Here is a 72,089-nt window from a genome sequence, read left to right on the forward strand (position 1 = left end):
ATGTCCGGCCATCTGTTTGTGACCTCAAGCTGAAGCGAACTTGGGTTCTGCAGCAGGACAATGATCCAAAACACACCAGCAAATCCACCTCTGAATGGCTGAAGAAAAACAAAATGAAGACTTTGGAGTGGCCTAGTCAAAGTCATGACCTGAATCCTATTGAGATGCTGTGGCATGACCTTAAAAAGGCGGTTCATGCTCGAAAACCCTTCAATGTGGCTGAATTACAACAATTCTGCCAAGATGAGTGGGCCAAAATTCCTCCACAGCGCTGTAACAGACTCATTACAAGTTATCGCAAACACTTGATTGCAGTTGTTGCTGCTAAGGGTGGCCCAACCAGTTATTAGGGCAAGCACTTTTTCACACAGGGCCATGTGGGTTTGGATTTTGTTTTCCCTTCATAATAAAAAACTTCATTGCAAAACTGCATGTTGTGTTTACTTTTGTTATCTTTGATTAATATTTAAATTTGTTTGATGATCTGAAACATTAAAGTGTGACAAACATGCAAAAAAAAAAAAATCAGGAAGGGGGCCAACACTTTTTCACACCACTGTATAAATAAAGGTGATTTGACTTGACTTAATGATGCAAAGGAAAGGATGCAGAGCTCCTGAATCTTTCTGTATATGCGCAGCGCTGTCTCCCATCTCTGTGTGTGAGAAAAGTTTGTGTATGTTTTTGTGCTCGTCAATTAAAGCAGCGCATTAATATAGAATGGTGAATAAACTGAACGGTTTTAATGCACATTTGGCTTTGTCTCACACACATACAGTCAACGTAGGCTCATTGTAAATACGTGCCCTTACCTACATTTCTGCAAAACTCAAAAAATGCACCTATACATACGAATCGCTGCAGTTTCCAGTTGAAATGAACACTAGAGGCAGTAAATCTCCCACAACTTTCATTCCTTTTCACACAAAGTATGATTTGCAGGTCCACAGTTTCGAATAATAAAGCCTAATTTTCAAATAATTACTTGAGGAATATTGTTTTATGAATCCAAAACAATTTTAACATGCTGCAAGATTTGAAAACTGATGCATTTGTAGGATAGCATCACACATCCAGCTTTATATGCATAGGTTTGCTCAGTGTCTCACGCAATACGGCGTTGCACTTAAGTGCTGAAGAGCTCCAGTACGAACCCTGTGAAACTACAGTTCAACAAAACAGCTGAAATGGAAGTTAAAATAGCATGGTTGCATCAACAAATATACCTGAAGCTACATAAATGTAACGAATACGTGCCAGGGTCACGTATTGAAGCCACATTTTAGTGCCACTCACTGGACGTTTCACTTTGAAACTGCCGTGAAACATGCAGTAAAGTACGTAAAAAATGGTGTTGCAGAAATGTATTTAGAGGCACGTATTTCGAATGAGCCTGGGTTGCATACAGTGGTGTTTAGTAGTGTCACATTGTACATTAATTTCTCAAAATAAAGAAATTGGAGGGGGGGCAATATTATAGGGGTAGTTCATACAAAACTTCCTTCATATCTGACTATGCAAATGAATCAGCTACATTTAATAATTTTGATGAGTTGAATCTGGTGAGTTTAGTTAGGAAAAGTTCAATAATATGTATTGTTCATGTGCCCTAAAGAAACAGGGTGCAGAAATACTGGTTCAGTTTATTATACTGAGAAAATTAAATACTGTATGAAACCATATACTTTAAGTAGTGTTGTGCTTGAAATAATATTTACCAGAATTTCCAATATTTTCAGTAACAAACAGGATGGATCAGTTTTGCTGGAAAAGAAGATGTTGGACTCCATTTTTAAGGTAGGATTGTTTTTTCTTTTTTATATTTTTGTGGCTGGGACTTTTAAAAGAAATTGTGTGTGTCCCTCTGTCACAATGTGCATACTATCCATCCTAAATAGTATTTGATATTAGAATAACCGTTATGCTCCTATAGTGTGTGGTGTGCTGCGATGTGATAAAGACAGCACACCACACACCAACAGATTTTCAACCAGAGTCACGACTGTGAACACGAGAAATCTCGCAAAATCTCTGGAGACTTGAGAATAAACTATACATTTTAATTGCAATTTTAGAACAAAGAACATACCAGGGCAATAACATACATCAAATACAATAATAAACAAAAAACAATAATAAATAAATAAAATAAAATAAAAAAGGAAATGCAATAAGAAAATTACATTTCCTTAAGTATAAATAATTACAAATTATTCAAAGAATAGATTTAAGGCTTTAAAGTCCCAGTCTTTGGTAATGGCAGGAAGAAATTGCAATGATAGTGTCCAAATCCTTTTGTGCTGCAAAATGACTGCATTTGTTATGCTTCCGTCTTCTGTCAGCTCGCTTTCTGATTGGATATTGTTTAGTTTCACGTGATAATCTGCAGATCATACGCACGTTTGTCCACGGGGTTCCCCCCACACATCAGGATTTCTGATCTTAAATATTCAACATGTTGAATCGTAAATATTCAACATGTTGAATATTTACGATTCGTGATCGGGGCGCCTCTGATGTTCTTCCGAGCAGATTCAGTCACTCTTAGTCTTAACACACCTCACACCACAGGAAAATCTGATAAAATAATCTTTAGAACCACCAAGATAATCGGGACATTACCTAGGATGGTCGGAAGCGGAGAAATCGGCCCAAAATCAGCCCGATTATATTGTGGTGTGTACCCAGCATAATAGAGAATGGATAATAAATAATGTATTTGTTGAGCATTCTCTCAAGTAGAGAAACCAGTCTCTCCCTGCTCTCCTGTGCTCTTCTCTCCTCTGTCACTCTCTCTCTGGAGTTTGATGTCCTCCCGGAGTAGCTCCACCAGCTTCCACTCACCCTCTCATCTGTCCCAGAACACTCACTCCCTCACCTGTCCCAGGACACCTGCAATCCTAAGGCAGAGCAAATAAACCATGGCTCTTAACAACAACAGCACAATGAATTTTAGCAAAAATCTGTCTATTAACTTGCTTTGTATTTTTTAAGTTCTTCACTAGCAGGCTCGTTTAAGTGACAGTAAAGATATTTACACTTATTACAAAGTACTTAAATTTCAAATAAATGCTGTTCTTTAACTGAGAACCATTATACCAATAATAAAACCATTATTAATAATTGATCACAAATAATAACTGATAATTAAGCAGCAAATTAGGCAGTATTAGAATGATTTCTGAAGGGACATTGAAGACTGGAGTAATGATGCTGAAAATTCAGCTTTGAGCACAGAAATAAAATAGAAAACCACTATTTTAAGTGTAATATTTCATAATATTAGGCTATTGTTTTACTGTGTTTTTGATAAAATAAATTCAATCTTCTTTCAAATAAATAAAATCCCTTAATTATTTAAAACTTTTAACCACCAGTGTGTATATAAAATAGGCTAATGCATGTGAATTTAAAAGAAAATTATATTTTATAATATAAATATAAATCAGCTTCCTATGCACAGCACTCGAAAGCAAAAGTCTTCAGATTTACAATTTTCTAGAGTAAGATTTAGGATGTTTTTATAAATTTTTAAGCATTTTCTTAGACACTGAAATCACGGAGGAAAGCAGATTTACATGAACTCTTATCTCATGTCTGCTGAAAACTGCATTGTAGCCTACATTGTGACGATTCGAATAACAGCATTAAAATCTGAGAAATTTGAAAAGGCCAGTAGTAGTTTGCATTCCTGGAAATTAATGTCTGCCGTTTAACTAAACGGTTGGCAAATATTGCTGAATTGTCCCGTCATGTTCAGCTGCTTACATCTTACCTCAGCTAGCATTCAAGTCGCGCTCAGCTCAGCGTCTTGAGCCGGAGCACGATAAATTAATTAGATTTTTTGAATGAAGTGGGCGACGCGGCCCAGGCCATTCTTCTGGGCCGATGGAAGGATTTACTACAATCCATTTATTATATATATTATGCAAAGGGCCAGCCCACATTGTACAGCGTCCCACCTTATAATTCCCAAGCACAACTTGGGAAATGAGAGCATCCGAGGAGCGTTGCTCTGACGGCAGCAGGTAGCCTTCCATTAACTAACTAAGCTACTACTTCTCCATAGGCTACTAATACATCGATTTAGCAATGGATTATAAATATACTTTTTATTATTATGAAAATACCAGAGATGGCTTGAATAACACAGATAAACGCTACATTGTTGTAGTTGAGTGTTTATTGCATTTATTTTATCATTCAAAATGTTTATATCTTCTGTTTGCTCAGTTACAGTGAATCAATGCCTTTGTCCATATCCCTGGAGCTTCATGAGTTCTGTGACTGGATATGTGGATTTTCTGTGAGAGGGCACCCTCTGGCGTCCAGTATGAATGAAAAAGACATCCTATGTAGTGCTAATGGCCAATCCAATTATTAACTGGTAATTTTGGTATTTTCCCGCCAAGCAATACGAAATACCTCTAATTTTGTTTTTCTCCAGCTGCGCTCCATTTTCCGGGCTGCTCTCTTTAGGGCCCGAGGGTGCTCATTATACCACGGTGTTGGACTCTTTTCCTTAATCTTTCTTAAGCGTCTATACATGCTGATCCCAACGAATCTTTTTCATTATCAACATGGATATTAAAATCACCAGCAATTAGGACTTTATCTGCAGCCAGCAACAACTCAGATAGAAAAGCAGCAAATTCTTTAATAAGTATACAATAAGGCCTGTATACAGTAGCCAGTACAAACATCACAGGGGATTTATCATTAACACTTGTTTCTTTGGATAAAGTTATATAGAAGCACCATTACTTCGAACGAATTATACTTGAAACCCGACCTCTGAGAAATACTGAAAATAAATTGTAGCAACACCTCCCCCTTTACCTTTTCATGTTTGTAACTGTAATCTTGGGGGGTGGACTCATTTAAAGTAATGTAGTCATCTGGTTTTAGCCAGGTTTCTGTCAAACAAAGCACATCTAGTTTATGGTCAGTGATCATATCATTTACAAAAAGTGCTTTTGTAGAAAGGGATCTAATATTCAATAAGCCAAGCTTTATCATTTGTTTATCTGTATTATATCTGCTTTTTATTTGTTGAACATCAATTAAATTGTTACTCTTACTTTGGTTTGGATGTTTTCTGTATTTTCTAGTTTGGGGAACAGACACAGTCTTTATAGTGTGATATCTAGGTGAAGGAGTCTGTATATGCTGAGAATTAACGGTGGCTAGCAGATGGACGGTTTAGCCATTCTGTCTGCTTCCTGACCTGGGCCCCAGTTAGTCAAGTTCGAACTCTAAGACTATGTCCCATATTTCTAGAGAGAAGAGCGGCACCACCCCAGGAGGCTTTTCAACGGGTCAGGTCTGCCCCAAAAATTCTTCCAATTGTTTATAAAACCTATGTTATTCCACTTAGACATCCAGCCATTGAGTGATGACAGTCTGCTATGAATCTCATCACCCCGGTAAGCAGGGAGCGGACCAGAGCATATTACAGTGTCTGATATCGTATTTGCAAGTTCACACACCTCTTTAACATTATTTTTAGTGATCTCCGACTGACAAAGTCGAACATAATTAGCGCCGACATGAATAACAATCTAACTAAATTTACATTTAGCATTAGCCAGCACTTTTAAATTTGCCAAGATATCAGGCATTCTGTCTCACCGGTAAACATTGGACTATGGTGGCTGGTGTCTCTATTTTCACATTCCGTACAATAGAATCACCAATAACTTTCATCAGATTTCTCAGTGGGTGCGTCACTGAGTGGGGAAAATCTGTTTGATGTATTGATCGATGTGTGATGATTTTCTCACATTTTTTGTGAATAAGATCGGTGACATTAGATTGGGGATTTCTTGTCCCTCTTTTGATCCTTCTGTCTCTATAGCTTGTAAAGCGGAGTTCCAGCAATTTGAACCCATTTCTCTCTCCCATCTTCAAGAAATAGTGGGTCAATTAAAGCCGTCAGGCTCCTCAATGTATGCCATCCCTCCGTTTCTTTTGAAACAAGCTTTTAACGCAGTGGGGCCCTATCTTTTAAACATAATAAATCGATGTCTGGGAACATGTACGGTATCGGAAGCTTTAAAACATGCTATAATTCGGCTGTTACTAAAGAAACCAAACTTAGACTTAAATGTTTTGGCAAATTTTAGACCGGTTTCTAATTTGCCTTTTATTTCAAAGATTTTAGAGAAGACAGTGTTGCAACATTTGCAGAGTTTTCTGGAGAAAAATAAGGTATTCCAGCCTTTTCAGTCAGGTTTTAAAAAATATAATTCAACAGAGACTGCACTCCTAAAGGTTCTAAACGATGTAGGTTTGCACCGTACTTATGTTGCTAGATCTGAGTGCGGCTTTTGATACGGTTGATCATACTATACTACCTGCTCGTTTGGAGCATAGTGTTGGTATCAAAGGAGCTGCCCTTGAATGGTTTAGATTGTATCTTTCAAACAGGAAGTTCAATGTTAATATTGGGGAATATTCGTCGGAGGTTGCTGTTCTATCTTGTGGTGTTCCACAGGGATCCCATTTTATTCTCGTTATATATGCTCCCATTAGGGTCTATTTTCAGAAAATATGGGTTGTCGTTCCACTGCTATGCGGACGACACTCAAGTATATTTTCCCTTAAAACCTAATACAGGACCTAATACTGATGGATGGGAAACATTTAGGGCATCTAAACATCTTTCAATTTTCTAAATTTTAACGAGAATAAAATTGAAAATCACAGTTTTTGGCAAATCTGATTCTCCTAGTCAAATAACCCTAATAAATTCAACACTTTCTGTAAAGCCTTGGGTAAAGAACTTAGGTTTTGTGTTTGATGACGGTTTAAAATTTGACAGGCAGATAAACTCAGTGGTCAAATCCTGCTTTTTTCAGCTCCGTCTCTTAGCTAAAGTAAAATCTATATTATCTTTTAATAACTTTGAAAAAATAATTCATGCTTTTTTAACATCTAGGCTAGACTATTGCAATTCACTGTACTACGGGAGTAGCCGATCAGCTTTATCCCGGTTACAGATGGTACAATATGCCGTGGCAAGACTTCTGACATGTACTAAAAAACGGGACCATATTACTCCAGTGCTACGCTTTTTGCACTGGCTGCCTGTACGACACCGTATTGATTTTAAAATTCTACTCTTAGTTTTAAATCTTTAAATGGTTTGGCACCTCCGTACCTTTCGGATTTACTGTCAGAACATCGTCCAGTTGTGTCTCTCCGGTAGTCTAATCAGCGATTGCTACATATTCCAGTATCAAAGCCGAAAAGTAGGGGTGACCGTGCTTTCTCAGTAGCGGCTCCCAGATTGTGGAATGCACTACCCTCCAGTATTAGATTTGCTCCATCTATATCTGTTTTTAAATCTAGATTGAAAACGTATTTGTTTGAACTGGCATATGGTCAATGATGAACTGTAGTGCACTGTGTTTATTTGTTTTTAAATTGTTTTTATGATTTATTATTTGAGATTTCTACTATCTTTCCGTATTGGTGTAAAGCACTCTGGTCAACTGTTGTTGTGTTTAGTTGTGCTATAGAAATAAAATTGACATTGACATTGATCAGAACGGAAGAGCGGTGTTTTGACCCGTGACTAGGCCGCCTCACAGTCACCCAGTTGCCCTGCTGCACGGGCTCTACCGGAACCGAACAATGTACAGGACTCCCTGAGCTAGTCGCATCCAAAGCAGTATCTACAGCCCTCACATTCTTACTATCCTCAACTAAAGTTTGGATGCATGTCTCTAATTCTGAAATCTTCTCTGTCAGCCTAACTATTTCCCTGCATTTATCACATGTGTATCCCTCGTTGCTGACAGAGAGAGATAAACTATACATGTGGCAAACAGTGCAAACAACAATAGCAGGAGAAAAAGCCATTACTCACCGTGATTGAAGAATGATTCACCTACCACTATTGTTTGATGAACTCATGAAAAACGGAGCAAGAAAGAAATGAAACGGAGCAAGAAAAAAGAAAACAATAATAGGTGCGAATAGAAACGTGAATGGAAGCGCAAGTGACAAGCTAACCGGCTAACAAATGTTAACGCGCTGCACTCGTGGTTTTAAAAGTGAACGATCAAATTAGTTACATTAGTTTGATAGATAATACCACAAATATGGTGGGAATTAAATGATATATTATCACTTTTAAACAAGAGAAAGTAAGATAGAGATTCAACAGAAAAGTGAAGCTACACGGAGCTACAATCACAAACCTCTCAGCAGCACGACAGACAGGAACAGACAGAAGCAATCGATCACTCAACAGAAGCAATTGATTGTGGAAGCAAAGTCAGGGAGAACACAGAACAGCTTTTGTTGGTGATGCCATACTGGGTCAACAAGTCTTGGTTCTCGGAGCTTGTGCTGTTGGCATCAGCTCCTTCCTGGCAGATTCCCCTGAGGGAATTCTCTCCCAGGGGAAGGGCACAATCTGGCACCTGCACCAAAATCTCTGCATCCAGTGTTAATTTTGACAGCAAATTTACATTTAATTTTAGTCATAGTATTTTGACTAAAATGTAATTTAGTTTTAGTTATATTTTAGTCACCTGAATTGTTTTAGTTTTAGTCCAGCTTTAGTTGATTAAATATCATACGATTTTAGTGGACTAAATCTACTTTAAATTTAGTCACCTAAAATTTAATGGGTTTAGTTACAGTGTAATGCATTTATTATGCATTTCTCTAAAATTTCCAAACTCATTGTATAGGTTTGACATTAAGGTTTTATCATGATAGACACCAATTTAACTTCAGTTACACACAATATGCCTTAATATTAAAATGAAATAAAACCACTTCTCATAAAGAACAAGAACGTCTCGGTTACGTACGTAACCCTCGTTCCCTGATGGAGGGAACGGAGACGTTATGTCGTGACGACATTAGGGGATTTACTTGGAAGCCCCGACTGCCTCTGATAAGAGAAAACGCCAATGAAATTTGGCTAGTGGATTTTGCATACCTGAGCCACTCCCCGTGCATACGGGTATAAAAGGGCGACAGGTGCATCCACTCATCAGGTTTTCCGCTGAGGAGCCGAGAACGTGTCCCTGGCAACCAGCGATGGTTCGAGATTGTGGCATGGGGACATAACGTCTCCGTTCCCTCCATCAGGGAACGAGGGTTACGTACGTAACCGAGACGTTCCCTATCTGTCGGTCACTACGAGTTATGTCGTGACGACATTAGGGGTCTATGGAAAGCGCCACAACCTGAACCCCGTCACGACCTTGTGGCATGCAGATGTTGACAAGCTAGCGCGTGACAGACAAATGCGATGCGAAGGTCGCAACCTTCCCGTCGCCCCAGCGCAAATTCGCTAACCTTGGTGCCCGCAGGGACCACTGAGTACATTGCTGCTGGAGATAGCCAAGCCGCTGTTCCTTTCCCCAGAAATCGGAAGGGATTTCGACCTTCTATGAAAGATTGCTTCAAGTCTTTCCTGTTTGTTGTTACAGCCCGGCAGTAACGACGGGGAAGCGAGCCTTCCGGAGAAGGGCGCTACGGAGGCCACACCCTGCCCGAAGGGAGGTAACGTGTGGAGACACTGGTATGGACTGGCCCAAGCCTGGGGCAGTGCTACATACGCCTGGACCCTGGGGCAGATCCTACCTAGGAGAAGGGAGGAAGGCTGCCAGCAGGGCCTGACAGAGCTCTGTCAAAGGGAAGACACGGGTTTACCATGAGGGAAACCGTACCGTGGATGAATACACGTGTGGGATCACCCGAAGGGAATCAGGCCGCACGGGCACCTAGCCGAGTACAGGGGCTGACCGGAGACCCGGGCAAGCTAACACCGGTACTGGGCCTGGCGTCAGACTGCTCCGCCCAGTCTGACTGCCGGGGGTGCTGGAGGAACTCCGCCAGGGTTCGCCGTTCGGGGAACTAACTGGAGGAGAGAATAGGCGCTCGTATCCCCGGGTAAGGGGGAATGGCGCAGCAAGCGTGACACCGGCCAACTCTTCCCGCCACTTACCTGTTACCCAACACACGGGAAGAGGCTGGCTCAACGCGGAGACTGTAGAATCTCGCGAAGGTGTTCGGTGTCGCCCAGCCCGCAGCTCTACAGATGTCTGCCAAAGAGGCGCCGTGCGCCAGCGCATAGGAGGAGGCAACACTCCGTGTGGAGTGAGCCCTCACCCCGAGGGGGCACGGCTCGCCTTGGGATTGGTACGCCAAGGCGATGGCATCCACTATCCAGTGGGCCAACCTCTGCTTGGAGACAGCCTTCCCTTTCTGCTGACCTCCGTGGCAGACAAAGAGTTGCTCGGAGCTTCTGAAGCTCCGGGTGCGGTCCACGTATATGCGCAGCGCTCTTACGGGACACAGCAACGCCAAGGCTGGGTCTGCCTCCTCCGAGGGCAGTGCTTGCAGGTTCACCACCTGATCGCGGAAAGGCGTGGTGGGAACCTTAGGCACGTATCCAGGCCGGGGTCTCAGGACAACGTGAGAGTAGGCCGGCCCAAACACAAGGCACTCTTCGCTTACCGAAAATGCTTGGAGGTCCCCGACCCTCTTGATGGAAGTGAGCGCGGTCAGGAGCGCTGTCTTGGCCGACAGGAATTTCAGCTCGACTGAGTCCAGCGGCTCAAAGGGACCCCTCTGAAGTCCAGCCAGGACAATAGAGAGATCCCAGGAGGGCATCAGGGGTGGCCTAGGAGGATTTAACCTTCTGGCACCCCTCAGGAACCTCACGATGAGATCGTGCTTCCCCAGGGACCGGCCGTCCACTGCATCGTGATGGGCCGCAATAGCAGCCACGTACACTTTCAAGGTGGAGGGCGACAGCCTGCGCTCCAACCTCTCTTGCAGGAAAGAAAGCACCACTCCAACCGTGCATCTTCGGGGGTCCTCCCGACGAGAAGAACACCAGTCCGCGAACAGACTCCACTTCAGTGCATAGGCTTGCCTAGTTGAAGGGGCCCTAGCCTGAATGATGGTGTCCACCACAGCCTGTGGCAGGCCACTCAAGTCTGCCGCGTCCCATCCAGGAGCCACACATGGAGGTTCCACAGATCTGGACGCGGGTGCCATATGGTGCCGAGCCCCTGAGAAAGAAGGTCCTTCCTCAGAGGGATGCGCCAGGGAGGGGCTGTCGCGAGGAGGGTGAGTTCTGGAAACCAGGTCCGGGTGGGCCAATATGGCGCAACCAACAAGACCTGCTCCTCGTCCTCCCTGACCTTGCACAGCGTCTGTGCGATCAGGCTCACTGGGGGAAACGCATACTTGCGCAGAGCCCGAGGCCAGCTGTGTGCCAGTGCGTCCGTGCCGAGGGGGGCCTCGGTCAGGGAGAAATACAGCTGGCAGTGGGAGGACTCGCGGGAAGCAAACAGGTCTACCTGAGCTTCCCCGAATCGACTCCAAATCAGCCGGATCGTCTCGGGATGGAGTCGCCATTCTCCGGGGAACGTGAGCTGTCGTGAGAGCGCGTCGGCTGCACGATTGAGCTCCCCCGGAATGTGGACGGCGCACAGCGATTTGAGCTGTGACTGACTCCAGAGGAGGAGATGGCGGGCGAGCTGTGACATGCGGCGTGATCGTAGACCCCCCTGCCGGTTGATGTACGAAACAGCCGCAGTGTTGTCCGTGCGGACCAACACGTGCTGGCATAGAAGCAGTGGCCGGAACTGCTTTAAGGCCAGATGCACTGCCAACAGCTCTAGGCAGTTGATGTGCCAAAGCAGTCGAGGCCCCGTCCAGAGCCCCGAGGCTGCCTGCCCGTTGCATGTAGCGCCCCAGCCCATGCTGGAGGCATCTGTTGTGACAACAACATGCCGGGACACTTGTCCTAAGGGCACCCCGGCCCGTAGGAAAGCAAGGTCTGACCAGGGGCTGAAAGAGCGGCGACACGACTGTGTGATGGTCACACGACGTGTCCCGTGGCGCCATGCCCATCTCGGGACCCGTGAGTGTAACCAGTGCTGAAGTGGTCTCATATGAAGCAACCCGAGCGGCGTGACTGCGGCTACGGATGCCATATGCCCCAGGAGCTGCTGAAACTGTTTCAGCGGAACCACTGTCCTGCCTCTGAAGGAACTCAGGCAGTTCAGCACTGATTGGGCACGCTCGTCCGTGAGACGTGCCGTCATACTCACGGAGTCTAACTCCACACCGAGAAAAGAGATTCTCTGCGCAGGGGAGAGCTTGCTCTTTTCCCAGTTGACCCGAAGCCCCAACTGGCTGAGGTGCCGGAGCACCAGGTCCCTGTGACCACACAACTGTTCTCGCGACCGGGCCAGAATGAGCCAATCGTCGAGATAGTTGAGGATCCTGACGCCCACTTCCCGTAACGGGGCAAGGGCGCCCTCCGCCACCTTCGTGAAGGCACGGGGAGACAGGGAGAGCCCGAAGGGGAGGACCCTGTACTGCCATGCCCGCCCCTCGAACGCAAACCGTAGGAACGGCCTGTGTCGAGGGAGAATCGAGACATGAAAGTAAGCGTCCTTCAGGTCGATCGCTGCAAACCAATCCGCGGACTGCACGCATTTGACAATGCGCTTCTGTGTCAACATCTTGAACGGGAGCTTGTGTAGGGCCCGATTCAAGACTCGCAGGTCCAGGATTGGCCGGAGGCCACCGCCTTTCTTGGGCACGATGAAGTAGGGGCTGTAAAACCCCTGCCTCATCTCGGCTGGAGGGACCGGCTCGATCGCACCCTTTGCCAGAAGGACAGCAATCTCCTCGCGCAGGACAGGTGCATCTCGGACTGCCACCGAAGTCTCGAGGATGCCGCTGAACCTGGGAGGCCGCCTGGCGAACTGAATCGCATAGCCGAGTCGAACTGTGCGAATGAGCCAGCGAGACGGGCTGGGTAGCGCAAGCCACGCCCCCAGATACCGTGCAAGTGGCACCAAAGGCACAATCGACGTGCCCGCAGTGGTGCAGCGAGGGGGAGTAAGGTTGGATGGAGCAGAAGGCGGTGCGTTCTGACTCATCCCCACAAAACTCCCTGAGTCCCCGGGGGGACTGGCTAGAGGTGCGCGGGGAGGCATCGCGTCCCCAGACCGCACTCTCTTGGCCACTGGCAATATGGGTCTCGGGTGAGAGTGAGGAGGCAGTGCGTCGCACACTGTCAGCCCGCAGACCTGGGAACCCGGAGGAAAGGGAAATTGCTCTTTCTTTGACAATGTGGGTACCACTGGCCCTTGAGCCAGTGGCGGAACAGAAAGAAAAGAAAACACAGGATTCTCCACCCGGCCCTCCTCCGGGGGAAGGAGCGACGCTAGCCTCGTCGTCTCCTGGGAAAGAGCAAATTCCTCCATCTCCGGGTTGTGCGCGTCAGGGCCGCTTTGTCGTCTTCCTGGAGGACTTGGCGGCCGGCTGAGGCGCAGGGGGCGCCGCACTCCTGCGAGAGGCTCGACGCACCGGCCTAGGTGACGACTCAGCACGGGGCGGAGGAGCTCTGGAGGACGCAGGAGGGCGCCCACGGCGACCAGCAGACTGGGGCCTGGCCCTTGGGCCAGCGGTGGCAGCTGGAGCATCCCGCCGTTTAGGGAGGATGTGCTGAATTGCCTCCGTCTGCTTCTGTACTGCCGAGAATTGCTGGGCAAAACCCTCGACAGTGTCGCCAAATAGCCCCGTCTGGGAGATGGAGGCGTCGAGAAAGCGTACTTTGTCGACATCCTTCATCTCGGCCAGATTGAGCCAGAGATGGCGCTCTTGGACCACTAACGTGGACATCGCCTTCCCGAGGGACCGCGCCGTGACTTTCGTCGCCCGGAGAGCGAAGTCAGTCGCCGTGCGCAGCTCCTGCATCAACCCCGGGTCGGGACTACCCTCGTGCATTTGTTTTAGTGCCTTGGCCTGGTGAACTTGCAGGATGGCCACCTGGGGAATATCCACGTACCCCCTGGCCGCCCCGCCATCGAGGGTAGTGAGGACGGAGGAGGGAGACGAGCGGCTTCTGGCCGTGAAAGGGGCCGTCCACGACTTCGTCAGCTCCTCATGCACCTCCGGGAAGAAAGGCACCGGGGCAAAGTGCAGCCGCTGGTCGCGTTTTGCGCCGATGAACCAATCATCCAGCCGCGAGGGCTCGGGACTGGGCGGTCTGTTGACCTCCAGCCCGATACTCACGGCTGCCCGGGCAAGCATGGCCGTCAGCTCTGGGTCCGGATCGGCAGTGGCGACAACACCCGAGGGGGGCAGCCCCGCCGATCGTTCATCCTCAGAGGACGAAAGCCCATCCCCCGATGCCGCGATCGACATCTGATCCTCGGGCGGCGCACCGAATGAAATGCTGGCGGCCCCGTGAGGCGAACCAGCGAAATCACTCGGGAACCGGACGGAACAAGCGCTGCGGGAGGAGTAAGAGGTCCGCGGGGACGTGCCCGGCGGAGAAGCTCTTACCGTCACCCTCAGATCTCTTACACGCCACCCAGGAACAAACTCTTTTTTTCTGAGGCAGAAGGCTTTGTGGAGATCGCAAGACTTCTCATCCACTCGGCTCCGAAGCAAAAATCTGATGAGTGGATGCACCTGTCGCCCTTTTATACCCGTATGCACGGGGAGTGGCTCAGGTATGCAAAATCCACTAGCCAAATTTCATTGGCGTTTTCTCTTATCAGAGGCAGTCGGGGCTTCCAAGTAAATCCCCTAATGTCGTCACGACATAACTCGTAGTGACCGACAGATAGGGAACATGGTCTTCTTTTCAAAGAAATGCCAATGGTTATATAGGCTAATTATACATTCTTTATAATGACTTGTTTACCATATTCTTCATTCTTTCAAGCAGACATATTTATTTCTATAAATAAGTTTAGATGAATCTTTATTAGGGCTACTAAAGTGATTCAGTCGAGCAGTCAGTGATTTTCTGTATTTATTTTGTTGCTTGATTAACATCAAGGACTCGGACAGTAGCAACTAAATTAGGCTGTTGTCCCTTTAAAACTGAATGCACGGGTGCAATGCTGATACACGTCCGATATTCTCCCTACTGTTTACATTCACTTGAGACATAATCCACCGTGTTTACGTGAATACTTGTCAAAACAGACAATTCAACATAATTTAGTGTGTATTTCTCCATTCATGAGACATGAAAGTGTACTCGTGAGCTGTGTGAGAGGCCCTGCTTCGGTGTGTGCTCTCAGAAAACCAGACCGAATTGAGATCTCTTTTGCGTCGTCAAATTTATCCATATGTCTGCTCTTCTCTTACTCCCAGATATTGACATTTTTTAACATTTTATGAGATGTGCAGCAAGTGCATGTTAGCTTATGTCCCGCCGGATATATCAATAGGCATTGATACAGGTCAAATATACGCATCTAACAGACTCCTGTGCGATTGGTTATAATGCGTAACGCTGTAAAAATGCACTTATTTCAGGAGCTTAAGCCGAAAATGATCTCTCTGATGAAAAAAGAGCTGAAAAGGTTCAAGAGATTACTGAATCCAGATTACTCAGCATGCTCTGGGAGAGAGTGGGACGATGATGATAACGGTCCGGACAGAATCAGACAGGGGATTCTGAATATAACACTGCATGTCCTAAGGGAGATGAACCAGGCAGACATTGCAAACACATTACAGACAAGTAAGAACTCTGTATCATGTGACTATTTTATTACATTAAAACAGCCTGTATTTATTGAACACTTGAGAAATCAAAATTACTTACTTGGACTTACTTAATTACTTGGATAAATGCATGCTAATGATGTACATCCTTTTGTGTTCTGTCAGTAATATAAGCATAAATAAAACATGAAATTTAAAAAAGGTGGTTCCCCGAGAGGGAATGAGATGCTGCATCCTGGTGGACACTTTGGGGAACGTTGTCTGCGTGACCGGTACCTGACATCATAGGCGGGTACCCGAAAGTATAAAAGGGCACCTGCTGAATACGTCACCATCTCAGTTGTCTGAGGAGATGTAAACAGGCAGGCCAAAGTCATGGCGAGGGGACGTAGCTTCTAGTTCCCTCTCGGGGAACCATGGTTACATGAGTAACCCGAGACATTCCCCTTCTAGGGAACCCAACGCTGCATCCTGGTGGACACTTTAGGGAACGATATCCAATCATGCCAATAGTAGCCAGATACATAAGACCACTGAGAGTCTGGAAGCCTAAATTAGTTCTCAAGATTGCTACCAACAATCCCAACTAAGACACAGCTATCCGCAGATAGCTATATCCAAGGAGTCTTATGAAAAAGGACCTTCCTAAAGAGCTGGCCAGACCAAGGGAATGGCTAAATACTTAAAATCATGCAGGGAAGATAGTATTGTCTAAGCCATAGCTCAGGGAGACTGCTACTTAAAAACCCCAAGAAGGGGAGCAGTCACATAACAATCCTCTGATAGCTATATCTGAGGATCCTCAGATAGCTATGTCCCTAGGAAGGGGCTACAGGACTAAAAACTAAAAACCCCTGGTAAACATACCTGTGAAGCTGCCTAGACCACAGAGTGTGGGCTATCTACTTATGACCCTAGCAGGGGAGATAGCACTGTCTAGGCAAGGGCTCAGGGAGACCACTACATAAAAACCCCAAGAAGGAGAGCGGTCCCTAAGGAAGTGTACCTAGGAAGGCTTCAAACTTGGTAGGGGAACTGTTAAGAGTGGAGGTCTCAGCATAACGACTCTCTAAAGTGAGAGGAGACCTAGCTACACTCAACACCAGAGGCAGTTAGTGAGGCTCAAAGAGCCAAGGACGGAGCTCTGAAGAGTGGAGGCTTCAGCAAGATGAATGAGAGGAGACCTGACTACACTCAGTGCTAGAGACAGTTAGCGAGGCTCACAATAGAGCCTACATACTAATAGTACTGCCTAAGCAGAGCTCTGGAGAGCAGAGGCTTCGGCAGAATGACTCTCTTAAAAAGAGAGGAAGCCCTGTTCAGAAGTATCACCAGAGATACATAAGTGGAGTGGGGCCCAAAGTGAACTGGGGCCAGAACCAACTCAGAGAATGGGAAAAAAGTCCAGCGCATCACCCATACCATACAGGATTTTAGAAGTGTGCCTAGCATGCACACTTACCACAATGTGGATTTTAGAAAGCGCACAGAAGCTAGCGTGTACGCTTACCATAAACATGGATTTTAGAAATAGTAGAACAGGAGGGGACCGACTGAGACTACCCAGACCACAAAGAGTGGGCTGTGTACTTGCAACCCTAGCAGGGGAGATAGCAGACTCTAGGCAAGGGCTCAGGGAGACCGATACTTAAAAACCCTGAGAAGGGGAGCAATCACCGAGCTATCAGCAGCTGGTCCCACATGGCTAGCCTGATAATCCCCGGTAAGCCCTCCTACGAGGCTGCCCAGACCACAAGAGTGGGCTATCTACTTACAACCCTAGCAAGGGAGATAGTGCTATCTAGGTGAGGGCTCAGAGAAACCGCTACTTAAGACCCTAGGAAGGGGAGCAGTCACTGAGCTAGCACATATATTCTCAGATAGCTATGTGTGTAGGAAGGGCTACGAGAGGTAGAACCGACTGAAACTATCCAGACCACGGAGAGTGGACTGTCTACTTACAACCCTAGCAGGGGAGACAGCACCGTCTAGGTCTTGGTAAGGACTCAAGGAGACGCTACTTAAAAACCCTAGGCAGGGGAGCAATCACCGAGCTAGCACATGGCTATCCTCTGATAGCTAGGCTCTAGGAAAGGGGACCACTGCAACTGCCAAAACCACCAGTAGAGCATGAATTCCGAGTATGGGTCACCATACTTGGCAGTATGTCACTTCACTATAAGGGGAGACAGCACTATCTATGCAGGGCCCAAGGAGACCGCTACTTAAAAACCCTAGGCAGGGGAGCAGTCACCGAGGTAGCACATGTCAGTCCCACAGTAGATCAGCGAGTCTTTACCGATATATTGACCAGAGGCTCACAATTGGAAGATCCAGACCATAGTAATGATTCAATAAGAAGCAAACACATAAAACCCACTAGTCCAGATCAAAGCCTGATGCAAGCAACGACCATAACACTAGGTGGCTGGACACAGCTATCCTCAATAGCCTTTCCTTCAGATAAGGCTGAAGTTTGCCCAGGCCATGAAGTAGGCCATCTACTTAAAACCCAAACAGGGGAGACAGCACAGTCTAGGCAAGGGCTCAAGGAGACCACTACTTAAAAACCCCACAAGGGGGAGCAGTCTCCGAGCTGGAACACAGCTATCCTCAGACAGCAGATTCCAAACAAGATTTCAGCGCTTACCTGAGAGAGCTTGTGCCCAAGGGGAACCAAACCCAGTCATAAACACCTGGCTTGAACATAACTGTCTTCAGACTGCTATGTTCCAAAGCAAAACAGCTTGAGCTGGAGCATAATCATCCGCAGATGGCTATACTCTGAGCAGAGACTGTTCACTTATCACCTAGATAAACACAGGAAGGCATGGCTGAGCTGAATATAGCTCGCCCGCGATCTCGCATGCCCTACTAAAAATGACTCGGTGCTCACACTTCATCGTTATAGCAACGCAAGCAATATCCGCAGCATCAGGCAACCCAATAGTATGGAGTATGTGGACACCGCAGATCAAAGCAATCGCCGCGAGCTGAGATAAACCGAGCTACGGCAATGACCCGAGATGCGAACGCTTTGCCCCGCATCCCTTGGGAACAGGAACAAACGCGAGCTGAGGACATTAAAGTGACTCATCACAAAGAGAGCATGGTCGCCTTTTAGACAGAGGCAAAACGTTTAGAATATGCCCTCAAGTGTTAGAATCTCCACACTGAGGCACATATTCCTTAAAACGCTGCTCAACTCACCAGGATGATGTTTCACACACGTTCAACAGACAGACAGCTCCGAAGACAACAAAAGTTGGTGACATATTCAGCAGGTGCCCTTTTATACTTTCGGGTACCTGCCTATGACGTCACGGGCCACGTGGACCAATAGGACTGGAGTTGTTTTATGCATGCTTCAGGTACCAATCACGCAGACAGCGTTCCCCAAAGTGTCCACCAGGACGCAGCGTTGAGTTCCCTAGAAGGGGAATTGCATTGAGGATATTCCATGTCTATCAAAGACTTTATTTTGGGTTTTATATTTTTGAATAAGAACATACATTTTGACTGTCATTTCATCTTTCAGAATGTGCCCCTATATATCAACAAAAACTTAAATCCAAACTTAAAGACAAATTTCAGAGAATTAACGAAGGGATCTTCAATCAAATTAGCTCAACACTTCTTAATGAGATCTACACAGTGCTCTACATCACAGGAGGAGGGATTGGAGAAGTCAATAATGAGCATGAGGTGAGACAGATTGAGACAGCATTCAGGAGACCAGAGACACAGGAAACATCAATCATATGCAATGACATCTTTAAATCCTTACCTGGACAAAACAAACCCATCAGAACTGTGTTGACTAAAGGAGTTGCTGGAATTGGCAAAACAGTGTCTGTGCATAAATTTATTCTGGATTGGGCAGAAGGAAAAGACAATCAGGATGTCCACTTCATATTTCCACTTCCTTTCAGGGAGCTCAATTTGATGAAGGAGAAATACATCAGTCTGATGGAGCTTCTTCGTCTTTTTTTCAAAGATACAAATGAACTGAGATCACCAGACTATGAGGATTACAAGATTGTGTTCATATTTGATGGAATGGATGAATGTCGACTTCCTTTAAATTTCACAGAAAATCCAAACCTGTTTGATATAACAGAACCGGCCTCAGTGGATGTGCTGCTGACCAATCTCATCAAGGGGAATCTGCTTCCTTCAGCTCTCCTCTGGATCACCTCTCGACCAGCAGCAGCCAGTCAGATCCCTCCTGAGTGTGTTGACCAGGTCACAGAAGTACGAGGGTTCAATGACACTCAGAAGGATGAGTATTTCAGGAAGAGAATAAGTGATCAGAGTCTGGCCAGTAGAATCATCACACATGTCAAATCATCAAGAAGCCTCTACATCATGTGCCACATCCCAGTCTTCTGCTGGATTTCAGCCACTGTTCTACAAAGAATGTTGTGCGAAGCAGAGAGTGCTGAGATCCCCAAGACTCTCACGCAAATGTTCACTCACTTCTTGATCTTTCAGACCAAACTAAAGTCTCAGAAGTATGACGGGAAATGTAACATAGATCCTCAGCTGACTCAGAATAATATTCTGTTACTAGGAAAGCTAGCTTTTGAGCAACTAGAAAAAGGGAACCTGATCTTCTATGAGGAGGATTTGAGAGAGTGTGGCATTGATGTCAGAGAAGCATCAGTCTACTCTGGAATTTGCACTCAAATCTTCAGAGAGGAGTTTGAATTGTACCTGGGGAAGGTGTACAGCTTTGTGCACCTGAGCATTCAGGAGTTTCTTGCTGCTCTATTCAAGCTCATTTCCTTCATTGGGAACAAAGAGCACAACTCAAAAATAACTGAGTTTCTAAAGAGTGAAGTGAACAGGGCCATACAGAGTGAAAGTGGACACCTGGATCTTTTCATCCGATTTCTTCTGGGTCTCTCGTCAGTGTCCAGTCAGGCTCTTCTGCGAGGCTTGTTGGCACAGACAGAAAGCATGTCCTCAAGCCAAGAGGAAATAGTTGAGTACATTAAGATGAAGATCAGGGAGAACGTCTCTCCAGAGAAATCCATCAATCTCTTTCACTGTCTGAATGAACTGAATGATCATTCACTAGTGCAAGAGGTCCAGACATACTTGAGCAAAACAGGTGCTAGCCGTCTGTCTGGAGCCAGACCCTCTCCTGCTCAGTGGTCAGCTCTGGTGTTTGTATTGCTAAATTCAGATGAGAAACTGGATGAGTTTAATCTAAGTAAATATGATCAGTCAGAAGAATGTCTTTTGAGGCTGCTGCCAGTAGTGAAAACATCTAGAAAAGCAAAGTCAGTATATTTAATAAATAGCCTATATATTTTTTTCTTTCTTTTTGTTTAATAAAGTACAATACCCAAACACTGTACATTACAGAACATATTAAAAATTGTTCTAAATTTAATAGAAATATAAAGGATATATATATATATATATATATATATATATATATATATGTATGTATATATATATATATATATATATGGATATACAAACCCGATTCCAAAAAAGTTGGGACACTGTACAAATTACGAATAAAAAAGGAATGCAATAATTTACAAATCTCATAAACTTATATTTTATTCACAATAGAATATAGATAACATATCAAATGTTGAAAGTGAGACATTTTGAAATGTCATGCCAAATATTGGCTCATTTTGGATTTCATGAGAGCTACACATTCCAAAAAAGTTGGGACAGGTAGCAATAAGAGGCCGGAAAAGTTAAATGTACATATAAGGAACCGCTGGAGGACCAATTTGCAACTTATTAGGTCAATTGGCAACATGATTGGGTATAAAAAGAACCTCTCAGAGTGGCAGTGTCTCTCAGGAGTCAAGATGGCAAGAGGATCACCAATTCCCCCAATGCTGCGGCCATATCTAAACATGATCCAGAAGCGCAGGCGTTTTCTCTGGGCCAAGGCTTATTTAAAATGGACTGTGGCAAAGTGGAAAACTGTCCTGTGGTCAGACGAATCAAAATTTGAAGTTCTTTTTGGAAAATTGGGACGCCATGTCATCCGGACTAAAGAGGACATGGACAACCCAAGTTGTTATCAGCGCTCAGTTCAGAAGCCTGCATCTCTGATGGTATGGGGTTGCATGAGTGCGTGTGGCATGGGCAGCTTACACATCTGGAAAGGCACCATCAATGCTGAAAGGTATATCCAAGTTCTAGAACAACATATGCTCCCATCCAGACGTTGTCTCTTTCAGGGAAGACCTTGCATTTTCCAACATGACAATGCCAGACCACATACTGCATCAATTACAACATCATGGCTGCGTAGAAGGAGGATCCGGGTACTGAAATGGCCAGCCTGCAGTCCAGATCTTTCACCCATAGAAAACATTTGGCGCATCATAAAGAGGAAGATGTGACAAAGAAGACCTAAGACAGTTGAGCAACTAGAAGCCTGTATTAGACAAGATTGGGACAACATTCCTATTCCTAAACTTGAGCAACTTGTCTCCTCAGTCCCCAGACGTTAGCAGACTGTTATAAAAAGAAGAGGGGATGCCACACAGTGGTAAACATGGCCTTGTCCCAACTTTTTTGAGATGTGTTGATGCCATGAAATTTAAAATAAACTTATTTTTCCCTTAAAATTATAAATTTTCTCAGTTTAAACATTTGATATGTCATCTATGTTGTATTCTGAATAAAATATTGAAATTTGAAACTTCCACATCATTGCATTCAGTTTTTATTCACAATTTGTACAGTGTCCCAACTTTTTTGGAATCGGGTTTGTATGTGTATATATATATATATATATATATATATATATACACAATTTGTATGTATTTAACAATAACAATGATATACATAAACATTTGTATTGTATAGATCAGTGTTATGATTTATTTAGTTATATAATTTGAAGTGATTTGAATGAATCTATACAATTGTATTCATGCTGAATATATGGTTATTTATTTCCAAGTCTGAGTGGCTGTGGTCTCACTGAAAAAAGTTGTTTGGCACTGGCCTCAGTTCTCAGCTCAAACTCCACAAGTCTGAGAGAGCTGAACTTGAGCAACAACAACCTAGAAGATTCAGGACAGAAACACCTCTCTACTGGATTAAAGACTCCACAATGTAAACTGGAGACATTAAAGTAAGATTCCTTAAAGCAGTCACAATAAGTTTTACTGGCCTCAGATAACAGGAATATAACACTTTTGGATTCATGACTGGTTTTGGCTATATAAAGTACTTGGAATTTGAACACTAGGATCACATGGAATATATTAAATGTTAAAGAAAAACTTGTACTGCTTGGAACAGGTACTTAAGTTTTTTTTTTTTTTTTAAATTAATCAGGCTAGTTTAGAACTATTAATTTTTCTCTGCAGGCTGTCTGGATGCCTAATTAGAGAGGAAGGCTGTACTGCCCTGGCTTCAGGTCTGAGATTAAACCCTTCTTATCTGAGAGAACTAGATCTAAACTGGAACAAACCTGGAGACACAGGAGTGAAGTTTCTTTCTGTTGTACTGAAGGATCCACACTGTAAACTGGAGAAACTGCAGTAAGTGTTTTTTTGTTTGTTATCGAATAATAGAAATGATTACACAATTATGTCAAGACAAACCCATAAATGATAATTTATTTGAAGTCATATATTCTTAGCAAATATTAAAATGTAACTTTTTAATACTCTGAAGGCGAGTTGAGTTGTGAACCCATGTGCAGTTTATTTGGCAGAATTTGTGATTTTTTTTTTTTTGGGGGGGGGGGGGGGGGGGGGGGGGTGAACTATCCCTTTAAGCCTACATGTTTAGTCTGTGTGACAAATTTAGTTGAATGGACTAGAAAACTAGTTCAGGAAAGGTTGAGCCAACTAAAAAAAAATGGTCCCACTTTATATTAGGTGGCCTTAACTACTATATACTTACATTTAAATTAATCATTTGATACAATGCACTTATTGTGTACATACATGTTTTTACATTGTACTTATATTTTAAAAAATACCTATATGTAATTACATCTGTAATTAATTTCTGTAATTACATTTATAATTACACTGTTGACCCATCCCTTACACCGGTCCTTAACCCACCCTTAAACCCATACCACCAAACCTGACCCTAACCTTAGCCATATCCCACCTCAACAGCAGCAGAAGTGTTTTGCAATACAATATGAACACAACAAGTACATTGAACTTATTTTTTGATGTAAGTATATAGAAGTTAAGGCCACCTAATATAAAGTGGGACCAAAAAAATAAACTCCGGTAACAGTTTGAAGAGAAAAAATTGAGTGATCATTAAAAAAAAAAAAAAAAAAAAATCTGTGGAACTAGTTACTAAATAATAATTTGTGGAAGCAGCTTGAAATATTTAATGTGTTTTTACAATAAAGTTATGCTTTACTGTAGTTGTGCTCATTTTTGTAACAATGACCATTGGGAAGAGTATGAAGAGTGTTATTGATTACAGTAGGAGAGATGTTGGATGCCCTGGGGACCAGTGGTGGAAAGAGTACTGAAAATGTGTAATTTGCTGTAATAATACTCAATTACAAGTAAAAGTACTGGTGTCAAAACAGTACTTCAGTAAAAGTACAAATTACTCTTCTCAAAAACTACCCAGAGTACTAGTTACTTTTTAGCCAGGGATATTTAATGATTAACCAAAAAATATTCATTCATATAGATCTATGTGGATAATAGCTACTTTGAACAAAACCCACTTTAAACTTATTAACAAAGTGTATGAATTAGTGGTCATGATACCGGTATTTGTAACTTCAATACCTTGAAAAATATAAATATTAAACAATATTAAAGTCCCCATGGACCGGAAGTTGCAACTGACTTCAGAGTTGTGCTGCCTTTTCAAGTGAAACAGAATATTGAATAAAGGGCAGGGTTTCCTTGTTGCGCACCTCCTCTCTACCTCTTGCTCTTTCTTAGCAGATTCACGGTTAAGTGGTTAAGAATATCTGCTTGTTAAGCCTAACATCACTCTTCACCGCTTCTGGGTTCTAACGTTCTGCCAGACACCACAAGAAAACACTAAACTGCTAATATACACCTACGTAATACTGAAAAATTATAACCCTAACCGTTATCTCCATACTGAAATCCCAGATGGCCAGACAGTGATTCAGCTAAAGTATTAGTGTCACACTGTGAGAACAGAGACTGTAGTGTGCACATCAAATTTTGATATGCTTAGCTTAAATGTATAGTATTAAATAGTGCTCATAAAAGGCTGTTGAGATGGTATTGCCAAATGAAATGAGTAGTGGTTTGGACCCGGAAACAGCATGCCTTACGTCATGACTTAACAAGAGGACTCTCCCCAAGCCGTCACACTGACGTCATCAGAGCGAGAACGCCATTCCAGAGCGGAAAAAAATTCAGTTTTTGATTAAAGATTATGGTTACGGGGCGAACGAGACGTAAGACGTGCGGATCCATTTGCAAGCTTTATTCAAAGGCGTGGTTACAAAACAAGCAAGGTTCATTCAGTGGCAAACAGGAACACAGGCAAGACAAAGAGTACTCCTATGGCCAGCGTGGATCGACAATCGGCGAACAATATCCAACAGGGCAAGGCAAAGGGGTAAATCCAGGAAACACAGGCAAGAATCAAAACACTAGAAAACACACAAAATCATCAATAGGTTCACTGGAACCATACGGGACAGGTTGACAGTTCAAAATCGGTTTCATTGACTGAAAATGGACATGATGACAGTTCATAAATAGTCTCTATGACAGTGACAGAGTTAACATGAAAGACATGGGATGCATTGATAGTCTCTGCACTCATGACTGGCAGGTTTAAGGGTTCCAAGGTGGGTTTCTGGGTTGTGACAAATAGGCTAAAAACAGACTCATTGAGGGAAACTGGACTGACAGACATTTCAGTGACTGAACCTGGACTAGCAGACAGTTCAAAATCAGGCTCTTTGGTCAAAACGGGACAGACATAGACTTTAAACTTAGACCCCTTGACTGAGACAGGATGGGACTGAGACAGTTCATTAATAGTTTGTTTGGCAATGACAGGGGTAACAGGACAGACAGAGTGCATTTATAGTTTTTGATTTCATGACAGGCAGGGTTAAGAGTTCACGAACGGCCTCTAGAGGTGCAACGCAACAGTCAAGAAGTTCACACATAACCTCCTCAATTGTGACTAATGGGACTGGTAGTTCAAAGGCAGCCTCTTCGGCTGGGTCAGGACAGGACAATGGTTCATAGGCCGTGACATGAGCAAAGGAAGGTTCATTGATGGCCTCCGTGGCCAGTTCAAAGCAAGGCTCACAAAGGAAGGTTCACAGATGGCCTCTATAGCCGCAACAGGGCAGGACAAGGATTCATAGACGGCCTCCATAGCCGTGACAGGGCAGGACGAGGATTCATAGATGGTTACCACTGACACCTCTGAAGGTTCTGCAGCAGATGCCACCATCTCTGGAGGTTCTACAGTGATAACATCAGGAAACAGGTAGAGTTTATTAACAGGACAGGTACAGTGCTCATCTACGGTTCCTTTGACCGTGATATGACGGGCTGGACATTCGTTGCTGGGCAGCGCCACCACCATGCAAGGAGCTGAAGCGAGCACCGGCGCGTCAGGAGGTTCTGCAGCATGCGCCGCCACCTCTGGAGACAACACAGTGGACTTCGCCACCTCGAGCAATTCTGTGGTGGTGTATGCAGCCCAAACGCAACAAAGCGATCCCCATCATGGGAAATGCATCAGACAGGGAAATCATTTCAGGAGCAGAAGGGTTGGAGTGAGTGGATTTGGGGATACCAGCTGCGCGTGGCTTGACTCACGACGATCAACTGTGACTTGGCTTGACTCACGATGATCAACTGTGACTTGGCTTGACTCACGATGATCACGATCAACGGTGACTTGGCTGGACTCACGACAATCTCTAGTGCTGTTTCCATCTGCCAAAAGTCCAGACCTAGGAAGCAAACCATCAGCTTCATTAGAGCCGGAGAAAGGCTAGGAACAAAGAAAGGAACATCAAGTTCCCCCAGCATGTAGTTAAGACCTCACTCAGACCTGACATCATCCTGGTATCTGAGGCAACAAAAAATGTTGTCATGCTGGAGCTCACCGTGCCATGGGAGGAGCGAATGGAGGAGGCCTTTGAGCGGAAAAAGGGGAAATATCAGGACTTAGTCAGCGACTGCCACGAACAAGGCTGGAAGGCAAGGTGCTTGCCTGTAGAGGTAGGGTGCAGAGGCTTTGCTGGACAGTCCCTATGCAGGGCATATACTGCACTCTGCATTACAGGCGAAAGGAGGAGAAGAGCCATCTGTAACAGCACAGAGGCAGCGGAGAAAGCCTCTAGGTGGCTCTGGATTAAGAGAGCGGAACCGTGGTTGAGCTGCCAGGGCACAAGCTGAGGCTTGATCAACCTCAGCTGGGTCGCCTGAGTGAGGGTGTCTGATGTTCGAGAGACCCGAAACACCCGATGACCTCAGGATACATCACTGATGATGTGCCCTGGTGCATCAGAGGATGTATCATCACAACTACTGTGACTTGGCTGGACTCACGACGATCATGATCAACTGTGACTTGGCTGGACTCACGACGATCAATGCCCTGCACTCTGCATTACAGGCGAAAGGAGGAGAAGAGCCATCTGTAACAGCACAGAGGCAGCGGAGAAAGCCTCTAGGTGGCTCTGGATTAAGAGAGCGGAACCGTGGTTGAGCTGCCAGGGCACAAGCTGAGGCTTGATCAACCTCAGCTGGGTCGCCTGAGTGAGGGTGTCTGATGTTCGAGAGACCCGAAACACCCGATGACCTCAGGATACATCACTGATGATGTGCCCTGGTGCATCAGAGGATGTATCATCACAACTACTGTGACTTGGCTGGACTCACGACGATCATGATCAACTGTGACTTGGCTGGACTCACGACGATCACGATCAACTGTGACTTGGCTGGACTCACGACGATCACGATCAACTGTGACTTGGCTGGACTCACGACGATCACAATCAACGGTGACTTGGCTGGACTCACGACGATCACGATCAACGGTGACTTGGCTGGTCTCACGACAATCTACTGTGACTTGGCTGGACTCACGACGATCACGATCAACTGTGACTTGGCTTGACTCACGACGATCACAATCAACTGTGACTTGGCTTAACTCACGACGATCAACTGTGACTTGGCTTGACTCACGACGATCAACTGTGACTTGGCTTGACTCACAACGATCAACTGTGACTTGGCTTGACTCACGACGATCAACTGTGACTTGGCTTGACTCACGACGATCACGATCAACTGTGACTTGGCTGGACTCACGACGATCACGATCAACTGTGACTTGGCTTGACTCACGACGATCACAATCAACTGTGACTTGGCTTGACTCACGATGATCTACTGTGATTTGGCTGGACTCATGACGATCTACTGTGACTTGGCTGGACTCACGACGATCAACTGTGATTTGGCTGGACTCATGACGATCTACTGTGACTTGGCTGGACTCACGACGATCTACTGTGACTTGGCTGGACTCACGACGATCAACTGTGACTTGGCTGGACTCACGACGATCAACTGTGACTTTGCTGTACTCACAACGATCAACTGTGACTTGGCTGGACTCACGACGATCAACTGTGACTCGGCTGGACTCATGATGATCAACTGTGACTTGGCTTGACTCACGCCGATCACGATCAACTCTGACTTGGCTGGACTCACGACGATCACAATCAACGGTGACTTGGCTTAATTTTCTTCGACTTAATGAAGATAAAACAGAAGTAATCGTCTTTGGCCCCCCAAAGTTGAGAAGTGGTCTAATAAATGAGCTTGGCAAGCATTTCTACCCAGTCTCTTCCCAGGTCAGGAATCTTGGTGTCATTCTGCACTCTGAACTTTGCTTATCTAAGCAAATTGATACAGTTGTCAAGAGCCATTTTTATCAGTTACAGATTATCTCAAGATTGAAATCATTTTTGTCTTTTAATGACCTGGAGAAGGTCATTCATGCTTTTATTACCTCCTGCCTCGATTACTGTAATTCATTATATTTGGGTCTTCCTCAGTCATCAATTGCACGAGATTGTACAGATGGTACAAAATGCTGCTGCAAGGCTGTTGACTAGGGCTAAGGAAATTGATCACGCTACACCAATTTTAGCCTCTCTTCACTGGCTTCCTTTCCATTTTAGAATTCAATTTAAAATTTTGTTGTTTGTTTTTAAAGCACTTAATGGTCAAGCCCCATCTTATCTCACAGATCATCTTACTCTACTTTCATCCTCCAGATCGCTAAGATCTTCTCACAGGGCTTTCTTAGCTCTCCCGCATTCACGCTTAAAAACAAAGGGTGATAGAGCTTTTTCAATTGCTGCCTCCCGTCTTTGGAATCAACTGCCACTGGACATCCACCTTTCACCTTCTATTACAACTTTTAAAATGAAGTTGAAAACATATCTTTATTCCCAGGCATTTTAATTTGATTTCATCTATGTTGTATTGTTTTACTGTATCATCTGTCTTCCTTATTTTATGTTTATCTTTGACTTTGTTCAGCAATTTGTTCAGCTTCGCTGAGATAAATGTGCTATAAACTTTGCTTACTTTATTTACATACATATAAATCTTAAACATTTGCTCATTCTGTGTATTTGTGTCTTTAAAATAGGGTAACTTTGTTGCAAAAGCTTACAGCACAAGGAAGCATATTTTCAAATTTGATTTCAAACTGAATTGAATTTACTAAAAAAAAGACAAGTACACAGTTAGTAATAAAATTATAAAACAAATGACCTCAATTTAGTTGAGGTATTCGAAATATGACAACACTGATTTTTTTAAGCAGTGATTTAAGAGTCATTTCAAGTCAAGTCACCTTTATTTATATAGCACTTTTAACAATACAGATTGTGTCAAAGCACTTAACAGTATCAAATTGGAGGATAGAGTGTCAGTAATGTATAATAATAAGATTAAACATTACATTTTCAGTTAAAGGCATTTCATTATTGAATTCAGAGATGTCATTGTCTAGCTCAGTTTAGTTTACATAGTATCTGTGAAATCAAATTGACGATAATCGCTAGAAATTAAGTGTCCCCAACTGAGCAAGCCAGAGGCATTTATGTTGTTTATTTAGATAAATGGATGGCTTTGACCTGTAATTGTCACGTCCGGGACTTAAAACCAGAGTGTATTGTTGAAAGATCAAAGCACTAACCACTGAACTATGGAGCAGTGTGGACCCAAATTTTCAGAGGACTACAAGAGGCAGGATTTGAAGAAAGTAAACAGTCTTTACTTAAAGTCCTTCTTGAATAAACAACAAATCAAGCTTCAACAGCTGGGCTGAGGAAAGTACAGATCCAAAATGACTTGTAGGCAAAATGTCCAAATACAAAGAACAGTTCCCAAATAGGCAGGTCAAAAAGATCTGGGATAAAGTCCTACTAAATAATCCAAGCATGGATCTCAATAGACCATGCATTAACCAAAATTTGCCTAGACAGAAGAACTTCAAGACTGAGCAAAGTTACAAGCAAATGCAGGTTTCATATACACTCAGGCCGTTTCTCAATATGCGTACTTGTCTGTACTTGTGTTCTTGTGGACTTGTGAAACGTCATCAGTCGCTGCCGAAGTACTGTTCCAATTCGAAGTTCACATCTAGCCAAGTCCAGTTCAAATCCCCGGATGTGTTCTTGATCCGCCCCTTTTACCGAGGATGCATCGAGAGGTGACTTGTGCGGACTTGATACGGGCCATAACCCAGAATTCAGTTCGTCCTCCCGTCCTCGAGAGTTCGTTCTTCTGAGTCGAACTTGGCAAGTCCAAACTCGAAAGGACGGAAGTCCAGACTCTGCGAACTTGGTATTGAGAAACGGCCTCACTCTAACAAGCCAAGCACAGGTGATATCATTGAGTCAATAATGAACAGGAAATCAGGAGGATGTTGTAGAAAGCCTTGTGCTCACTGTTTCCCTCTGCTGGACAGACCGTGGTGTGACAGTAATGTCTGTACAATGTAGTGATGCAGTTAGACTAGGATAGTTATATGTAAAAATCATACAAATATCCCATTCCAAAACATTTCTAGTATAAACTTACAATGTAAATAAATTAAAGTTCCATCTTTTATTGAAAAACTTTCTGCATTTCACTTACAGCCAATAAAATTTCCAGTACCATTTTCATCGTCAGGTGTGGATCTATTCTGAATGGTTGAAAACGTTTATTTTACAAAGTTTAATCCAAGAGTAAAGATAAATAAATTCTACTTTAAAAGCACGGAGATATCGCGACTGCACACAGTCTGAGTGTACACAAGAAATATCGGAGTGAGAAGACAGGCATAAACAAATTTCAAGTTCAACACTTTTTGTTGCATTCAGTTGTGTATGCTGCTGATTCACCGAGGCCGCCGCGGCTCAGCAAGAGAGGTGCGTTTGTGTTTTCTTTTGAAAAAGTTTCCCCAGAAATACTTTATTTAATGCATTTTTCCTTACAAATTGTTTTATCGACATAACAATTCGAGTAATGTATATGTACATGTAATGTACATGATGCCATCCTTCTAGAACAATGCGCATTTGTTAAAATTGTAACATAAATTATCAAGTTTAGTTTTTCTTGTTTCTTTATTGCAAAACGCTTAAACTGGCACCGTTTTGGAGAGAAATGGGCTCTCATTTTAACCCATATCATGGTGTGTGATGCTGAACTATGAGTTTCTAATGGTGTTTGTATTTGCACTATTCTAAACATTAATATTTGATGTGCAACAACAGCATGCTCTCAGTGGCCTTACACATGATTTTAAATCTATTTTTCAAACTTTATGATTTAAATGGGGATAATTGTACTGAGAATAACTTTCATCTTTTCTTCAACTGAATACTGTTTCCGTGCTGTTTTGATGTGTTTTAAAGAGTTGGCAGTCAAAATCAATCAAAACTGCTGGATTATAGATATTCTTCATTCTTTATGACAAACAAGATAATGTGAATTCCAGAATGTACAACGTTTTTTAAAGGTGACCATGGACCACAAAACCATAAGTGTCAGTTTTTCAAAACTGAGATCTATACACCATCTATACAAAGCTGAGTAAATAATCTTTCCATTGGTGTATGGTTTGTTAGGATAGGACAATATTTGTCTGAGATACAACTATTTGAAAATCTGGAATCTGAGGGAGCAAAAAAATCTAAATATTGAGAAAATCTCCTTTAAAGTTGTCCAAATGAAGTTCTTAGCAATGCATATTACTAATCAAAAATGAAGTTTTGATATATTTACGGTAGGAAATTTACAAAATATCTTCATGGAACATGATCTTTACTTAATATCCTAATGGTTTTTGGCATAAAAGAAGAATCAAAAATTTTGACCCATACAATGTATTTTTGGCTATTGCTACAAATATACCTCAGCGACTTAAGACTGGTTTTGTGCTCCAGGGTCACACATGTATAAATTGCAGTGTACAGCGTTTATTATGATGGGGTAGAATCCACAGCTCAGTACTCACTACTCAATACTCATGAGTACTTTTAAATAGGCTACTCTTTTACTCTTACTCAAGTAGTTTTTTTGGACAAGTACTTTTACTCTAATCAAACTACATTTTTTGGAAGGTAATGGTACTTTTACTTGAGTATATATTTTCAGTACTCTTTCCACCACTGCCGGTTTTTGATTTTTCGGATGTTTTGCTGGACATTGTAGTTGGCAGAGCCGTAGCTCTGGTCAAACGCTACAGGAGGTGCAGACGGGGAAAGAGAGCCGGCGCGCTCGTGAAAATTCGTCAGCGCGGATTTCGAATGGCGTTACCTAGCAACCATCTGGCAAATCTCCGCTCTCTACCCAACAAAACGTACGAACTCCTTCTGCTCTCCCGGACAAACAAGGACTTTTCTAACTCTGCTGCTCTGTGTTTCACGGAAACCTGGCTGAATGGCGACATAACGGACAGCGCGATTCATCTGCCTATTTACCAGCTGATCATAGCAGATCGGGACACGGAATCAACGGGGAAATCGCGCGGCGGGACGTGCTTTTACATCAATGAGAGGTGGTGTACAGATGTAACTGTGTTAAAGAAGATGTGCTGCTCAGATCTAGAAGCGCTCTTCATTAACTGCAAGCCGTTCTATTCGCCGCGGGAGTTTTTACATTCCACCGCAAGCGCACGTGAGCACAGCTTTACAGAAAGTCGCTGATCTGATCACAGAGAGTGAGCAACAACACCCGGACTCTTATTTTAATCATTCTCGGGGACTTTAATAAAGCAAATCTCTCCTGTGAACTGCCAAAATACAGACAGCACATCACAGGTCCCACCAGAGGAGATATTGGATCACTGTTATACAACAATAAAGGACGCATATCACTCGGTTCCACGAGCAGCTTTAGGACTCTCTGATCACTGTTTGGTTCATCTTATTCCATCCTACAGGCAGAAACTTAAGTCTGCAAAGCCTGTATTAAGATCTGTTAAAAGATGGACTAACGAAATAGAGCGGGATCTACAAGCCTGTTTCGACCTGACTGATTGGACTGTTTTTGAAGCTGCTGCAAATGATCTGGACGAGCTCACAGAGACTGTAACATCTTATATCAGTTTCTGTGAGGACATGTGCATTCCTACCAGGACTCATCTATTCTACAACAATGACAAACCATGGTTCACTGCCAAACTCAGACAGCTCCGTCAGGCCGAAGAAGATGCTCACAGAAAGGGGGATAAAGTATTGTACAAACAGGCCAAATACACACTGGAAAAGGAGATCAGAGTGGCAAAGAGGAATTATTCTGACAAGCTCAGGAACAAATTATCTTCCAGTGATCCTGCTTCAGTGTGGTTAGGAATGAAGGACATCACCAGCTACAAAACACCACCCCCCAGCACTCTGGAGAATCAACACCTGGCAGATGACTTAAACAAGTTCTTTTGTCGTTTTGAACGATCACCCCACACCCGCCCAGAACACCCCTCCACACAACCATTCACACCTCCAGCAACCCCTCTCTCCCCCACACCTACAATTCAAATCAGTGAAGAATATGTGTGCCAGGTCTTCAGGAAGAACAAAAGAAGGAAAGTACCTGGTCCAGATGGTGTGTCACCAGCCTGCCTAAAAATCTGTGCTGATCAGCTGGCCCCCATCTTCACACAGATCTTCAATAGATCACTGGAGCTGTGTGAAGTCCCCTCATGCTTCAAACGCTCCACCATCATCCCCGTCACAAAGAAACCCCAAATTACTGGACTTAATGACTACAGACCTGTGGCCCTAACGTCTGTAGCCATGAAATGGGCAATGACTGGTTTTGGCTTATCTGAAGGACATCACTGGACCCTTACTGGACCCCCTGCAGTTTGCCTACATAGCAAACAGGTCTGTGGATGATGCAGTCAACATGGGACTGCACTTCATCCTGCAGCATCTGGACAGACCAGGGACTTATGTGAGGATCCTGTTTGTGGACTTCAGCTCTGCTTTTAACACCATTATCACAGAAACCCTTCAAAATAAACTAACTCAGCTCTCCGTCCCCACCTCCGTCTGCCAGTGGATCAACAGCTTCCTGACAGACAGACAGCAGTTAGTAAAGCTTGGCGAATTCACATCCAGCACTCGAACCATCAGCACTGGAGCTCCTCAGGGCTGCGTTCTCTCCCCACTGCTCTTCTCCCTCTACACCAACGACTGCACATCTAAAGACCCCTCTGTCAAGCTCCTGAAGTTTGCAGACGACACCACACTGATTGGCCTCATCCAGGACGGTGACGAGTCTGCTTACAGACAGGAGGTTAAGGAGCTGGCTGTCTGGTGCAGTCTCAACAACCTGGAGCTTAACACGCTCAAAACTGTGGAGATGATTGTGGACTTCAGGAGAAACCCCCCTGCTCTCCCCCCACTCACCATCATGAACAGCACTGTGACTGTGGAGTCATTCAGATTCCTGGGCACCACCATCTCTCAGGACCTAAAGTGGGACATTCACATTGACTCCATTGTCAGGAAGGCCCAGCAGAGGTTGTACTTTCTTCGCTAGCTGAGGAAGTTCAACCTGCCACAGGACTTACTGAAACAGTTCTACTCCGCCATCATCGAATCCATCCTCTGCACCTCAATAACTGTCTGGTTCAGCTCAGCTACCAAATCTGACCTCAGAAGACTACGGAGGGTAGTCCGCACTGCTGAGCAAATCATTGGTACAACCCTCCCCACTCTCCAAGAACTGTACTTATCCAGAGTGAGCAAAAGGGCTGGCAAAATCACTCTGGACCCCTCACATCCAGCACACAACCTCTTTGAACTGTTACCGTCTGGTCGACGCTACAGAGCTCTGAGCACCAGAACGACCAGACACAGGAACAGTTTCTTCCCTCAGTCAATACATCTCATGAACACTCAATAATAAACGTGGAACACACAACTAATACATTATCCATTCACCACACTCACTTATTTTATTTTTATTTTTCTCATTTCTAATTTGCACATACCTGACCTGTACATACATAGTTGCCTATATTATATATTGTGTATTTTTTTTATTTTATTTTTTTGCTGCTTTGTACAGTACATTGGTTATTGGCTATTTCTTGTTATTTTGTTTTTATTACCTGTGTCCTGTCCTGTTACTGTCTTTCTGTTGCACTGTGGAGCTTCTGTCACTACAACAAATTCCTTGTATGTGTAAACATACTTGGCCAATAAAGCTCATTCTGATTCTGATTCTGATTTGTATAAGTTAGGCCTATTTGAGAGCTTGCGTCTCATGTTACAATAAAGCACTCGCCACATTTGTGTGGGAATGATTAAAATTATGCGGGAATAACTGCAATCCCGCACAGATATTCAGACTCTGTAAATGACAGGAGGCGGATGCATGTCAAACTCGCTGTTCAGAGAGGAGAGAGCGAGACGCAGCATGTATCAGTGTATATATGGTAGATACTATGGAAAATGAGTAATGGAACCGTGTCAGGTATTTTAGTATCTGTATCAAAATATAGATATTTATGAAAACACTACCGTCTAGTTTGTTTCTCCAAACTTTGAGTCCATAAATTACGCTGAGGTCCCTCACTGTCTGAGCTCTACACCTGCGGCAGCGGTGGCTTTTATCGGTTCAGATATCAGGGCTTTTATTGGTCCGTTTAGATTGGGATATCTTTATTGGCTACTGAAATGCCATCAAAGGTTTGAATATCAATTCGAATTGTGGGCGTACTCAGTAACGATCTATGATTTAAAAGTAACAAAGTAGATTATTTTGCTAAATTTGTACTTAAGTACAAGTAAAAGTACAGCTTTAAAAATATACTCAAAAAAGTACACGTACCCGAAAAAACTTCTTAATAAGAGTAACGTGAGTAGTTGTAATTCTTTACCTCCACCATTCGTTACCTCCCCCAGCTCCAAACTGACAGCTTTACTAGGCAATCTCTCAGTGTTTCCGCTGATGATGTAAGGAGGCCACTGTTGAAAATATACATTTGGAAAGCAGCAGGCCCAGACCAAGGTTATTATAGTTTTGAATTTTTAAATTTGTTTTATTTTAATATCGTTTTCAAATTTGCTATGAAATTCAGTTTAGTTTTTATTTTATTTTTTTATTAATATTTTTGTTATTGTTTAGTTTTTATTTTGTGAACATTTTTATTTAGTTTTTATATGGTTTAGTTTCAGTTTTAATTAAAGGTAAGCAGAATCAACAGATCACTTCCAGAGAGAAGGCCAAAGAAAGACTTAGCATAATTTAACCTTAGTGAGGCAAATGTTTAGCAACAAAATTAACCCATGCTGAGATTGATAGATGGTAAAAATATACAAACATCCCAGGATGGGTTCTGAGGGATTGTGCTCATGAACTCACTGGTGTGCACTGACATTTTTAACACCACACTTTGTCAAGCTGTGGTGCCAGTGTGTTTTAAAACATCTATTATCATCCCTGTGCCCAAAAGCTCAGCTGTGACATGCTTGAATGACAATCATCCGATGGCTTTGACCACAATGGTTATAAAATGTTTTGAAAGACTGGTCATGGTTCATAGGACAATATAAATATCAATGTAGACCCCCATCAGTATGCTTACAGGAATAAATTGCTATCAGATACAATCTCATCTGGTATCTGTTCTGGTCACACCCATTTGGAAAACAGAGATTTGTACATCAGGCTGCTGTACTCATTTTCAATGACTTCACATGGGTCATTAATACAGCTAGCATTACAAAGAAGGCCCATCAGTGCCTGTATTTCCTTAGGAGGCTAAATTGGGCTGGCTTCAGCACCCAGCATTTGAACTGTTTGACCTCCTTCCCTAGGACAGGAGGCTAAGAAGCATTAAAAGCCAGGACAACCAGGCTAAAATGCAGCTTATTTCCAGAGACCTCAAAAGACGTATGAATTCCTAAGACTTAAGAATTCTCTGCCTCATTGACTGATTTTTTAAAGTCACGTGACGTGCTCATGAACTTAGTCGCACTTGAGTAGAGCTCCGTACGTTTGGCCTCTTTTTGTTGATTTTTTTTCGTTTTGTTTTAAGTTTTATTCATTGGTGGTGCTTTATTTGATGGCATAAATAAGAAGAAATCCAAGCCACCGACCGCGAGCAATATGGTGGACAAGATGGCGAACACTATTACACACTTTGAGGACATTCTAAGAATCGAGTTGAGTTGAAGTTTATGCTCTAAACTGGATCTTCTTACAGGGGAGATGAGAGAACAAAAGAAAGTTGTCGCAGATCACGATAGTCGTGTTGCCATGCTTGAGCAACAGGTTGTGGGCTTACAGGATCGCTATAGGCGCAGCAATTTGCGTCTGGTTGGATTGCCTGAAGGTTCTGAAAAGGACGATCCTCTGGGCTTTTTGAAAAGATCTCTACTGACGTGGCTCCCGTCTCTGTCGGGCAAAGACACTGAAGTGGAGCGAGCGCATCACGTGTACACAATGCTCTCCTCAGATTCCGCTAAACCACGGGTTTTCATCTTTAAACTGCTGCGGTACACAGACAAGGAGCTTATTCTGCGGGCCGCCAGACTTCATGCCCTGGTGAAAACTTCAGACGGAGCAACGCTGTCTTTCTTTCCAGATTTTTCTCCTATCACAGCAAAAAGAAGAAGTGCATTTGCGCCAGTTAGGAAGGAGATGAGAGACGCTGGCATCCAGAATTTTCTCCTTTATCCTGCAATGCTGAAGTTCATTCTCAATCAAGGTGAACCTAAAATGCTACACTCCCCAGAAGAAGCAAGAGTTTTTCTCAGATCCTTTTCATCCAACTCCCAGTGAACTTCAGCTGAACGTTTGCTGTCTAATAGGAGAAGAGATGCTCTAAATGGTTAGGTGACCCTGTCTTTCACTGTTCACTTTAATGTTCACTTCTTAATTCATAGTTCATTGTGCAAACAGTATTGCTTACTGATTAGGATATTTTATTTATTTGAGTTGTTTTCTACATCTCTCTTTTCTTTCTTCTTTTTTATATATATATTTATTTATTTTTTATTTTTTATAGAAATACTACCTAGTCAATATGTGACTATGGGGCCAAATGTTGGTGCTACAGTAATGTGCAGGTTTTTGTTGACGCCACGGACCATATTAAGGGGTGCTGGCAGATCAAGGTTTGCTCTTGGTTTGATCTGCCATATTTCATGGGATTGTGCTTATGTTTTTTCGAATGGTAACGGGGAGGGTGGGGGTGGTTTAATGGTAGACTCAACTGGTTTTATTTTCAAACTTGTATTTTGTCTTATTATGCAGTAATTTAGTTTGATACCTATGACTGAGCTTAATATTCTGAGTTGTAATATTAATGGGCTAAATGTTTCTCTGTTTTGTCAACCTCTTGAAGTTTTCAGATTTTGAAATTGTATTGGGTGCAGATACAAATTCTGTAATGTCGCATATCCTAGATAGATCTGGACCAAAGGAATCATACTCTCAAGCTTTGTGTTCTGACAAACTTCGGCAATGTGTAACCTCATCCTCGTTGGTGGATAGTTGACGTTTATTAAACCCTTCTGCTAAGTCTTTCACTTTCTTTTCTGCTACTCATAAATCCTATTCGCGAATTGACTATATTTTAATTTCTACTTCTTTATTTTCAGCTGTTCGTGATGCCAATATCTGTTCCTTATCTTTGTCGGATCATGATGGAAATTTGTGCATATTATCTTTGATCCCTCTTTCATCTCGTGCCACTAGATGGCGATTTAACCCTAAATTGTTACAGGATGGAAATTTTTGCAGTCAATTCAGAAATGAATTTACTGAGTTTATTGAAATTAACTAAGGTTCAGTGGATGATCCTCGAACACTTTGGAATGCAGTTAAAAGATTTATAAGGAATAACTCAATCTCATATGCCTATTTCCTTCAGAAAAACCGACACAAAAAGATATTTGAACTGGAATCACAGCTCCAGAATCTGACTAGAGATAATCAGTGTTGTTTCTCAGACAATACACTCAGTAAAATCATGGCGGTTAGGTCCGAACTCAATTCATTACTGAGATCCAGGGCAGAATTCCTGATCCAACGATCCAGGCAGAATTATTATTTTCAAGGGAGTAGACCAAGCCACCTTTTAGCCCTAAGATTACGCAACAGTGACAAGTTTGCTATTATTTCAGCAGTGAAATCCCAATCCGGGCTCATGATGACTGACCCAAATGGCATTAATATGGCCTTTCACTCATTTTACTCTAACCTCTATACTTCTTCTGCTGATGGTGACCCTGACACTTTTGCGTCGTTTCTGTCCAACCTTGATTTACCCAGGCTGTCAGATTCAAATTCAGAATACCTTGCTGAACCGATCACTCTTCAGGAGCTGGAGTCAGCAATTCGATCTATGAACAAGGGAAAATCCCCAGGCATAGATGGCATTCCAATCAAATTCGACTTTTTGGTCGGATTTAGGCCCCCTCATGTTAGATATGATAATTTTTTCAGTTACTCAAGGCTCATTTCACCCATCTATTAATATAGCTGTTATTTCTCTCTTGTTAAAAAAAGATAAAGATCTGACTTCCTGTTCTAGTTACCGGCCACTTAAGGTCAGCAAGGTATTCTGAATTTGAATCTGACAGCCTAGGTAAATCAAGGTTGGACAAAAACGACGCAAAAGTGTCAGGGTCACCATCAGCAGAAGAAGTATAGAAACAAAGGTCTTTACTGTTAGCTGCTCTCACAGCATCAAAAATGGCTAGTCAACCGTTGGAATCCTCCTCACACAATGGACAGTAGAACCTGGACTGTGTATTTGTTGGACATTATCTCAATGGAACTCTCTGCTTCTCGTATACATGGATCTAATGTGAAATTAATATCTAACATGAAAACTGTAAATTCATAGCGTTCAGCTTTAAATGTTGAGCCTTCTTTTCTAAAAATCTTTGTAAAATTATTTTATTGTTATTTGTTTAGCTATTAATATGAATGAATGTATTTATTATTATTATTTATTTTATGTTATTTATTTATTTATTTTCTAAGTCTACCAAGGGGTGGGTTTTAAATTTGTACAGTTGCTTTTTGTTTTGTACTACTGTTCCAAAAAATAAAACTGAATAAACAGTTGTTAACAAAAATACAAATAAAAAATCTCTTCTGCTGTGCTGCTTTGGTTAATATGCTGTTCTTGTCTTTTAATTGTTGTGGTTTTATTTAATTTTTTTATTTTTTTATTTAAGTAATTGTATTTTGTTGCATTTTTTTACATAAGTAGCTAAATACACCTAATATAAAGTGGCAGCAATGCATCAAATGTGTTTTATTTCTAAAAACAGAGAGACAAGTATTATATCTGTGGTAATCAACAACATGCTGGAGATGCTACTGACATTTTTTATTTCAAATATAGTAATGAATACCTGGCATTTCATTTCATGTACAAGAGGAAATATTTTTATATATTTATCCTTTTATCCCTCTTTCTTAAGATTGTGGGACTGTAATATATATATATATATATATATATATATATATATATATATATATATATAATATATATATATGCTTTTATCCTTCTTTCTTAAGATTGTGGGACTGTAATATATATATATATATATATATATATATATATATATATATATATATATATATATATATATATATATTACAGTCTGAATATATATATGATTTTATCCTTCTTTCTTAAGATTGTGGGACTGTAATATTGGAGAGGAGGGTTGTACTGCTCTGGCTTCAGCTCTGAGATCAAACCCCTCACACCTGAGAGAACTCAACCTGAACTACAATAAACCAGGATTTTCAGGAATGAAGCAACTTGCTGCACTGCTAAAGGATCAGGATTGCAAATTGATGAAATTAATGTGAGTGTATATGGTTTATTTATTTTCTAATTAAACGCTAAATTAATATGCTAGTTTTCATTTATTTGTTTTATTAACTCAAACTGATCCAGATACAGATTCAAATTGCTCAAATTGATTTTTAACTCTCAAACCCTGTATGTGTGAGATGCCATTTACATGCCAGTTAGACCTTATCTGGACCAAATATCCATTTATACATGTCACAGACACACAATCACTTTTTTCTACTTTAACAACTTTTTATTAATATTTATTTATTTGCTCTTATTCATCACTGTGGATTAATAAGAATTGTTTTAAGTGTCAGGAGATTTGTTACAGGCTGAATGATTGCAGTATTGGAGAGGAAGATTGCGCTGCTCTGATTTCAGCTCTAAGGTCAAACCCATCACACCTGATAGAATTGAATCTGAACTACAATGAACCTGGAGAGTCAGGAGTGAAGCTACTCTCTACTCTACTGAAGGATCCACAATGTAAACTCGATAAACTAAAGTCAGTATTCATAATTTCCTTTTCTAATTTTTGGAGAACATACTTGGGGATAATGATTGCTTTTTTCCTGTTTATTCTTTGTATAACTAAAGTCCTGAAACTAATTTTTAACAAAGATAAAGACTCTTTCTCAAACTGCAATACATTCCTGTGAATGACAGCTACACATGAGAAAAGTAACAAACATTTTTATACTGAAAACTTGTCATGGTAAAGTGTACCAAATATTTCAGGATATCTGCATAAGAGATGCTACATAGGTCCAGAGATTTGGAAAATAGATGTTTGATGCCATATGCTGCAATTATATAATATTAGACAATTTGGACAATTTTCATTATATGGGGAATTTTTGAATGTTTAATAAAAAATGGCTACTTCAATGGACATATTAATCATTAGTGAAACTAAATAACTTAAAAATGTGTTGAACTTTTGTGTTTGTTTGGCTGTATGTGTGATAAGATTTTTACCCCATTATGCTGTAGGTTGTCTAATTGCAGTATTAAAGAAAAAGGCTGTGCTTCTCTGGCTTCAGCTCTGAGATCAAACCCCTCTCACCTGAGAAAGCTGGATCTGAGCTGTAATAAACCAGGAGAATCAGGAGTAAAGCAGCTTTCTGCTCTGCTGAAGGATCCACATTGTAGACTGGAGAAGCTCAAGTGAGTGTAATTATTTTGCAGTAATTTGGCACTGGCGACGGTGCGTTAGGCAGTGATGCCCAGCAGGTCCTACCATGAACCTGTTTCTAACCATATTTTCTGGGAAACTAGTGACTGCTGAGAACAGTGCAGCTGGAGTCCAGGAAAGACTGAAGGACTGTCAAGTACTCTCAGTGGGGAAGACTAGTGGGGTGGGGTGGGTGGGCTAGTCACCCTTCCGACAGGCCTGGCTTTAGGCCAACCCAATCTTATTATGAGTACAGTTAAGAGTCGACAGCCCAGTGGCCCTCTGAGAGGTTGGCTGGAAGAAGGGGCCATCCAGGATGGATTACATAGTATTGAAGGGAATTGAAAGGGATATTATAATATCTGGATATTATAATAATATAATTAATATATTAATAATAATATGGATATTATAATTTTTAGGTCATACAGTTGTGGCTGGAGATGTAACAAAGGTTACATCTCTTAGGGCCAGTTTTACTAACAGCTTGTGCCAGGGCAAACTGTCGTTTAGTGTTAAAATTGTACTGTCAGGTTTTACAAAAGACGCACAGGGATGAATTTGCACTAAAAAGGCATGGACACAGTTATTTTTACTCCTGACCTTACTGAATATGCATTTTTAAGAGTTTCTCTTTCAGACGCACCGAGAACAGAGACCACATGGTAGAATGGAGAGGATTTTTTGTACACATATTAATTGGTAACACTCTATAATAACTTTCATTAATAAATCATTAGCAAACTTTATATAATGTTTAACTAATAATTACTTACTATATAGTCAAATATCTAGAAATATGAGTTAATGTGCTTGTTAATGTTAACTAATGAACTTATTAAACATAACCAAACGATTAACAGATCATTATTTATTGTAAATTTAAATGCTTACAAATGTCATTAAACTTCATGGTTCATGATCATGCATTTAAAATAAAATCTGGCAGATGGTTTACAATGATTAAAAGCTTCATTAATAAATTATTAACAAACATTATATGCTTAACTTATCATTAATTAATGTTCACAAACTTTCAATATGTTTTAAAAATCTACAAATGCTTTTAACAGAAATGACACAATGATTACAAGTTTATTTGTTGATGTACTGTTGAATGCTTATTGTCATTAAGTTTAAAGTGTCATTAAACTTCAGTTCACACATTAGCTAATGATGATTCTTACATTTAGAAATGTTGTGAAAATATAGCATGATTATTAATTTTAACCACTTCACAAACTATTCATGTTAATATATTCATTAACTCATAATCACAGTCTGTAAAGGTCATATAGTTGGTCTTTGTTTGTTGTGTAGGCTTCTATATTTGCACATCTTAAATAATTTATTAATTATTTGTTAAGGTTTTTGCAGTACCCAATCAAAAGTGGAAACTATTCATCAACTGTAAATGTTTATAAACATTTACTGATCATTAGCACCTTTATGAGCAGTCATTCCAATGGCAAAATTGTTCTAAATGACTGGAATTTACCCTTTTTTCACATCCTTATAAATCAGTTATTAATAATTTGTTCATGTTTTTGCAGGACCCAATCTAAAGTTGAGACTATTTGTCATTTGTAAATGTTTGTAAACATTTACTTTTTTTTTTCTTGATTGGCACTAGACTTTTAGCTACTGTAACAATATTTGTGTAAAGGGTTGTTAGTTAAGTTTAGCTAAATGCTTGGTAAAGACATTACACACATTGTTATTTGGGTGTAAAACATGTTTTTATTGCCTCAACACTTACATTAGTATACTATTGTGAATCATTAAACAGAATATTCCTTGAATCATACATCAACAGGAGGGGGGAAAAACTAATTTTCAAGAAAATAGTTAGTCACACTTTATATTAGGTGGCCTTAACTACTATGTACTTACATAAAAAAATAAATATAATGTACTTATTGTGGTCATATTGTATAGCAACACACTTTTGCTGCCATTCAGGTGGGATATGGGATATGTGATATGAGTAAGGTTAGGGACAGGTTTGGTGGTATGGGTAGGTTTAAGGGTGGGTTAAGGTGTAAGGGATGGGTCAACAGTGTAATTATAAATGTAATTACAGAAATTAATTACAGATGTAACTACATATAGGTATTTTTTAAAAATATAAGTACAATGTAAAAACATGTATGTACACAATAAGTGCATCGTATCAAATTATTAATTTAAATGTAAATACATAGTAGTTAAGGCCACCTAATATAAAGTGGGACCAAATACTTAATTTATCATTTATCAAAACAATGCAATATGAACAGATTGAATTGAGTTCCCTTATAGTAATCAAATTGACCCCTGTACACTGCTGACCACTTACCCAACCCTTAAACCTACCTGTACCACCAAACCTGTCCCTAACCTTACTCATATCACACCTCAACAGCAGCAAGTGTTGTGCATTAAAAATAAGTTTTTAATCATTGGTATAAGATCTGATCAAATCATTTGTAGATTTTCAAGATGTGCATGATTATATGAATTAGAAGTTTAATGACATTTGTAAGCATTTAAATTTACATTAAATGTTAATTATTAGGTAATGTTTAATACAATTATTAGTAAACATTAACAAGCACATTATTTCACATTTCTAGATATGTGAATATATATTAACTAATGATTCATTATAGGGGTCATCGAATGCAAAATTCACTTTTCAAGTTGTTTGAACAACTGTGTTGGAAGTGTGTGTACACATGCATCCTATAATGATAAAAATCCACCCAGTGTTTTTTTTTTTTTGTTTGTTTGTTTGTTTTAAATCCCTGTTTAAAAATCCCCTCTTTCAAATCAGGCTGTTCTGAGATTCCTGTCAGAATAATGTAGTTCTGTACAGGCTGCTCCCACCATAGTTGATTGACAAGACCTCCTTACCTTAGACCCACCCTCACTGTGTTGACTCCGGTGCAGGGGAAGACAAGATGTTTCAGATTAAGCGATTGAGGTGTTTTGTTGTTGGATGTAATAATTAATATAACAGTCGTCATTTACTCCCGACATCTGAGCCGCTGAAAACGCTGAGGATTTACGTTACTTTTGTTTTGAAGGGAATGTGCAGATCCCCGATCTGCCTAAATGTGTCTATGTTTGTACAAATCATTCATGATCCAGCTTCATCTACAGAAGAAGTGAGTATAAGGGTTTTTTAATGAATCTTTGCAAATCGCCTTTCCTAATAATGTGTTAGTTTAAAGTCTGCTCGTCACTCCACAGACGAGAGGGGCGGGGTCAGTAGAGTCATGAGCATTTAAAGCAACATTGACTAAAAAACAGCTTGCTGAAAACAGAGCTGATTTTGACAGGGTAAAAAAAAAATGTTTTTTACACTACCATTGAGAAATTTTAACCAAAGTATGTTATAGACTTTTCATTAAGACCCTAAAGAATCATATCAACTTGTGGAAAATGGGCATCTGATGACCCCTTTAAGCATTACATAATGTTTTTTTTAAATTATTCATTAATGAAAGTTATTATAAAGTGTTACCTATTAATTTATTTTAAATGCCAGGAGAACACATTATCCGAACATATCTTTGCCAAGCCATGCTATTCTTAATTTGCTTCAGGAAATAAAAGATGCTCTTCTAGCGACTTCTTTGCTTTGTCTAGAAAACCTTCATTTTTGGCTTCTGGTTCTTTTAAACATACTGTGGATTCTTTATTTCTTTATTTGTGACTATGCTAATTTTATGCTGTGCTTGGTATATTCTGTTGGTCGATATGTAAATGAGATTTTGTGTCTGTGTTCTTTAATTCGCACATTATTAGTAAATCACCTGCAGAAATTCGGCACTGTTTTGGAATTGCCCTAATTTGCCCTGTTTAGTATAACTGGCCCTTAGAGGTTTGGGGTAGGTCCCTAGGATAACCTGAGGAAACCTTGCACTGCACTTTGCAGATGAGACAAGAAGGCCACAGAGCCAGGTTGAGCACCAAAGTGCTAATCATCCCAAAGTGGCTGGCGGTCACAGTACATCAAAACCCCAAGACACAATTTGCACACATTTTGATTTCCCAAACCCCAGAATGGAACCCTGCAAGAGAAAATGGAAGGAGGGATGAAGCTAATTCTGTGGCCAAAGTCCAAAGATGAAACAGTATGGAGTAAGCTAGACAATGACCTGGCAATACTGTTGATAAACGGTCTCAAAGGAAATGTAGAGATCAACATTAGTCTCTTTTGCGAAACCATTTACAACAAATTGTACAACAATGGAACAGCAAGCCTTCAGAGCTTTGGTGACGCAAGGAGAAAGGCGGCCGAGCACAAAACTATGGGTAGAAGGGAAAGGGAAATTCTGCAGCTTGTGAAAGAGTGAAGAGCTCTGTGAAAGGCAAGACAGCAGGGCACGAGAAAGAAGGTCTCAAAGCCCTATGGAATCAAATCAAAAGTCAGTTGGCTTCACTCAGAAGGGCAGAGCACATTAGAAATTTGTTTTAACAAAATGAGATTTGAGACAAATTAGAAATGAAACGTCCTTTTATTCTTTCATAAATTATATTTCTATTTCACAAAGAAATGTGCAAAATTTTGTGTCAAATGACAAAACTAAATTGAAATTTAAAAACAAATTCCAAATCAAATAAATAAATGAATAATACAAATAAATGAAATATCTTCAACATAAACAAGCTAAGGCTTTGTCTGTGCTGTTTCCTAGCTTGGATGTTTGTTTGTTTTTTCTGCTGATGGAAAAACACTTTCACTAGGGACAGACTTGGCTGGTGTGGAGAGGTATGCTTTTGCTAGACTGGAGAGCAGTGGGGGAAGCACAGCGTTCTCTTTCTACTGCTTGAGTGGACAGCTATTGAGGGAAATGGATGTTTCAGCTCTGTATTTATTCATTTCTGCATCAGTCTTACTGATAGGCTGTGCAGCTGGTTCAACGAAAGTCCCTCCAAGATCTTCCAGCGCTGTTTCCTTGGGAGTACGTTGTTTCAGCTCAGCTCCTATGCTGTCTACCTGGTCGAGAGGCTCCTCTGCTGCAGGTGGTGGCTACTGTCACCTTCTTCACACTCATCCTGCAGAGAGGAGTAGCAGAAATAAAAAAAATAATAATAAGTAAATGTAAGTACAATTGTGACAGTGGTTTCACATTGTTATAAAGGAAAAATTTGTAATATTATTTGCTACAATTTGTATCATTACACTTGCAAAAGATAATCTTGAATATTTTTCCAAAAATGCAATAATAATAAACAAATTATTTAAAAATCGAATTTGGAGAAAGAGAGGGTAAAAAAATACAATTCCTGGTTCTGCAAAAGCACAGCTTTCTCCTTCAGTTTGCAGAATACATCCTTGCGCTGGTCTTTCTCTAAATGAGGCAGAGCCTGGAATCCAGCAGTTGGTTGTACACTGAAGTGTATCTGTCTGAAATGTAGTTCAGTTTAGGTCTCTTCATGTTACTCACAGTTCTTTGTTGGATGCTCAATATGCACAATAAGAGAAAATGTATTATTATTATTTTTATTTTTTTAATCGCACAGCATAGTGGTGGCCATTTTAGTAGCTCAAGAAGCCTCACTATAGCCCTTTTTCAGACAGTCTTTAATGGTAAATTACTGGAAAATTACCGTTAAGAGATCATGTGTGAACAGGACCTTTTAAAAAATACGAGTACAGTTACTCGTACTTTTGTTTGAAAAGTAGAGGTGTGAATCTTCACTGGTTTCACAATTCAATTCTATTATGATTATCGTGTCAATGATTTAATTCAGTTCCATATAATGATGGATCATGATGCGTTGCATCCTCCAATTTCAAAATTACAGCACGACTACATTTTCATATTAATTTTATATGAAATTTATTTTGTGAATTGTGTTGCAGGAGAGGGGAAATAGGAGCTGCCGCTTTAAGACAGCTACGGGAGTTGTAGTCCAGAGTGAGATGCATTGTGCGTAGTGTAGTTGAGTAGAGAAAAGAGAAATGTGCTGGAGCGACGTGCTCATTCTCTGTGTGAGCCTAGCAGTCAAAAACAGAGGAAAAAGAGTGGTATGCTGTTTTACTTTAAGTCCACCCGGGAGCTATTTCGCACTGTAAGCCTGACAATACTGATCCAGTAAAGGAATGACATGCATCGGTAACTTTGTCCGTCTCATCCCTTTGCACGAACATGAATTGACGAGCTGTTACGCTGCTGCCAGGAGTCGTTAAAGCGGAGGAAGTAACACTGGGGGCTGGAGTCCGGGATTCGTTCGTCGTAGGTGGTGAATTATATGGACATTTTAATCTGTTAAACCGAACCAGACTTTGTCAGAACAAAAGTGAAAATGGCGGATACCCGGGAGAGAACGCGAGTGGTGAGAAAACATCCTCATTTAAATACAAGCAGCCCGTGGAATCCTGCGTTATCAGAAGGGGCAGAGAATGATGAAAAACGAACACATATATCATTTGTTGACTGGCTAAATGAAATGGATGCTCAAGTATCAAAGACTGATAATAGCAACAATCCATTCAAATGTAGTTCTACCCCGTGTCCTACATCCTTTTCGGTGAGCAGGCCCACATGTTGCTATGAGACACTCTTATCACAGCAAACAGCAAGAGCAACTAATCCGTTTATTTGTGGGGTGGAAAATGAGTATATATATGGCAGTGGTACCAATACACAGTGCTACACACACACTACCCCATCAAATTTGAACTATCCACTCTCAATGTGCACAGAGTTAACAGCCAAAAGGATGCTTCAAGGCATGCCCACAATAAATTGCCAGCCATGTGAACATGATGTCTGTGCAGCTCGGCCTAGCATTCGTGAGGATGAAGGTAACGCTATGTATTCCAATGGCGATGAGGGTTGTCTCCCAGAGCTTACTAGGTCCAGCCAACGTGGAAGGAAACCACATCATAAATTCTGTGACCTGTCATCAGACAGTGGGGAGGAGTGCAATGATAACAGAGAAAGGATCCACACACTGCGACCAGGTCAGTTTGATGGCTCTACTTCATGGAGAGAGTTCCTAAATCACTTTGAGGATTGTGCAAGAGCTAATCATTGGTCGGAGAGGACAATGACTGTGCAGATGAGGTTTTGTCTAGTAGGCGCAGCAGGTGCAGTGATTCACAAGAACCCCAGGTCCAGCCGTTGGGATTATACACGTATAGTAGAGGAAGTGGAGGCTGCATACGGCCCTTCATCTGAGCACGCTGCTGCCATTGGAATAAAGCTGAGGCAGAAGGTCCGTAGGGCAGGTGAGCCACTCCATGTGCTAAGGGACGACATTAGAGTCAAGGGGAGTGGGCCGGAAATGTGCATTCATCTGCTGTTGTATGACATGGAAGTCTGTGCCCTGTTGGACAGCGGGGCCAGGAGGAGCGTGTTACCTCGGCTCTGTTATGAAACCATCAAGGCTGATGTAAGACCCCCACTCAAGCTATCCACTGTACAGGCCCTGCAAGGAGTAAGCCCTATAAATGTCGATGTCCTCGGGGAAGTTGATGTTCCAGTGCAAGTTGGAACCCAAACAGTCAGTGTTAATTTCATTGTAGCAGATGTAGCCGAGGGCACCGAGGCCATTCTGGGGCATCCATTCTTAGAACAGGCACGGGCACGCCTTGACTTTGGCAGTCAGAAGATTTTATTATTTGGTGAACAGATTCCGTACTTTAACCCAAAGTACAAGCCCAGGGTGCACGTGGTCCGCATAGCACGCACATCTGTCCTTGAGGCGGGACGTGAATACATAATTCCAGACAATGCACATTTCCGGGAGCAAGTACAGGGCAACGTGCTGCTGAGTCCAACTAAAGGCTTCATGGAGAAGCATCAGGTGATGGTGGCACGGATTATATTTGGAGCCCAGCCAAGTAATCGAGTTCCCGTTAGACTGTACAACCCAGGTACTGTTGCTGTGAAGGTGAGGAAGGGAGTAATTGCTGGAATCCTCCAGCCTGCTGATGTGGTTCAGGCCTCCACCACAGAACTGCCCCCAGCAGATTCATGTCCTGCAGTTGTCCCAAGTCATTTACAGTTGCTATATGCAGAGAGTGCAAGGGATTTGAGGGAGGCAGAAAAGTGTGAGCTCGCGGAGCTGCTTCATGCTTACGGTGATGTTTTCTCCACTGGACAGACAGATCTCGGCCACACAAACCTTGTCCAACATGATATTCAAACCCAGCCTGGCCCACCTGTGAAACAGCAACCACGTAGAATGGCATTTGAGAAACAGCAAAGTGCCGATGAACAGATCCAGCAGAATATTGATGCTGTCTTAGCCTCCCCAAGTAATAGCTGTTGGGCTTCACCCATTGTAATGGTGCAAAAGAAAGACCAAACGTATCGACTGTGTGTAGATTACCGGGCACTAAATGAGTGCACCATAAAAGACGCCTACCCACTCCCAAGAATCCAAGACACACTAGACACTCTGTCCACAGCAAAGTGGTTTAGTACATTGGACCTTGCCTCCGGGTACTGGCAAGTGGAGCTGACCCCACAGGCGAGACAGGCAGCTGCGTTTTGTAGCAGGAAGGGGCTCTTTGTGTGGAACGTCATGGCGTTTGGCCTTTGCAACGCCCCGGCAACGTTCCAGCGCTTAATGGATCGTGTCTTGGCTGGAATGCAGTGGGAGATCTGCCTAGTATACCTAGACGACATAATTGTGCTGGGCAAGGACGTAAAGCAAATGACTCAGCGCCTGGCAAAGGTCTTTGAAAGGCTGCGCCAGGCCAACCTGAAATTGAAACCCGCCAAATGTTGTCTCTTCCGCCGCAGGGTAGTCTACCTGGGCCACATCGTCTCAGAGCACGGTATAGCTACTGACCCTTAGAAAGTGCGGAAAATTCGAGAGTGGCCACAACCCATGAGTGTTAACGAAGTCCGGCAGTTTGTGGGTCTCGCATCCTACTACAGACGGTTTGTCAAAGACTTCGCCACAGTTGCAAATCCCCTTCACAACCTGCTAAAGAAACATGCCCGATTTCACTGGACCCCTGAAAGCCAACAGGCCTTTGATAAGTTAAAGGAGCTGCTTACTACCGCTCCCATCCTCGGCTACCCTATGGACAGTGGTGATCTTATTCTGGATACAGACGCCAGCCACTTCGGGATCGGGGCTGTGCTGTCTCAACTGCAGCAAGGAGAGGAACGCGTACTAGCATATGGAAGTTGGAGCCTGACGCCAACTGAATAAAATTACTGCACCACACGGAGAGAACTTTTAGTGGCAGTGTAGTTCACAACACATTTCCGTCAGTACGTGCTGGGCAGATCCTTCACTGTACGCACAGACCATAGTAGCCTACAGTGGCTAATACGAATGAGAGAACAGGAGGGACAGTTGGCCAGGTGGCTCGAGAAGCTCGGGGAATATGACTTCAAAGTTGTTCATCGCCCTGGGCGCTGTCATGAAAATGCTGATGTGCTTTCACGGAGGCCATGCCGTTCAACTTGCCCCTGCAACCTTAAGAATCCCATCTTGAGTAGCCCTCAGCTCTGTCATCAAGCAGTTCCGTGTAACTTTGACGGTGAACCTGTAAATAATGTACCTGCAGCCCTTACCACGGAGTCTTGTCGAGTGGGGGTAGTACAACCTGCCATCACCGCCAATACCTCTTCATTCTCTGGGTGGACTACTGAAGAGCTGTGTGCCGCCCAAGGGGCTGATGCTGATATCGCTCCCATCCAAAGGTGGATGAAGGAAAGCATAGAACAACCATCCTGGGAAGATGTGTCGCCCTACGGGCCGGCAACGAAAGCCTACTTGAGTCAATGGCAAAGACTGTACCTAAAGGATGGTATTCTGGTACGACGTTACTACCCGAATGAAGCCCCTGAGTTTTACCCCCAGATTATCCTGCCACGAGTTTTCCGGGAAGGTGTCATGCACCAGATGCACGAGGGGCCAGTGGGTCGACATTTTGGTGTGGACCGAATGCTATTCCGGCTGCAGACCAGGTATTATTGGTACAAAATGCGAGAAGATGTTTCACTTTGGTGTTGCACATGCACCAGATGTGCTGCAAAGGCTCGACCATTGAAGAAGCCTCAGGCACCCATGGGTACCGTGCGAGTGGGTGCCCCTATGGAAAGGATTGCTGTTGATTTGATGGGCCCCGTTAATAAAACAGAACGCTTCAATCGTTACATTCTCGTAGTGCAAGATTATTTCACCAAATGGGTGGAAGCGTACCCCCTGCCCAACGACCAGGCTGTCACTGTGGCGGAGGTTATAGTCGCTGAATGGGTCTGCCGTTATGGGGCGCCACTTACCCTACATAGTGACCAGGGCACCAATTTTGAATCGGAGGTCTTCCAAACAATGTGTGAGTTGCTCGACATTGACAAGACCCGTACAACACCTTTCCGACCTCAGTCAGACGGGCAGGTAGAGCGATTTAATGCCACTCTACAGAAAATCCTAGCCACAACCTCCGAGCGATGTCATTGGGAATGGGATCTGATGGTTCCCTACGCTGTGATGGCTTACCGAGCGACCAAGCACAGTTCGACTGGGTTTACCCCAAACATGATGCTCTTCGGCCGAGAGATAACAGAGCCCATTGACCTGGTCACTGGAAGGCCCCCCAACGACGCACTGATCCAGTCATTCCCACAATATGTGCTTCAGATGAGGGAAAGGTTAGAGTTGGCACATCAAGTAGCAAGGGATGCACTTGGCCAATCGGTGGAGCGTGCTAAAAAGCAGTACGACAAGAGAGCAGCCAGGACACGCTACAAGGTCGGTGATGCGGTGTGGTACCTTGTAAAGGGAACAAAGCAAATGAAAAACAAAATCAGGAAGTTTCTCCCCAACTATGATGGTCCTTACTTTATCCTGGGACATCTGGATGACTTAGTGTACCGGATCCAGAGAAACCCAAGGACCAAAGTAAAAGTCGTTCACCATGACAAGCTCAAACCTTACCATTCTCGGCAACCCCTGGAGAACAGCTGGGTGTTTAAAGACTCTGAAGTTTGGCAACCTCGGGAGGTTCCTGTCCCAAACCTGGGAGCCGGTGGAGCTGAACTCGACTTGGATCTGTCTTGTCTCTTCACGGAGGAGACCGGGGATTCTGGTGGCTCAGGTAGCATGCCTCTCATGGATGACACCGGTGTGCCGATGACAGAGCAGGACACAGAGGATGTTCAGTGGAGAGAAGGTAGCACGGTGCAACAGGATTTAACAGGGACTGTTAACGGCTAAATGAGGGGTAGGCCGCAACGAATCAGGAGACCACCAAGGAGGCTTGGGGACTGGACTGCTTGATATTTAAAGACTTTAAAAAAAAGGAAGAATACTTTGTTGGCAATTTGTTATTTTTCTACTATTGTTAAAAAAAAAAAAACATGATGCATGTCAGCTGTGGAAAATATTATTTTATGTGTTCTCTTTTGTAACCCGGGTGGATTTTGTTGTTTACCATTTTGTTGTTAAGGAAAGTATGTTTAATTAAGCCGGAGTTGTTTCATTTGTATGCAATGGATGTTGTTAACTTTTTTTTTCCTTCTGCAGGCCAGTATTGGAGAAGTCAGCTGGTCACTTAGCTGAACTTAACTAACTACCTCGCTAGTCACGTTGGGGCTGAGTTACTATTGCTTCAACGAAGGGCCTTACAAAGCTACTCTTTAACACCTCCCAGCACCGTGCTATCCTTCAACCTTATGGACTGTATTGCTCTGTCACGTGGGGCTGGAATGTATCGGCCAGTGCCTCCATTGAGCGGAGTTGCTTGAATGGACTGTATGCTTTGATAATGGAGTGGCCTACGGACTGTTGAAAAAAAAAAAAAGAACCGAACAGGAAAAAAAAAATATATATATATGGGTAGACATCGTGTTTAATGTATTTCTGCCTTCTATTAACACTGTGAATACGTGGTAATAGCTTCATTAATGTGTGTGATGTATTTTGTATCAGTCATGTCATGGTGCTGGAGTGGTGTTAAGTTTAATCACCATCCAGAGTGTTGCAGGAGAGGGGAAATAGGAGCTGCCGCTTTAAGACAGCTACGGGAGTTGTAGTCCAGAGTGAGATGCATTGTGCGTAGTGTAGTTGAGTAGAGAAAAGAGAAATGTGCTGTAGCGACATGCTCATTCTCTGTGTGAGCCTAGCAGTCAAAAACAGAGGAAAAAGAGTGGTATGCTGTTTTACTTTAAGTCCACCCGGGAGCTATTTCGCACTGTAAGCCTGACAATACTGATCCAGTAAAGGAATGACATGCATCGGTAACTTTGTCCGTCTCATCCCTTTGCACGAACATGAATTGACGAGCTGTTACGCTGCCGCCAGGAGTCGTTAAAGCGGAGGAAGTAACAATTGCTATTAAATAATAATAATAATAATAAAATTGGCAGGGGAATAGCTACGGGGCGTTCAATATCCCCCATTTAATTCATGGCAGCTTTTGAGGTCATCCTGATCGGAACATGGACCATGGCGAGCACAAAATAGTAAAGGACTCGGATTGCCTCCCCTCCGGTGCTTCATGGATGATGTCAAATTCCTGCTCCAGACAGCGGCTTGCACAGCACGGCTCATCAACAGGATGGAAGAACTGCTGAGCTGGGCCAGGATGAGAATCAAGTCAGCCTAGTCTCGCAGTATTTTAATCCACAATGGCAGACAAGTGAATACATTTTCTTTTCTTTTCTTTTCTTTTCTTTTCTTTTCTTTTCTTTTCTTTTCTTTTCTTTTCTTTTCTTTTCTTTTCTTTCTCTCTACCAATGTGTGATGTAGCTGCTGAAGATGTGTGAAATAACAGCAACAATAGTGGCAAGGCTGGACGCCATTTCCAATAGGTATATCAGCAAGTCGCTTGGTCTGCCGCAATGCCTTTCTGTTTCAGCGCTGTTTGGAATAAATGCTATTCAGCTCCTACTAAAGAGTATCTCACTTGGGTACAGGCTGGTAGAAGACCAGGCTGGTACTTGAGCTCAGACAATCAACAATCACACTTCACCAGCGGAAGTGTGTCAAGCAGTAATGGCCAGCAGGTCCTACCATCAACATGTTTCTAACCAGTTTTATCAAATAGCTCTTCTCCTGTCTAGTGTGTTGAAATGTTCTCAGCTTGAATTAATTAATGAATAATGCATTTACATAGTGCTTTATTGTGTATTGCTGTACACCCAAAGCACTTTTACAATCAGCGCTTTTTAAAATCATCTCTCCTCAACCACCACCAGTGTGCAGCATCCACCTGGATGATGTGACGGTAGCCACAGCACAACAGCGCCAGTGCGCTCACTACTAGAGCCCTGCGCGGGACTGTTTTCTTAAACCCACACCCGCCCGCTCCGCGTGTTCCACTCCTGCCCATGCCCGCAATGTTTGTGTCCACTCCCACCCACTCCCGCGGACTTTCTCTCAGAGCTTGTGAAAAATGTACACAAATACTCAAACTAACTAAGTTAACATCCAGAATAACAGGCTTTAAACATGGTTGCGTTTAAATAAGATGAAGTAATGCTAAACCAAAGCACCACACGTGACAAAAACATTGGGTATTTTTTATTATATAAAATATTAACCGTTAAAACAAAACTATCGGCACCTCCGTTTTAAAACCTATAGGCTACTGCATGATACACACGCAACAAACAATTAACTAATCAAACAATTTAACTCTTAACAGACAGTTTACCTGTAAGTACGCTAAATAAGCCAAATATGAAACAACTTTAACTTATTAAATAAATAAGCACATAGAACTTAGAAAATAGGCTAGATATAAATTAAATTAAATACAAAACTAAATAAATAAAATAAATAGAATGCCTCACACACTGGCAACTTCGGAGAGCAGAGGCTCAAGGGATGCTGATTGGCAGTGTTTAAGGAGTCTGGCGGACCATTGCAGCGCAAGTGATGCATTCGGAGAGGAGTTTTCAGACTCAAGGTCGTTAGTAGCCTCTTTAAATAACTTGAGAAACGCAACGACTGTTTTCAGACTGTTTTCATTTATCTGTGCAATTTTGTCATACTGGTTATTGGCCATCAACAATGTAGAGATCTCCTCATACTTTTGCATTATTGAATGCAGCATATCGTGATTTGAATTCCACCTGGTCTCGATGGATAGTTTGAGGGATGTCTTTAAGCTATTCTGCAGTCCTGAATGTTTGAAATACTTGACCAGTCTTTTGCATGGTCAACAGTTCAGACAGTGTCTTACACGTCTGGGGCAAATGCGCTGGACAGGATGACGTTCAGGATATGCACATTGCAGTTCAGCCTGGTGTACCCACGCAGAGCAGCAACTATGCTGGCTCTGTGATCAGTCACAAACACAACACGGCCAATAAGCAGTGACGTGTCTATTCCAAATGGACAGAGTTTCTGGAACAGCAAGTTTTTAATGTTCTCTCCTGTTTTTGACTTTATTGGGGAATGAGAGCTTGCTTTGACCAGAGATAACTGTGCAGGTATGTCGCCTCAGGGCAGAGGTGCTCCCAGACAAAGCTCCCAATTTCGGGACTGTCCCGCAAAATGTGGGACGGGTGGTCACCCTACTTACACACCCTCCCATCTTACCGTGTTCCTCCATTCCCTGCTGAGGAGAAGTGAGTGCACATTCATGCCATTAGTGCACTGGTTTCACACACACACAGAGACATCCATTCCATCTTTCATCCCGTAACAATAGTTCACATTGAGCATATTTACACATACACACCAAACACTCAAACTTATTGATGCTGAATTTTCTGTATTAGACTGCTGGGCTGAAATGTAAGTGTTAAGTATATTTATTCTTTCCTTAGGCTTTGGAAATGCAGAATTGGAGAACGAGGCTGTGTTGCTCTGGCTTCAGCTCTAAGATCAAACTCCTCACACCTAAGAGGACTCAACCTGAATTATAATAAACTAGGTGATTCAGCGGTGAAGCTTCTCTCTGATCTACTGCAGGATCCACAGTGTAAACTGGAGAAACTACTGTAAGCATATTTTAATATGTTATGTATTAATGAACAATTTGGTGAAGATGTCCAAGCAACAATGGAGCCAACTGACGATACACATCTCGATGCATAGCCAACAATATGATACATTAAAGATGCATATGAAGCAGCTACTGATGTGATGTGATGTGTCACCCCGTTACAATGCAGTGTGATCCAATTTCGATTCGATTCAACACAATGTGATTCAATGCAATATGATGCAACGGGAAAAAAATATGATTGTAACACAGTTTGTTGATACGGGTAGAAGGAGTTGGGAACCAGCGAACATTTAAAGACTTTAATAATAAAATAACAAACAATAAAATGAAAGTAAGCAGCAGGCCCTTGCTGACAACTGCCAAACACAAAAATAAAAGTCCAGGCCTGGTTCTCTCTCGTCTTCCACTGTCGTCATTCTTCCTTTTATCCTTTCCGGAGCTCCTCTGTGGGACTCGAGACTAGTGAGTGGTGCAGGTGTCGCTCATTATCATTAAACTCCACCGGCCTCGCTCCACTCCCACATATCTCTCGGCCCCGTCCCACTCGCCACATACCCCCCTCTCAGGCCGGGGGTACCCTCAAGACTGCGCTCTACTCCACCCCTCCTCCCAGGGGGAGGAAAGACGAGGCGAGAGAAAAAGAGACGGAAGGATGAGGAGAGACAGAGACGTGAGAGGGGAGAGTGGAAAAAAAATCTTAGTCCGGTTTCTGGACACACTGCCACTCAGTCCTCAACCTGCGGCCATGCTTTCACTCTTGGTGCCATGCGATGGTACTGGACATTCTCTGTTGGATGGCTTGATGCTCCAATTCAATTCAATATGTTACAGATAGTTTTCTTTTATTTCCTTGGTTCAGACAGACAGCATATCATAAATTACCTTAAATGCCTTCTGACTTCTAACATCACGGTCTCCATAGTGTTGTGATACATCATATTCGCATAGAAGGAGTGGAGATGAGACTGTGCTTGAGAAACAGTTTAGAGAGGAGAAATCAATATAAACATAAAATATTGGTCACAAATTATTGTTCACTTTCTAAATAATAAAAGTATAGCACCTCTATTAATAAGTATAAATAAATCAGGGTTTTTTTTACAGATGCAAATATATTAGAAATGATGAATCACAATACAAATGCTAACCTCTCTTGTATCCAAAGCACACTTTTTTAAATCAATGCATGGATCGCATCATTATCTTTTCTGACAAAGTACCAATGCGAATCAGTGAATTCTACCATTCCTAGTGTCTAAGTACCTTTCAGGATCTAAAACAAATAGGCTACACAGATCTCCTGTTCTGTATAATGTATAATATTGTGCAATTATGAAAGTCATATCACTGCAATGAGGATTTGTTTGATTCTTTCTGCAGGTTGACTGAATGCAGTATTGGAGAAGAAGGTTGTATTGTTCTGACTTCAGCTCTAATGACAAACCCCTCTCACCTTAGATTCCTCAATTTGGGCAATAATGAACTAGGCCACTCAGGAGTGAAGCAGATCTCAGATCTACTGCAGAATCCACTCTGTAAACTGGAAAAACTATGGTGTGTGTTATATCATTATGAAAATATGGTAATAATCCGGTAATATATCATATATAAAAAGCACAAGCATTTTATCCAAGGAGGCAAAGCAGGCAGTACTTATTTCTGGTAAAAATATGGAAATTGGCAAAAATACAAAAATAATATTGAAGCTCAAATAATATGTAAATGACAAATTTTCCTATAGTAATACTGTCCAACAGTGACACCAGATGGCAACGTTTTTGAGAGAGGTGGCATCTCTTTTGCCTCTATTTGGTTAACACTGCAGTTGTAAATATAGTTATGAGCACAGAGTTTACTGAGGATTTTTCTTCCCCATGTGTGTTGGTTATGCTGCTTAAGCTTAAACCCAAAATATACATAATTTTTGTACATGTACGCTATCGTATATGTACAGTTGAATGCGTAGCCTTTCTAAATAGACTCCATTTGATAGCATCCGTGAACTCAGGCAGTCGACACATGCACTATAGAAAGCTTCATCTTAGTCCAGTGTCTGTGCTATATTTCTCCAGAAGTTATGACCAATAGAAATGTCTTTGTACTCTTGCAACAGCAGCCCGGTTGTCTCCTTGATTATGATAACTGATTAGTACAAAACAAATTCAATGCACATATCCGAACTGCATGCCTGTATGGTGGTACAGTATGCGCATACTATTCTGGCGATGAAATTTGCATCACATGCACTGTATGCATAATGCTAGCGTACAAGTAAAAAGTGAAGTATAATTTGGGCTTTAGTAATTAGTAAAACATAAACATGTCACACACCCACAAAAAGGTTTAAAGGATAACCTGAGTTGTGCTTTTTCTAAACGCAATGCAGGTTGTCTAACTGCAGCATCACAGAGGAAGATTGTGTTGTCCTTGCTTCAGCTCTGAAATCAAACCCATCACACCTGACACATCTGAATCTAAATAAGAATAAACCAGGAGATTCTGGAGTGATGCAACTCTATGCTCTAAAAAATGATCCATGCTCTAAACTACAGTGAGTGTCATTTCATGTTTTCATTTATAGACATTGTCTTCATATACTGTATAGACATTTTATCCATTTTATTTCTGTGGTACTATTTTCACAAACGTGGAAATTTTTCAAAACTCTTCTGAAAAAAATTCACTTTTTTCAAACTTTTCAGCATTTACATCAACAGCCTTTCACAATACTTTTGCTATTCATTTGTATATATCTTTATTCACTTTAATATTTTTCTATCTTTTATTCCAAATAATATTAATGGTTAATCAATGAATGGTTTGGTTCAGCTATAGTTTATATATATATATATATATATAGTGGTGTGAAAAAGTCTTGGCCCCCTTCCTGATTTTTTTTTTTTTTTTTGCATGTTTGTCACACTTTAATGTTTCAGATCAAACTAATTTAAATATTAATCAAAGATAACACAAGTAAACACAACATGCAGTTTTTGGATGAAGTTTTTTATTATGAAGGTAAAACAAAATCCAAACCCACATGGGCCTGTGTGAAAAGTGCTTGCCCCCTAAACCTAATAACTGGTTGGGCCACCCTTAGCAGCAACAACTGCAATCAAGCATTTGCGATAACTTGCAATGAGTCTGTTACAGAGCTGTGGAGGAATTTTGGCCCACTCATCTTGGCAGAATTGTTGTAATTCAGCCACATTGGAGGGTTTTCCAGCATGAACCGCCTTTTTAAGGTCATGCCACAGCATCTCAATAGGATTCAGGTCAGGACTTTGACTAGGCCACTCCAAAGTCTTCATTTTGTTTTTCTTCAGCCATTCAGAGGTGGATTTGCTGGTGTGTTTTGGATCATTGTCCTGCTGCAGAACCCAAGTTCGCTTGAGGTCACGAACAGATGGCCGGACATTGTCCTTCAGGATTTTTTGGCAGACAGCTGAATTCATGGTTCCATTTATCACAGCAAGTCTTCCAGGTCCTGAAGCAGCAAAACAGCCCCAGACCATCACACTACCACCACCATATTTTACTGTTGGTATGATGTTCTTTTTCTGAAATGCTGTGATACTTTTACGCCAGATGTAATGGGACACACACCTTCCAAAAAGTTCAACTTTTGTCTCATCAGTCCACAGAGTATTTTCCCAAAAGTCTTGGGGATCATCAAGATATTTTCTGGCAAAACTGAGACGAGCTTTTATGTTCTTTTTGCTCAGCAGCGGTTTTCATCTTGGAACTCTGCCATGCAGGCCATTTTTACCCAGTCTCTTTCTTATGGTGAAGCCATGAACACTGACCTTGACTGAGGCAAGTGAGGCCTGTTGTTGTGGGGTCTTTTGTGACCTCTTGGATGAGTCGTCGCTGCGCTCTTGGGGTAATTTTGGTCGGCCGGCCACTCCTGGGAAGGTTCACCACTGTTCCATGTTTTCTCCATTTGTGGATAATGACTCTCACTGTGGTTCGCTGGAGTCCCAAAGCTTTAGAAATGGCTTTATAACATTTTCCAGACTGATAGATCTCAATTACTTTCTTTCTCATTTGTTCCTGAATTTCTTTGGATCTCAACATGATGTGTAGCTTTTGAGGATCTTTTGGTCTACTTCACTTCGTCAGACAGGCCCTATTTAAGTGATTTCTTGATTGTGAACAGGTGTGGCAGTAATCAGGCCTGGGTGTGGCTAGAGAAACTGAACTCAGGTGTGATAAACCACAGTTATGTTTTAACATATACAGGTCATTTTCAAAAAATTAGCATATTGTGATAAAGTTCATTATTTTCTGTAATGTACTGATAAACATTAGACTTTCATATATTTTAGATTCATTACAACACAACTGAAGTAGTTCAAGCCTTTTATTGTTTTAATATTGATGATTTTGGCATACAGCTCATGAAAACCCAAAATTCCTATCTCAAAAAATTAGCATATCATGAAAAGGTTCTCTAAACGAGCTATTAACCTAATCATCTGAATCAACTAATTAACTCTAAACACCTGCAAAAGATTCCTGAGGCTTTTAAAAACTCCCAGCCTGGTTCATTACTCAAAACCGCAATCATGGGTAAGACTGCCGACCTGACTGCTGTCCAGAAGGCCATCATTGACACCCTCAAGCAAGAGGGTAAGACACAGAAAGAAATTTCTGAAAGAATAGGCTGTTCCCAGAGTGCTGTATCAAGGCACCTCAGTGGGAAGTCTGTGGGAAGGAAAAAGTGTGGCAGAAAACGCAGCACAACGAGAAGAGGTGACCGGACCCTGAGGAAGATTGTGGAGAAGGACCGATTCCAGACCTTGGGGGACCTGCGGAAGCAGTGGACTGAGTCTGGAGTAGAAACATCCAGAGCCACCGTGTACAGGCGTGTGCAGGAAATGGGCTACAGGTGCCGCATTCCCCAGGTCAAGCCACTTTTGAACCAGAAACAGCGGCAGAAGCGCCTGACCTGGGCTACAGAGAAGCAGCACTGGACTGTTGCTCAGTGGTCCAAAGTACTTTTTTCGGATGAAAGCAAATTTTGCATGTCATTCGGAAATCAAGGTGCCAGAGTCTGGAGGAAGACTGGGGAGAGGGAAATGCCAAAATGCCTGAAGTCCAGTGTCAAGTACCCACAGTCAGTGATGCTGGTGTTGGTCCACTGTGTTTTATCAAGGGCAGGGTCAATGCAGCTAGCTATCAGGAGATTTTGGAGCACTTCATGCTTCCATCTGCTGAAAAGCTTTATGGAGATGAAGATTTCATTTTTCAGCACGACCTGGCACCTGCTCACAGTGCCAAAACCACTGGTAAATGGTTTACTGACCATGGTATTACTGTGCTCAATTGGCCTGCCAACTCTCCTGACCTGAACCCCATAGAGAATCTGTGGGATATTGTGAAGAGAAAGTTGAGAGACGCAAGACCCAACACTCTGGATGAGCTTAAGGCCGCTATCGAAGCATCCTGGGCCTCCATAACACCGCAGCAGTGCCACAGGCTGATTGCCTCCATGCCACGCCGCATTGAAGCAGTCATTTCTGCAAAAGGATTCCCGACCAAGTATTGAGTGCATAACTGAACATAATTATTTGAAGGTTGACTTTTTTTGTATTAAAAACACTTTTCTTTTATTGGTTGGATGAAATATGCTAATTTTTTGAGATAGGAATTTTGGGTTTTCATGAGCTGTATGCCAAAATCATCAATATTAAAACAATAAAAGGCTTGAACTACTTCAGTTGTGTTGTAATGAATCTAAAATATATGAAAGTCTAATGTTTATCAGTACATTACAGAAAATAATGAACTTTATCACAATATGCAAATTTTTTGAAAAGGACCTGTATATATATATATATATATATATATATATATATATATATATATATATACAGATTCACTCATATGGTACAGTGGAAACATTTATTCTATTGGCAGCAAACATATGTCAGTCCATTGTTCACAAAGATGTATTAGAGAACCAATAGATGGCATTTTTTTCATTATTAAAAGGCTGGACTACACTAGGTAACATTTAAAATCTGAAAATATTTTAAAACACTTGGCATCGTACACTTGCCAACTTTGTAAATGGTTATAGAGGAAAACTGAACATCATACACTAAACTATTGAGGATCATGTAAAACACATCATATGCTACAAAGTTATGGAGGACCAAATCTGGATAAATAAATAAATACATAGGATAGTATAAATAGAACATAAAGGAATAAATGACTTGATAAGATACATTTAATTAATTTATAATAAAAATCAATATGGAATTTATTTCTATTACCTATTTTTAACAAAAAAATACCTTTTTAATTTTTACATTTATTTTTTAATTCTTTTAAACTTGTATTTACATATTTTTTCATTTTTTTCAATTGTTTTACATTTTAATGCATTCATTTATTTTTTTATATTTATTTATGCATTCATTTATTCTTATATTTATTTATTCCCATGTATTTATTTCAAGATGTATTTATTTATTTAATTATTCCTTTATTTTTATTAATTCATTTATTTATTCATTCATTCCGTAGGTTTGGTCTTTCATAATGTGTTTTAAAATCAGCTCAAAATATAAAAACGTCTGTTATCCTGGAATAATATTCTAACGAAGACGTAGTCAAACTTGCTTCCAGACATCACTTGACACTTAAATAGTTAAATTTTTTTTATTTTCATTTTTAATGAATACAAATACTCAGTTTCTAAGAATCTAACATGCATTGTGAACTAGATGGTTCTTTGTCATCATCTCGGGCATCCATATTTGTCACTGATGAAGATATATTTAGTTAGAATTTTTTGATAAGTGTTTATTCATGTCTCAATTCCAGATGTTTTAACTGGTGAATACACTGGGAGGTGTCTTGGACAAGACAAAAGATTTGTCTACTACTGCAATGTGCAACTATCATGAAAGTCATTCTAACAGCTTCATCTCTTCGTCTGCCCCTGGGCTGTCACACAGGCTTTCTCTTTTAACTTGGGACAGCACAAAATCAGCACTGATCATTTGTGGTTACAGAACTCAATATATCCCTAAGATCCTGAAAATAAATCTAGCAGTAATATAATTAACTATGTGAAATATAATATATATGAGATATTTATACATATTTCTAGGTTTCTAAATAAGGGCTCAGTTAGACGCACTTCTCCTCTGTTTATCATTTCACTTTTGAAAAGTGTTACCATGATGAAACCTTCTGTTATTGTACATTTGGCTCATTGATGCAAACGTCTGATGCATATGGCACACTTTTCTGGAAACACTTCAGGAATGTCGAAGTCGTCATCTGACTGGTTGAATTAAACTGGATTTCCGGGAGACACAAGTGTCGCGTTTATTTTCGGTCCGCCAGGAAACAAAGATGTCGTGACACCAAACCCCCTCACGAAAGAAGAGAGCCGTCGTGTTTATAAATGTGACGACGAACGCTTATCAGGGTCAACTAAATGCTGGATATTCAAAAGTATGTGAAATATTTAAAGTTTGCAGCATAGAATCTTTAAAATACGTCTGAAAGTTTCACACACCGCTTTGTTATTGTGGCAACATTTCCACGGCCCGAAACGTGACGCTATGATTGGTTGTTTGACATGTCGGTATATATTCCAGACCTTCTGCCGTCAGTCTGAAGGTCTGGCTACGCGAGACTAGCTGAGGGATAACTACACTCTCTTGGTCACCACATACATTTGTTATCATTACAGTTTTGTGCTTTATTTTGTTAGTTACCCTTTGTTTATTGTATGTATTTAACCTTTAGTACTGTTGCTAATTGCTTAAAATTATTTCTCAACACTTTTTTCTGTGTATTTTTTAATTTTGTATTTTTCTTGGTATAAACCCAATTTTGAATGAGGAGCTGCACTTTGATTATCTTTGTTTAAATGTTCCTTCCAAAGTTCCTTATTTGTGTTGTCCAATATCAGTAACAACATTTTTTAGATTCATTATTTTTGTCAACTGTACTCAAACAAAAATCAACAAAAATAACATTTTATTTTATGAGCAAGAACAAACTAACCAAATATTCTGAAATTTTGTATTTAAAAAAAAAAATTCTAACAAAATTAATTCAAATAATACAAACATGTTAAAGGGATAGTTCACTCAAAAATGAAAATTTGTTGTTTATCTGCTTACCCCAAGGGCATCCAAGATGTAGGTGACTTTGTTTCTTCAGTAGAACAAAAACTTAACACAAACCGTTGCAGTCCGTCAGTCATATAATGTCAGTCAATGGGACTCACAACTTTCAGAGAAAAAAAGCATACACAGAAAAAAGCTAATTAAACCCTGCGGCTCGTGACGATACATTGACATCTAAAGAAACGACACGATCGGTCAGTGCAAGAAACTGAACAGTGATCATATAGGCCTAGTTTTTTTTACCTCTGATCCACCACACGTTCCAATGTCTTGAGCGCGTTCACACAACAGCCGGCGCGTGACGCGTTGTAAAAAAACGATATCATATTTAGTACAGTGGAATTAGATGCTGTATACATGTGAGTGAAAGACAGGTGCTTTCCTTATCACTGCCAGAAAAAGTCCAAAAATTGTACCTTTAGGGAACAACAGCTTGTCACTGGGGCAGAGCCCTCAAAATTACACCTCTGTACCTTATTTATTTCTAAAGGTTGCATAGTATAGTACCTTAGAGTACCCTTAAGGTAGTAATATGTACTCTTACGGTAATATTATGAACCCTTTAAAAGTCACAAAGGTTTCTCTCTGTGGGCTCTGCCCCGGTGACAAGCTGTTGTACCCCTAAATATTCAAAGCTTCAAGATTCAGGACAGATAGAGTCAATTAACAATAAGAACAAATATTCAAATTTTGTTGTTTGATTAATATTAATGAGACAGACAGACTTTAAGATGGAAAAACGGATTGGAGGAGCTCAAAGGTCTACTGATTTGAATAAAGGAGACTCCCCCATCTCCCCCACAATCTACTCTTATGGCTTTTTTTGTTGTTTTTTGTTCTCTTTGGTTATTTTCTTTATATTTAATTATTATTTTTATACATTTAGAGTTGTATGTACAGTTCCTCTTTTTAACTGCTATTGACTTCTTTCAGCATTGTTGTACTGGTTTGGATGTTAAGGTTTTTGTATGGATATCCTTCTTTGACATAGTCTGTAGTACATGTATACTCTGTATATTCTGAAGCATACTATGTCTCAAATATTTGTTTTTCTCTGTGTTAAAAGATGTCAAAACAACAATAAAAAAATTGATTAAAAAAAAGATGGAAAAACGGATCCATATTTCTCCCAAATGTTTTTGTTAACTTACTTTACTTACTTACTTTACTTTTGTCATTTAGCAGACTTAAGACCAACCAACTGTAATTATGGCCTAGACAGTTAGACAGTTAGTTTAGACAGTTCAAGCGCAATATTCCACTAAAGAGAACTGCATAATGCATAATGAATAATGCATGAGGTGTCTGAGGTGAATTGTAAAAAAAAAAATATATATATATATATATATATTAGGGCCGGGACTTTAACGCGTTAATTTAGATTAATTAATTACACAAAAATAACGCGTTAAATTTTTTTAACGCATTTTAATCGCTCTTATTTTTGCACCGCGGAACGTTTCTCACTGGATGAGTTTCGGCGGACCGATTATACTGGAGCACCAACTAGCGTTCAAAGAACGGACTTGCGTTCTCGTGGAGACCGGTCTTGCCAAGCTTCCTTGGAAGAACGAACTCGGAAGGACGCGAGAACACAGAACGCACACTTATGAGAATTGAGATGTACTGCGTTCTTGCTTAACTGACCGCATAGTCTCAGCATAAGCAGCGACCAATGAACAATAAATATTACAAAATGTCATATTAAAACATTTCATACTATTATAGATATTACTTTCATATAATTGTATTGTTTTATTTTACAGCGTTATATGTTTTACTGTTAAGATTCATTTTAATATGCCAATAAAAATGCAGACTTTCTCCGGGTCTTATAACTTTATTAAAATTAACCAAAACAAAACGATAAATGTTTACTTTCAACTTGAAGAGCCGTTAAGTATTTGTGAGAGCGACTTTAAAGCTTACAGGCTTCCGTACACCGGCCACCCACAGCGTTTTCTGGGATTTCTAGCGGCTCGATTCTCTCAAGTCTGCACTCGATGCATCCTCAGTTTCAAGAACATATCCGGGCACTTTCATGCATCCTCTGTACTTGCGTTCTTGAGAATTGGAACTGAACTTCGACGGTTAATGATGACGTAGAACGAGAACACAAGGACGCTAGATTGCTGAAGAACGCATATTGAGAAACAGCCAAAAACAAACCACAGTGAACATGGACAAAGAAGCTGATGAGACCGCTTTGGTTGGCCCTGTGGATGGGAAATTTAAAAATCCATATAAAAAAAACTTACTGTTCTCAGGTCAAATATTTATATGCGATTAAAATGCGATTAATTTCGATTAATTAATTACAAAGCCTCTAATTAATTAGATTAATTTTTTTAATCGAGTCCCGGCCCTAATATATATATGTATATTATATATATTGTCCATAGAAACAAAAGATAAGTTATAGATAGTTAGCTAGCAAGCAAGCTAATGTCTGGTCAACTAGCAAGTAAATTTACAAGTTCTAGAGCAGCACAGCTATTTGCTAATTGCTTTATTCATCTGTCCTATAATGATATTCAGTGAGCAATATCTGATAAACATCCTTTACCTTAAGGTATCCATGAGTACCAAAACAGATCCAACCCTGGGTGAATAAAAACTCATATTATTCGCCTACGGATCAAACAGGATGTATAAAAAATTGTGATAAGCTACATGGTACAAAATATATATATATATTTAGTAACTAGTTCCACAGAAATTTTACATTGTCAATTTCTCTTTTCCATGGAAGCCCGTTTCCGCCACCTTGAGAAAAAATACAAGTCTGCAAGTCATAATAATGAGATACTTTCTCATAATTATGACTTAGTATCTCATTATATTGAAAAACTTTCTTGTAATAATGACTTACTCCGCGCATGCGCAATGCATGAGTGACGGCACGCTAGCGACATCTGCTGGTCAAAGCCATGCAGGAACACCGCAAACATCGCTTGTTCTGTAATCTGAAGTGTATAATCTATCATTAAATAACGTTTTCAGATAAATTATCTGCATGTAGTCTTGTTCATTTGTAGCACTTACCAAGTTACTCTGCCAGATAGTGACGGCTTCAAACATTCCAGACTAATATTACAGTTAAGAAATCCAGGCATTTTATGAAGAAATGAAAGCCATTGCGCACATAAACTTAATTTATAGATGTTTATTTCAATGATTTATTAGTTTTATTAGCTGCTTCACATTCTTCATACAGTGAACCATCTCATTTCAAAAGCACAAAGCATCATTGTTCGTTACCACGGCAACCGCTTGATGTCTTCAGCATCCCACACCGCTGCTTGCAGGACTACGGTGCCCGGGAGGGGTTGTCTTCGGTTCACTTAGTTTTGTCGAGGTAACAACATCCTTATGTCGTGGCCGTCTCGAGATGTTATGTTGAGGGAACAACATCTATTTTTCTCGTGGTCACGAGTTTAATGTGTAAACAAACATACTGACCATATCCACCTGGGATTATCAGGGATTCATTAATATATATATATATATATATTTTTTTTTAATTAAGAAATTATTATATTAATATATTTTTTAAATTATTATATTGACCATAGGCTACTGGACTGTAGGTAACGGCACACGATGTAACCAGCATTTGAATTAAGTTTATCACAAATAGGTTAAATGTTACATGAAGTACATCAAATAAAATATACCTACAAGAAAACATTTTTTATCCATCCTACAGTTTAGCTGTGTGTGTCCATTAACTGATTGTATTTTTCCGTAATATTTGTATATTATTATATTTTTATATTCTTTCCCCTTCATCCCGATCTCTTTACATAACGCTCTGACCAGTTTTGTAAGCCTGTAAATGCTGGACATAAAGCGTTGATTACGCTGACTGGAATTTATGGCCTATTGGAAATGCAGTTTAAAGGTTTTTTTTCTGTGAATTAATAATTATTAATATTATAGCCTACTGCCTGTGTTTCATTGAGGAATGAATCAATCATATGCTCATTTATCATCATGCACTGCATAAATAGCCTACAATCATAAAGTATTGGCATAATTGTCAGGCGTTTACAGTATTTGCAAAATATATGGTAGCAAATAGCATAATTATACAGAACATTAATTAGGTAAAGCGATACACGAATTGAAAGGGAAAATAATAAAATATTATCTTTATTTGAAATGAATATAAAATGTAGCCCTAACAAGTTAATATAACCTAATAATAATAATACACAAATATTAAATGAAATGTTTAATGTTAATAAAAATGTTTTATCCATCTCTGATAATCCCAGATGGATATGGTCATGTAGGTTTATTTACACTTTAAACTCTTGGCTACTAGAAAAATATGTTATGATGTGGTCATCCTCTTTTTAATTGTGATATAGCCGCTCACATTGATTACCAACAGGTGTTATCAATTGGAACTCTGCCTTAAATCTCAGGCTGTGTCCAAATTCAGGGTCTGCATCCTTCGGAGTACTCATTTGAAGGATGTTACGTCACAGCGCCGCGACGAAGGCTGTCCAAATTCGTAGGATCCTTCAAATGCGGCCCACAAATACGTCCTCCTTTTCCCCGAATTGGAAGGATGGGTGTGGTGGATCCTTTCCCGTCCTACCTATCCCATAATTCTTTTCGGCAGAGCGTAATGGCGGACGAAGCGAGCGGTAGCGGAGTGGGAGAGGAGTTTCTCTGACACAACAAGCTAAAGTTTATGCTTCGGCTCAATGAATTTGTAGGAGAAATTAGTAGAATACTTAAAAACAAATAAAAATAGGCTATAATGGCTTACCTGGATGTGACTGTCTTGTAGTCTGATATAAAAAACTCTCCGACAACGAGCAAAGAAAGTATTTAATTTATTTAATTGCTTTATTTCTTCCAAAAGAATTAAAATGAGGAGAATAACTCTTTGTTTGTCCATTTTCCCGCTTCTTGCTTGGCGCTGTCACGGTTGCTAGGCGACAGGATATGAGCAACGGGTAAGGGAGGGAACTGAAAGAAGGGTAGGCTGTCCAAATTCACAAACACCGACTTCCGGGTTTTGCGGACGTCGGAGGATCCCTCCTCCTTCAACCGGGTAGGAAGGATCCTAAGGAGGATGCAGACCCTGAATTTGGACACAGCCTCAGTAGGCTACTTATTGAGAGTCTTGCTTCTGTTTGTATGTTTTTGCCTGATGAAGGTCTTCTGACCGAAACGTCGCTATTTAAACATTTAAAATAAAGGGATTAACAGTGTGCAGATCTTTTTTCTACTTTTTCTGATCACTTTTTGATCTTGCACCTGATCGAGATACTCTTGGATGTGCGTACCTTCTTCTTTTTTCATGTTTACTAGAAAAATATGTCATAAGAAGTTGTGGCTAACTTTGTGGACAAAACTAAGTGAACCGAAGACGGCCCCTCCCGGGCACTGTAGTATTACTCTTACCTTTATGAGCAAAAATTACGGCATAAGTTGTTTCCATTGAAAAAAATTGCCCCGGTGCCTCCACCATGTCCTGCGCTTTAGCTTCCACTCTCTGCACAAACTATTGGATACAGCGCACATTTAGGGTATCTAGGTTTAACGTTTAAACATTGTTATATGCTTGAACTGTTTGTGATTATTTGAGAAGGCTAAATTGATCAAACATAAGCTTTGATCAGCCTGCCGGTCTGCCGCTGGCCACTTGGTCGTTACTTTAAGAAAGAAAAACGTATTTAATGACGGCTGCTACACTAATGACTATATCACACACTTTGAATAAGAGACACGAATGTGCAGCTTTTTCGTCGATCTGACAAAAGCGTTTGATTCCTGCATCGTGCCTGGTTGTCTGGATATTTTTGCTGGGGAAAAGCTACATTTTTTTGGGGTTGTGACCAAGAAGTTGACAAGGACTTCACTTCAAATTATTTACTTAAATGGACACTGATATAGTAATGTTAGGTAATGATGATAATTGACATCTTCAGCTTTTTTTTTTATATATATATACAGATATTCAGCTCTTTTAATATTTTTTCGTCAATCATGATAATTTTTAATTATTCAATACATAATAATGCATTTTTTAAATGTACATTTTTATTTAAGTTAATTTCAATTGTATCACAATATCATGCACTTCTAGGGCTTTATGGCTAGGGAAAAATCTCGATTTCAGATTGTTGAAGAAAAGTCGTGCAACATTATTTTTAGAAGAAAACATGCTGCGTTATACTAGGTGATGATAAGAAAAGATGAAGATTCACATTATTAGTACATTGCTTGTGAAGTTTTCATTTCATGTTTGAAGTTTTCATTCACACACTTTAAATCTTTAATATGGGTTTATGTATAAAAGTACTGTTTCAGATTGTTAAAAGAGCCACATATACATCAGAAAATACAATGTATGGTTTAAAAATAGTGCTTGATAAATTAACCATTTATTTGATCTAACTACACAATCATTCTTGATTAAATCATTTTATGACCTGGCTACAGAAAATGACTTTTTCAGATAAATACACAACTTTCTTTAAAAACTACAGTGTTTCTATATGGTCAATCAAGGTATAATCTCTTCACATCTATTCTTCATTTGAATTGACCTTGCCTATGTTTTTCAATCAACTGAAATTATTATATAGTAGATATTACATCATAGAAATCCAGTCATTTGTTTTATTATGATTAGGTTCATTGGAAAAGGATTAGATAAGGATACATATTCAGTCAAGAATACTTAATTATATATGTTTAGATTTTCTGCTACAACTAATAGGCTGATTTTGTTGTCTTTTTAGTAGTAATCATGGAATATAAGAAAGAGAAGATGCTATTTCAGAGAACTCGACACCACTTTGGTTTGTTTTGTATCTACAGTCCTGTACAGTCCACCATGCAGGAAGGTCGTTAACTCAGGCATCAGTAGTGATACACACAGGCTGGGAATAGGCACTCTGGATGTTGTTGTTTTTGGCAGACA

At 41.2% G+C, this 72,089-nt stretch overlaps 1 protein-coding gene across 1 annotated transcript; it reads left to right on the forward strand.

Moving 5' to 3' along the window:
* Positions 1-15,345: 15,345 nt before the first annotated feature.
* On the forward strand, positions 15,346-59,536 carry LOC306860055 (NLR family CARD domain-containing protein 3-like; the record flags this gene model as incomplete). Its single annotated transcript, XM_079401588.1, has 8 exons — positions 15,346-15,538; positions 19,061-20,810; positions 22,472-22,645; positions 41,216-41,389; positions 41,878-42,051; positions 56,800-56,973; positions 58,362-58,535; positions 59,368-59,536. The coding sequence occupies 8 exons, from the start codon at positions 15,346-15,348 to the stop codon at positions 59,534-59,536; spliced, it is 2,982 nt and encodes a 993-aa protein (XP_079257714.1).
* Between the last annotated feature and the right edge of the window lie 12,553 nt (positions 59,537-72,089).

The sequence above is a fragment of the Barbus barbus genome (genome assembly GCF_936440315.1).
Source record: "Barbus barbus genome assembly, chromosome: 40".
NCBI lineage: Eukaryota > Metazoa > Chordata > Actinopteri > Cypriniformes > Cyprinidae > Barbus > Barbus barbus.